Genomic DNA, 72,089 nt, shown 5'->3' with positions numbered 1-72,089 from the left:
AAATACATTTATATCTAGGTGAGATGTGTGATAATTCAACATCTTAAATCACTATTTGGATCTGTTTCACAGATAGAGAGTAAGCAAGCATTGACCTCTAGAATTATTTTTGGCAGAAGAAGGGGGTCATTGCAAAAACTGCACTCACTCCAGCAGACTAGTATTTTTTATGGCCAAGTATTCACATGTTTTTGTTTACCCAGTGTCTGCAGCTTCCAGAAACTTTAATCAAGAACTCACTGTGGCAGAAGAAAAAGTTATCATCTTAGTCACAAATATATTTCCATAACAGTTATCTTCCCGAAACTTCCCAAGTTAGCATACACTGTACTTTTCTAGAATGATGTTGCTGACACTATCATGAGATATTGGCATATTTAAGCTAAGCCTGAGGATTTCAAAATGTTTTCAAAAAAAGAAATCCCATGACTTTCTACAACTGGGTCTCTGTCTTGATGCTATGAATAATTAATTTGCAGTAATTTCACTGAGAGAGAAGCAGAGAAAAAGGTCAGTTCAAGCATGGTAAATTAGGCAACGTTATTCTATCAAAAATCATGTTGAAAGGATTCAAGGGCTGGAGCATCTGGAACTCCAAGAAAGCTGTTTACAAAGGCATGTAGTGATAGGACGAGGGGGAATGGGTATGAACTGGAGAGAGGAAGATTTAGACTAGACATTAGGAGGAAAATCTTCACAATGGGGATGGTGAGACACTGGCACAGGTTGCCCAGGGAAGTTGTGGCTGCCCCATCCCTGAAGGTGTTCAAGGCCAGGTTGGATGGGGCCTTGTGCAGCCTGATCTAGTGGGACATGTCCCTGCCCATGGCAGGGGGTATGGAATTAGATGATCTTTAAGGTCCCTTCCAACTCAAACCATTCCATGATTCTATGATTCAATTCTTCAAAAACAAAATAAAAGAGCAGCTAAAATTATTATCTTGTCCCACAGATGTTTGATAGAAAAGAATACACAAAAAGCCCCCAGCCTGTAACAGATACGCTGCCACACCCAGTCTATGATTCAATTAGACAAAGAAAACATTAATACACAGGCTGTATTTTTCTTCAGTTGTCTCCTCCCTTCCATAGAATCTCACATGTTAGAAACACTGCAGCTGTTCACACACTGAAGGAAACATCATGGGCTCCAAATGCTGAAGGATTTTGTTCAGAATAGCTGAAGACAGTGGGGCATTATCTTGACAGTTTTTCGAGGCATTAGCAGAATAGCACAGTGAAACAGAGTACCAGAAGTCATCAAACATACAGTGATTTTATTTTTGAACTGCCTTTAGCCAGCAGGGTAGCAACTCAGGGCATTTCTAATATCCTATATTTTATCAGATCATCCTTTTTAACCAAGCGTAGTTTTTGAACCTGATGTGTGTCTGCACATCCTTTAGTAGCTGGCTTCTCTTGTGATAAAACATGGTATTATCTGCCTTGTAGCTACTCTCTACCCTAAAATGTTGTCATTTATGCATTGACCATACTGGATAGCAGTTATCCAGAGTAACAGAGATTGATATTTTTAAGTCGTACAATATTAGCAATGTGGCAAATATCTAATTGCTGTATTTGGTCTAAAACTAGAAATAGCATCCAGTCTGAGCTGAATTAAAAGCCAAGAGGATTTGTGTGCGTGACAGTGCACTTGATTTATTGCCTCAGATTGCAAGCAGTAAAAGGCAGTGTCAGTACTCATTTTCAGGTACAAAAGATATAACAAGGTTATTATAACAAGTCCAACAAGTTTCTATAGGTCTGATCCAGGAGAAGATAGTGACATTAGGTGTTACATAGGGATGGTGCAGAAACATGAGACTAAGAATCACTGGCTATAGAGGAGCTTCCCAGAATGCAGGTGAAGGCTTCAACTCCTGAGAGCAAAACACAGATTTTCAAAGCTTTTATCTAGTCCTGAGGTATTTCAGCAGCTAACAAATAGTAAAGTCCCCAAGGCAAGTAATATTTTGCTTCTAGTTGAAAAACTGTGCTCACAAATGAAGAGCTCAGCACTGGGCTCATGTCTAATTCCCAGCAGGACAAGTGCTACTGGTAAGGTCCCTTGTCTCTCTCTCTGGTTTAGTCCTGCAAGGTCACGCATCCCAGCAATATGTTCCCCAAGCACAGCAGACAGTATACCCTTTGGATCATTCATGGGGGCAGCCAAGGAAAACATGCTGTAATCCCTGATGCTCACATAACCCATTTCTCAGAGAAAGGCCCCCAGCATCCAGCCTCGGGATATTCAGATGCGAACTGCTGGCAGTACAGGTCAATGGCAAAATCTCAGCAGAGTCACACATTTCACAGTTGTCTCTTTTATGCTTTCAGTTGGCCACTGAAAAAACACAGTTACTCCGTTAGGGTGGGTTTCACCTTGTCTGATGTCAGATGTCTGAAAGTTAACTGACTGTTCAAAGGGATATTTTCAACACAAGGAAAGACACTTGCAAGGGACAATTTAACCCATGCATCTAAGACACCGACCTTAGTCGTGTCTCTTTCTCTTAGTGATTTGAGGTGTATCTGTACCGCAAGACAGATTCAAGGTATGTTCTGTGCTCCAGGTCACTCTGTCGTCAGCCCAGAGAAACACCAGGGCTCCTGGGTACCCCCACTAGCCCATGGGCTCAGGTTTTCCAGTAGAAACAGCCAGGACAAACAGAGGGAGAGCAAAAAATCTGGCTTTATCCTAAAGTGCAGTTGAATTGTAGTTGGAGTAGACATATGAGGATGAGAACCATGGATGGTATTGCAGTACTATATATTGTAATATAAATACAGCCTAGATTCATAGCTTGGGTGAGGATCTTTTCAGCTAGATAATTAGGGGAGATGAATCTCAAATTTAATGATACATATCTTAATGATACATTTAATGACACTTATGGAGCAAATAACAGCAGAATAAACCTTGAGCACATGCTCTCTCCCAATATCTTTCATACTGAATTTATGCTAATGTAAAATACATTTTAAAGTATGTCAAATCCTTTTTTTAATTTCATATATTATAGTAGATTCTAGACAAATATAGTGCTGCATTTGAAATAACCATTTTGCAAAGAAATATTCATTGAAATTTCACCAAAAGAAAACTTTACATAAATAAGAAGAAAGCTAGTCCCATTTCATGTAACTCCTTTTTTTTCAACTAGAATTGGCCAAATCAGAGATGAAAAGAAGTTTCTTTCCTGTTCCATTTTACTCCCTTCTAAAAATAATGCCTTAACCAAAGTTAATTTTCAGAACTTTTACATGAAATTATATCAGAACTAGAGTAAGCACTTGCTGCCTTCAGATACCTACCATTAAAATGGCAGTATTTAATACGACAGTGTTGAGGTACCTTTAGTAGTGTTTTGTTTGCCATGATTAAGTCTTTAACACTATGCTACCTTAATGTTTTGGAGATACTACACAAAATGAACTTTATTTTGCTTATTCTTTTCTGAGCATCACAAAGAGGAGGACTAGATAGACTGCTCTTCTGTCCAAGTAAACTTGTTCTCAGGTTCTTATAGGTTTCTTTTAATGCTCTGCAGGATTTATGAGCTTAGACATGGAGCTATCAGCATGATTCAAGGTAGATGAAAAACTAGACATACGCCATCAAAAAGCACTATTCTCACTTACAAATGCTTATAAATAAAATGCTTCAACAGATACTAGAATAGCTACTTTGTTGCAAAACAGGAATTTAACTAATGTGCTTTGTTTTGTAAGTGTATAAGATGAAATAAATGAATGTCTGACACAAAACAATGAAATATGGGCTAAAAGCCAACTATTCTGAGCAAATGAAAACTATTCTCTTGGGACTGTCTTCTGTAATTCACCTTATCTTACTAAAGTAAATTAGAACCTTCATGGCCTCTTAGAGAACTGAAATACTTGCGCAGCATCTTCATCCAGCCCATTGCATATGTACAGTGCTGTCACTGAGCTCTTGATCTTGGATAACCTCTGTGTCTGTACCACCAAAACACTATCCTAGCAGCTTTTTGCCTAACAGCTACAGGAGTTTCATACCAGGTTAACAAAGAGAATGAGCAGACTTGAAGATCTTTGGTTTTCAGTTATTACCAAACTTCACCTTTTGGGAAAAATCAGGCAGCATTGGGAGACTCTCTCCCTTATTTATGCTCTTTCTTTGATAATTTGGGGACTAGTGACACTTTTGGACTGTATGTTCTCCTCCTCACTAGAGATGCCTGGCCACTAATCAGTAGAACTGCCATCAGCCCAGAAAAAAAAAAAAAAAAAAAAAAGTAGTTTGACAAATGCAGTCAGTAGTGGTAGTTTTGCCAGGAAATCCTGGAAAAATGCACATTTCTGCTACATGAGTGTTCTGGTTTGAGGGCTAAACCATGACAATGGGTTGACTGTACAGCATCTGCACAGAAAGCTTGACATTTTTTGGCTTTGTTTCTTATATCCACTGCTTTGGCTGCACTAGATATTCTGCACATGTACCTGGATTGCAATCTTACTGTCCTCAACACATTAACAGATGTAAAACATCTCTTATTTGCACTAATCATTGGATACATACCACATATAGACATAGTCTTGCCCAGAAGAAAAAGAGAAGCCCAGTTTCTATGGGGCTGAGCCTCTTAGAAAATACTGACTATGAAACAAACATGTAGGAAGACAATTGGTTTAAGGCTCAAAGGCTTAAGGTTGAGGGCTTAAAGAAAGGAGCAAAACAGGTGCACATGCTGCCATTACAGTTTTAAGAGAACATCTTCTCTTCTGGGAATGCAAACAGGACAGAGCCCTGCAGGCCTGCACCTGGACTGGCACCACTATCGGTTCATCTCTTTCAACCTTTGTCTGACAGATTCTGTATGAAAAAAAAAATAGGTTTGTACCATTTACCTACAGAATGTGCCGTTATGTGTTCACTAGAGCAGTTCTGATTTATCGTGTCTGCTCAGTGAACGGTACACCGAGCTGGGCAGACCTTTGCAGCCAGGTGAGCAGCAAGACAGACAGGAACCTGGTGAGGCAGATCATTCTCAACAACAGCCTCTAATGCAGAACGAAGTGGCAGAAACAGTACATTATGGATATTATCGTCATTATCTCTTGCTACCTCTAATAGGTTTTTATATCATTTTGCTCATTTTTATAGCTTGCTGGCACAGAACAGACATTCTTCGTAATTCACTGGAAGAAATGCTTGATTTCAGCAGTGCTTGTTCTAGCCATCCACAGAATGGATGAAATAGGGATGTGACCTCTGAGGCAGAACAGCCCTTTCTTGCATAATTCAAACTAAGACATTTCTGAAACATGATATTTTTTATACAAAAAGGGATAAAGGGAGCTTCCTCTCGCATTTCTTTTGAGCTAGATTTTTTTTTCATTTCTTTATGCTGATGAAAAAACACAGGAAGGTGCAAACTGGCTGAAGCACAGTCCTCATGAAGCTGCAAGGAGGGATTCAGCAGTGAAAAAGTCTCAAAAGACTATGTAAAATGGTTACAAAACCCCTGAACGAATATCTGCAGGATTTTACTAGAAGATAATTGATAGTCTGTCTTTCAAGCTACCTCAGGATATGGAACAGAATGATACTTCGTCATGGAAATACCATTAGTTGTTCCAGCATTTTCTATCATCTGAAAGTTAAACCTCTCCCATGTGAAGGCTAACAACAGGTTAGCAATCCATGTTAGGAGAGAAACAACCCTGTAAAAACAAAATAATCTGAAATCATCACTATACTGAGGATCTGCCAAGAGCCCACACCGGGGCAGCTCTGGGGAGCAGGTAATCCCTGCTAGTTTCTACCTCTTCCTTCAGCAGTCTATTGCTCTTCTCATGTATTTGCTGATATAAGCAATTCCCTGGGTTTCTGCAGGCTCTGAAGGGACATGCACTGTGAGGGGAGGGCACAGGGAAAGCAGGAGGATTCTGATTCAGAGACACAGAGGAAATAAGGGCCAAGGAGGTGTTATGAAGCATGGGAGGGTAAGTAGAAGCACTGCCACTGCAGAATGGGAGCCGGACTGGGAGGAACACGACGGCAGAGAGAGGCACAACCACTGGGTCCTGGCAGAGGAAAGCCAGGTCTGCAAACATGAGAGTTCAATGGGAAAATGACATTGTGCATGAAGAATCTGAGAGGGGTGGGAGGTCTGAGATGAAAAAGAAGGAGGTTGCCATAGGTACAGGAGAGAGCAGAGATCCAGCCTCCAGGAACACATCTGAATGCTAATGGACACCTGCAGTGTGGGGATTAGTTGCTTTCAAAATAAAATAAACTTTAGCTATTGAGTGTCATTACTGAAAGAGGCAGTTCCAGGTGTCACATCCACCGCTGTTTCACACTGGTAAGTCTTTATTAACCTGTCTACACATTTGCCTTGTATACCCCACTGTTACTGCTGACTGTTTTGCTGGCCCTGTTCTTATTACATTAAATAAGTATTTTTCAAAATGGTGGGTGTTTGGTCTTTTGTGGGAAAAGAACAAGAACTTGCTGGAGAATGCAGGTGAGTTTTCTGCCTCACTTACACTGTATTCTTTTCTAGACCATGCATTGTTCTCTTAATGTTTTTTCTTATTTTTAAGGTAAGTACTGTCAATTCATACAATGACTCTTCTTTAGAATTTTTTCTTATGCTGTTTGTTACTCAAAGTGTTATTTGTTAACCTCTGCTTCCAGCTGGGCTGCGCAAGTTTTGCTCCAGCTGTTCTAGATAAGGTCCAACCAGAAGTGTCCTGGGTGACAGTGACATGACATGACAGCAGTCACACATTCCTGAAATACTCTGTATGCATACATGTAGATATGTTCAGCGTTCAGTCTTGGTAGGACTTTATATATCATCTCTGAATGTTATTATGTCACTTAGACAAGCACAAAGACTTGTACTTGAGGAGCAAGATGGTAGATTTGGGATTATCCTCATTTACTGTGGGCATCCAATCTAATTTTAGACAGACTGCCAAGAAATCTCTGTTCCCCACACAGTCAGATGTAGCTTTATCTGTAGGAGTTCTGCTATGCCAGAGACACAGAAACCTTGAGCACAGTCTTCATCACGATGCTTTAGCTAACGTTTTATGTAAACTGAACCCCAGCCACCGGAGGTCTGAAGCACGAGCTCCAAAACCTTGAATTTTCTTTGGGGCTCTTTAGGTTGTTTTGGGGAAAAGATATAGGTTGCATGGGCTCATGCTGTTTTCTGCGCGTGCTGGAATGGCTGGAGTGCCAACCCTTTCCATGCAGGTTTAGAGGATTGCCACTGCCTGCAGGAAAATAGAGTCACGGGGACCGGGTTGATGTTTCTGAGGCTGAAGTAGGGTTCTCACAATAGCTAGAGATAGTAAAAATGATTACATACCATTATACTGCTGTGCAAGAGCTTGTTTGAAATCTATATTTCTGGCTGGCACTTGAGTGCCTATTGTGTAACCTCTTGTCTAGTGGTCACAAATATAAGTTAAATAAGGCAGAAAGAAAGAATTAATCCTCCAGGGACTCTACAAGTGAAAGAATGTCATGGGGAACATTGAAAGCTCCCAGATATACTCCTTAGGGCTTATGCTGTAAGATTCTGTACACAGTACATGCTCACACTCAATGTTTTTTTAAGGAGGTCCGAAATGCATACAGTTCAGTACCCCTCTTTGGCAATTGGTATTACTATAATGCTTCCTACATATTTCTCAGAGCTAACATCTTCCTACACAGTACTGCTTTTATTCTGGACCGCCTGTATGTAAATGAAACCCTCAGCACCAAGGAAGAAACAGATATATCAGCCAAATATTGTTTTCCTCTCTGAGTTCTGGACAAAGTTGTATTTGATGAACAAGTACGGATACGATTATTTGGGATCTTTTATTTCACTTGAGAGCTGTAAGCTTATATAAGAGTGTATTTAAGATCTATATTTGACTGTGCTTTTTCTTCCTGCATGTAACCATATTTCTCAGAGAGAGAAAGTGAAAACTTCATTTTTTCCCTTTAAGTTGTCCCTACTAAAGCGGATGTTGAAGGTTTGGTTTCAACTGTCAAAACCATTATTGACAATACATTAAGGCCACACACCACTGGTAGTTTGCTCACGAATACCACAAAATCAGAAGTACAATTTTAAACTGGTGGCTTCTCATACCCTTGGTTTTCTGTTCTAAAACTGAGACTAAATTCTGATGAAAGGGATGTACATATGCAATTGCTAGACATGAGCTCACACATGTACAAAGCAATGGACCTGTGCCCATAGATTTCTTCCAGATGCTAGTGAATGCACCAGTCTATATGTATTTTTCTTAGAGTTACTACTATAGTATTTTTCATAAATGGAAATGCCTATGAATCCTGTCTATATCAATCATCTATGATTTTCAGCCTCAATAGCGGTACAGTGTGATAGATACAATATGTTGCCAATCCAATTTCTTGATCACAGTTGACTCTCTAGGATAATTCTGTGAGTAGTAAGAAAACAAAGCCTTTCTGTTTAATAGCAGTACCACAGTATTTAAATGACAGTGAAGGTTGTTGCTGAGAATTCTGCTTATAAAACCGACTTCATACAGCTCCATCCTAGGATACATTTTTCAATTATAATTATCTAATCATACATTAATTCAACATGAACTTCATCTTCACATGGAAAGATACAATATTATACAGTTCAAAATAAAAAGTGGAACTGCAATGATGTACTTTAGTTTTGCTTGCAATGCTGTAGTACACACAGTCATGCTAGCTTTTGAAAGGAAGCACAAATTAAAAATGTGTGCATTTCATGTGAATAAACATCAAAATGGCACAATTTTACCCCTTGACTAAGCTAAAGAATTCTTTTAAGAGATTAAAATGAAACTACATAGGTTACAACAGAGAAAATATTAGCAGAGTATTGAATTCAGATTATTACCTGCTATCCTACAGAGACTGTCTAAAAATGAAGGCTTCCATTTTCTTGTTTTTCTACTTCAACCCACCATCCATCCTGTTCACTTTTAGTACTCATATAGTTTGAGAAAGCTATATTGGGGTGGCAGATATAGCCCGCACATGCCTATGGGTGAGCTAGTAATGCAGAGTTGTTAAATCAAGCGAGCGGATCTCAAAAGCAACACTGCGCATTACAACCTCTGCATCACACAGCCCAGTGCCGTGACTGCAGGAGTACTGCAGGGTGAGAGCATGCCAAAGGTACAGCCCTGTTTATGAGCCCTTGACAGTACTTTGCTAATAAAAATTATGGTTAGATAGAAAGGAAAGGGAAAATATATATTACCTTGTGCCATATTAACAAAATTTCCTGCAACAGAGGGTTTTATCAAGGATAAGCAGAATCTGAAATCTGCTGCGCTTTTTAGAGACAAGGAGAAAGAGCTAAGGCATCTGCACACACACAGCAGGTACATGTGCTGTCCTTTTCCCTACCTGTACCTGGAAAAGACAGACATAGGTGCTCACAGTAGAAACCCCACTTTGGAAACTTTTTCCACCCATATTAAGTATGTCACAACAATATCTCATGGACACAAAACACACAAATGAGATGTGAAGAAGCTAGAGAAAATAGTTTGATTAGTTAGTATCATAGTATCACAGTATCATAGTATAGTAAGGGTTGGAAGGGACCTTAAAGATCATCCACTTCCAACCCCTCTGCCATGGGCAGGGACATCCCACTAGATCAGGCTGCCCAATGCCTCATCCAGCCTGGCCTTGAACACCTCCAGGGATGGGGCATCCACAACTTCCCTGGGCAACCTGTGCCAGTGCCTCACCACTGTCATGGTGAAGAAATTCTTCCTAATGTCCAGTTGGGCCTTAACAAGCCCAACTCTCTCAGCCTGTCCTCGTATGGAAGGAGCTCCAGCCCTCCGATCATCTTTGTAGCCCTCCTCTGGACATGTTCCAACAGCTCCATATGCTTAGGAAAGCATACCGAGTTTAGCCATTCCCTGCATGACCCTGAATCCTGTCCAATCCATTAGGTAAGAGCACAGTTACACAACAGCACTTACTGAAGCCTCAGGTGCTGAGCTTGCTCCGGGTTGATATGGGAGAAACTCTCTAGCCAGCAGTCATTTATGCCTGCCTCCTGATCTACTCATGGAAATATTTTTCCCCACTGACAGAGGCAGTTAGGCATAATTTTTCATGCACCTGCTTTGGGGACTTCCACAGCTCTGTAACCAGTTCAGCTGCACAGGGGAAAGGCAATGAAACTTGGGTTTCATTGTTTAAATTTTTAAAGCATTCATTGAAGTAGGTGAGATCAGATCTCATCCTAACAGAGAATGAAACCAACCAATGGTTGCTAAAAGATATGAGTACTTAGGAAGACTAGACTTCTTCCTTACAAAGAGGAAATGATAGAGGTAGAAACTGCTTTCTGCTGGGAAAAAAATGCACCACATATGCAAAACTGGAAGATGCCTAAGGGAAAAGGCAAAGTTGATATCAGTGTGAGTGGCATCTTGGGGAAAACCCCAGCTGACAGAAGGAGGCTGCATAGAGGGAAGAGTACTGGTAACAACTAGACAACTGACTGGCACATATGTGGTTTCTGGTGATTAAAATAAGCCATTTAAAAACAGATCTGCTTGAAAAGCAAAAAAAAGTAAATGACATTATACTGGATGGAACAGCTACCAGATGGTCCAGTTACCAGCAGCTACTAGATTTTGGTTTAGTTTTTTTAAACACAGACATGAACTCACTTGAGCAAATGCTCATGGGCCAAACTGGACTGTAAAAGCCATCTGGCATCGCCTGCGTAAGTTTACTGCACTGCAAAACCTCATTCTCTCTGTCATTATTTGTGGTTAGAGGACTAATTCCAGTTTCAGCCAGGCAACTAGGCTGCAGTCTGAAGCATGAGAATCAGAGGGTATGGAAAGAAAGCACAGAGCGATAGGGTAGATTGTCAGCTATGAAGAGACACCTTCCAAAAGAAAAATGAACTTCACTTTCTCTTAACATGAGTAATGGGATGGTAATAAAAAAATTCTCTTTATTCTTTGCTATAAATTAAGACCTGTAAAAGCCTCCCCTCACCCCTTAAACACAGCAGAGCTCCGCAGTCCATTGCAGAATTAGTCTCTTATATTTTCCAATTAGGATTTTTTCTTCACAGTCACTCACTGCTTTCTTTTGTCTTCTCCAACTCCTGTCCATTAGGACATCACAGCATTTGGTGAGTTTTTATTCTCCATTCACTCCTTTACTCCCAGTTCAATTCCTACTCCCTGCTCTGGCACATTAAGTGGGTTGTGATCATTTCCAGGTGTATCCTAAAAATGAAGAAGTATCTGCCACTATGCACAAACGACATTGAATACCTCTTCACAAGGCATTCAGAAAATATGCCTATAGCATTCACATTAACATCTCCTGTATGCCTTTTTCTTAATTTTTAAGTAAGATGTTTAACAATGTGTATTCCTAAAGGATCTGATTCTGGTAGTAATTGGGCATTATTTAAAAAATTATCAAAGCATTAAAAAAAAAAAGTTGAACACCTACCTATCATTGTACTACAGACAATGTCTTTGCCCTGAGATCTAATCTGGTGAGTGACTCAATACAATCAGAATTCAGTTTAGTTTCATCAAATAGTCTTCTTGGCTGCAATGCAGAATTGGTTTTGGTGTAAGAAAGAAAAAGAAAACAAATGCGAACAACAAATTTCAGATCTATAAACGCGCATCAACAATCAGTATAGAGCTAGTTTTCTAGCATATCGAAACCTACATCTGCATCATATATGTTGCACAAGAAAGTTGGGGAGGGACTTTTTATAAAGGCATGTAGTGATAGGACTAGGAGGAATGGGTATAAGAGGAACATTTAGACTAGACATTAGAAGGAAATTCTTCACAATGAGGGTGGTGAGGCACTGGCACATGTTTTCCCAGGGAAGTTGTGGATGCCCCATCAGAGGAGGTGTTCAAGGCCAGGTTGGATGGGGCTTTGAGCAGCCTGATCTGGTGGAAGGTGTCCCTGCCCATGGCAGGGGAGTTGGAACTGGATGATCTTTAAGGTCCCTTCCAACCCAAACCATTGTATGATTCTCTGAAGCAGCTGTTCCCTCCCAGCTAAGATCTGTATCTGGAGATGTAATAACAGTGTTTCAACACTATTGCTGTACCAAAGTCCAGAGCCCAGACTGAGGCTTAATAAATGGTACAAACATAGACCAAAACAAATGCATTTTTACCCTACAGTCCCTGAAATTCAGTCGCAAAGCTCTGAATTGTGTGAATATCTACAGAGCATCTCGACAAAGCTTAAAGAACTGCAATCAGTATTCGGGTTAACATTGCCACGTAGCAATGTGAGACCAGGCAGGGTCACATTAAGAGGATTTATCTACATAGACTTGCCCTTGCTGTACTTCACCAAGAAAATTCTAGTCACTTAAGTTGTGGCTGAGGGCATTTACACAGGTGGTTCAGTTTGTTTTCAATATTCTGGGATGGCAAGTTAGAACTCTGAATTAGGAGGTTCTAAAATTTACAGGTCTTCAGTATGACAAGAACAATGAAGGAGATAATGGAAGCTGCAAGCTCCCCTCTGTAAGGCTGCTAACATTTTGTCACCAGTTCTACCCAAAATGTTCCTAGGAGAGTAGCAAGGCAGGGAAAATGTTATAAAGGGACAATTATCACTATATAACCTATTCTAAAATTAATTCAAGTTACAGATACAACCTAGAAATAGTCTGATCACAAAAGATGACACTTGCAATGTTTCCTGGACATTTCTCCACGGAAACACTCAGGAAAAGTAAGCAAAATAAACTAATATAAAAGCTAGGATAGTTCACTGGGATTTTCATAATCCTTTTCTCTCTCTCTCATCCTAAATACATAGTTCTAATGCTTGAAAACGCATGTCAAGGAGGCTGATCCACAGAGCTTCAGCCCAGTTCTCTCTAGAGGTCAGGGACTATGCCTCAGCCCCACATATTTTACAATTTAGATATTAGCTATATATTTTAGACTAACTTTTAAAAGTAGAAATATCAGCATTTTTATTGTAGTCATTTGATTGATTATAACCAGACTGTCAGAGTTTCATTTTCAGTAGTGGAAACACTAAGCTTCTGTTTTGATAATTCCATGGAATTTACAGAGAAAAATCCATCCACCAAGGACCTGTGTATCTCTCTACTGAATTTTAGAGCAGGCCTCTTAACTCTGTAGGACAAGCCTACAAAGCCTTCACACTTACTTACAATGCCTTTAATGGAATTAGACTGATGGAAGACAGCTTTTTCAAAACTTCTTGTTACAGGACTAGAAGACGACAAATGTATTTCTTTGCTTTAATTCCCAAGAAGCTGTGTACAAAAAAGTTTATGAGTCAGACTGGAATTTCTCAGCCCTTTCCCAATCCCATTCCAAACAAAAACTAGTCTGGAGGCTGCATTTCTTCAACTTGCAATGAATAATCTACTTAAAAACAGGGGCAGTGTATCAGATTTTGTATATTTTAATAATATAATTTAATTTAATTCTATTTTTTGTATATTTTAATAATTTCTGGTTCATTTGAACTCAGATGGAAAAATGCAACTTTGCTGATGGTACTGTTGCATGCAGCTGGTCACACAAACTAACAGGCAATCCTTGGATTTTTAAGTTTTGGACAAAACTAAGCCCCTGGGGTGCATTGTTAGACATAAATCATTGGCAAACCCTACTAAAAGATGAGACGTGTGAGGGTCTTCCCAAGGAGAACATGATCAGATGTGCCATAGCACTGCCTGCTCTGTTCCTGCTGTGGTGGGTTGACCCTGGCTGGATGCCAGGCACCCACCAAAGCTGCTTTGTCACTTCCCCTTTTCAGAGGAGAGAAAACACAGTGAGGTGTTCATGGGTCGAGATAAGGACAGGGAGAGATCATTCATCCATTACCACCATGGGCAAAACATGCTCACCTTGGGGTAAATTAATTCAATTTGTTACCAATGAAATCAGACTAGAATCATGAGAAAAATAAAAACTAAATCTTCAAGCAACTTTCCCCCTACCCCTCCCTTTTTCCTGGGCTCAACTTCACTCCTGAATCCTCTACCTCTGCCTGCCAATCAGTGCAGAGGGATGGGAAATGGGAGTTGCAGTCAGTTCATCAAATATTGTCTCTGTTGCTCATTCCTCCTCAGGGGGAGGATTCCTCTCACTCTTCCCACAGGAGAGAGTCCTTCATGAACTTCTCCAACATGAGTCCTTCCCACAGGCTGCAGTTCATCATTAAATGCTCCACTGTGGGTCCCTTCCACAGCGTGTAGTCCTTCAGGAACAAACTGCTCCAGCGTGGGTGCCCAATGAGGTCTCAATTCCTGTGTGCAAACCTGCTCCAGCGTGGGCACCTCTCTCCATGGGTCCACAGGTTCTGCCAGAAGCTTTCTCCAGCACAAGCTTTCCCCGGAGTCACAGCCTTCAGGCATCTTCCTGCTGCAGTGTGGGGTCTTCCATGGGCTGTAGGTGGGTATCTGCTCCATCATTAACCTCCATCTGATGCAGGAGGGACAGCCTGACTCACCATGGTCTTCACCATGGGATGCACGGGAATCTCTGCTCTGACAACTGGAGCACCTCCTCCACCTCCTGCTTCACTGACCTCAGTGTCTGCAGAGCTCTCCTCTCTCACATATACTCCTCTCTCTGGCTGCAATTGTCGTTGCCAGGTCAGGGCAGGGGGAGGTTCCTCTTCTTAACTATGCTTTCTCAGAGGTGTTACCCCCATCACTGAGGGGCTCAGCCTTGGCCAGAAATAGGTCCATCTTGGAGTCATCTGGCATTGGCTTTATTGGGCACATGGGAAGCTTCTAGCAGCTTCTCACAGAAGGCACCCCTATAGCAACTCCACTACCAAAACCTTGCCACTTGTGCTCCTGGAATCCCAGGTTACATGATATGGCACTTCCTATTTACAACCAAGTGCTCCCACTAAAAGAAAATATACACATCCATCCCTCTGCAGACAACTGCCTTGCCTTTTCTTTTTGCAATTACAGGGCATTTTCTGTAGGGGGAAGAAAGGGTTAAAAGAAAAACAGCCTAATCTCCACTCACACATTTGTTACCTTCCCTAAAATAGCTGCAGAATTTGACCATCATATGCCATTTTCCTCCCTTACAGGTTAATCCGTTTATTATTCATCTATTTAATGAAAATACCATGTCTCCATGCTAAGAACAAAATAAACCTCCAACAACACTCGTTCTTTTTAAATCATACCCATAATCTTGCACCATTTGATTTGTCTTTGAATTCAGCTTTATTTTTTAACTACAAATTAGATGCAAGAAACCTGTTTCTTCAGGTTTTGCATTGTTGCCTCTAGCCACATTTATGGAATGTTTTCTGGCTTTTGCAAAATTATCAGCATTTCATTACCTGCTTCTGCAGCAGTCATGTATCTACTGTGAAAAGGTCACCCAAAAGTTAATGAACCTCACGCATAGCCAAACTGCTCTTCTCCTGTGGGACAGAAATTTTCATGAAACTCTGCAAGGCTCATCTTGCAAAGTTTCCTGAACATGATCCAAAAAAGAATAGTTAGCAAGTCATGGAGCAAATCTGTTCCCTTCTTGCAGGCAAATGGCTCCATTAGGCGTTCTGCAGAAACATGGGGCTCTGGTTCTCAATGGCATCATTTCTAAAAGAAAACTACAGCAGTGTTTCAAACCACTCACAGAAATATTACAATCATAGAGCTACACAGAACAATCGTTTTCTCTTCCAGGCTTTAATTCTTCTAGAGTATTCCCTGTCTCCCCTGGAAGCCCCTCTTTTGATGCACAACATATGAGGGGTTTTTTCATAGATTCATCTTATTAGAAGTCCGGATGCGTGACCCATTCAGGTAGTATGCCTAGATCTTTCTCTTCCTCAGGCATTTCCTTATGATGACTACTTTGAACACAGAATTATATAATATTACATTCTGAACTACTGGATTTCATACCACTCCTCTTACTCCAGTCCTCATTTCCACCTTAGAACCCAGCCTTTCTCTGTATGAACTGCAACCCCCAACTCCAGACAGTCAGTCTTATCCCATATGCAAAGAAAGCAATAATGAAGCAAAGAGGAAAAAGAAATAGCAACAACAACAAGGTAAAAGGAAATATGAAAAAGCCCCATGAACAGTATTTGATTCTCTCTCTGATACTTCCTTTCCCAGCAGTGATGACTGTTGCCACGTCCTCTGCCCTCCAGTTCCCTCAGGTGGCCTCTATTCTAGCAGTTTCCACTTTAGGACCATAACATTTGCTCTTGTCAAAGAATGACATAGCGAAGTCCAGCAGAATCTATTCTTCGCGAGACTGTTTTATTATACACCACTTCATCTTTCTCAGGTCTGAATATCAGAGAAAAATCCATGGGCATTTATTGCACATTTAGTTGGAGCTCCCAACACCCTTGAAATACCTGTGTGGAACCTGATGCTGTCTCAAAAATGAAACACTGCAGTGAGGTTTTGAATAACTGCATGAACAAATTGCTGAAAAAAGATTAATAGATGATTCTTTTTTTTTTTCATTTTATTTTTGGAGGGAATGTGCTTGCACAAGGAGTACATTCAAAGGGAAAATATACTTTAAAAAAAAAAAAGTGTAAAAGACAAGGGCAGTTGTTTAGGGGTTGTTCTACTTGCATTACATGCAAATTGCTCCAACATGAAAAGGGATGTTTTGTCTTTTTACTCTTAAAGGAAATGATTACAGCATTAATTGTCTGTAGGTGAACTGGAAATAGAGCACGCCTTGAGTTTAAGGGATGTTATTTCAACTGAATGCAAAATCTGCTAGACTCTGTGGTGTCTGGATTTCATTCACTGATAACTGAGGTTGCTAGTTCAAGTGAGCTGTGATCTTCACTTACATCAGCCATCCAGTTCAGACAATGATGAACTATGTTGTCTAATGCTTTTAGCTCATGATTAGGAGCTTTGTTTCCCAACTAGATGAAATTAGGGGATTTAATAAACTACATGTTCTGGTAAAAAGCCAGATTGATAACAAGGGAAAATTTTAATAGGACTATACTGTTTTGAGGGGAGAAACCCAAAGAAGATTGTAGAAGCCATAAAAACTTCTGGTAATCATTAGAAACAGTCTAGGGAACCCCAGAATACCTAAAGGTCAAAAGATCTGTGGCGTGCCTCATTGCCCAGAGATGTTAACTTTGTCTCTTGCATGAACCATAAGTGCCTTTCCCAGTTGGTTTTTGGTTATTCGTAACTCTGGAAAAAAAGATCTTTCTCTTTACCTCTCATTTGAAATGTCCTGGTTTCACCCTAGCATAAATCAGGGAAGGAAATTGGGGTGGGAAAACAGTTTCTTCTCCAGCTGTGTTACTAAATCCTGATCTCAGCCCTCGTGGTTGCCTCCCTGGGGCTTCAGCCAGGGTCACGTTTTCCATGGTTTCCCCAACAGTAAAAAGAGATAACAGCTCACAGAACTACTGAAGGTTGACTGTTCTTTGAAGCACACCTTGCAGAGGTGTAACTCTTAGGGCCAGGACTTGTAGAGGCACAAGAGGGCTTGACCAGGTTCAAGCCTTGAGGCAATGCAGCAGTTCAGGTGCATGATCACAACCACTCAGGCTGGAAGGGACCTCTAGAGGGCTCCAGTCCAACCTCCTTATCAAAGATGGCTCAGCTGCGAAATCAGACCAGGTTGCTTAATACTTTACCTAGTTCGGTCCTGAAAATGTCCAAGGACAGAGACTGCACAATTTCTTCAGCCAAAATGTGTATTTTAAAATATTTGTTGTTCTTGTAGCGCATGAGAACAGCAGTTTTCCCAGGCCTTAATATCCCACTGTTTTTAAAGCAGCAACCATTCCTAGTTATATATTTTAACAGAAGTCATCACCTGGAACAATTCCAGGAACACGGAACAATTATGCAAGGGACAATACGGAAATTGCAAGGCAGCTCCCAGTACAGCAAAGAGGACTCAAGGGGGACGCAATGCCCACGCTACCGGGCATGCTCTTACTTCGCCCTTGACCTGTGTGACTCCACTCCAGCATGAAATCTCCAGCTGAAAGCAAATGGCATTTCCCAAGCTGTCAGCGGATGCTCAGGTATCATTACAAGCAGCACATAAATACACCTGGGCATAGGTGGAGTGATGAGGCAGGTCATAAACAAAGTAAACGAAGTTCTTAAAAATAGCGACTCTTTTTGAGAGACTGGAAATTTAATGGCCTGCACTTTTTTTGTTATCTGTTACTATAACTAGACAGACTATAAAACCATCACTGTAGTTCTTTAACTGAACAAAAATCATCTTTCATACTCTGCTTTTGACCAGCAGACATAATGAATGGTTTGTTTTATGTGTAGGTTCATTTGTTCTGCTGGACTGCATGCCCTTAGCATAATTGTTTAACTTAACTGTAACTGAACTTAATTTCCTAATAATCTTCATCACATTTCCTCAAGCTGTCAGAATACATATTTAAATAGCAGATTCTACACATTAATAGTCCAGAGCAAATGGCAATTATATAACAAAAAACCTATTTTTTTTCTTGCCACTGCAAATAGACAAGCAACTAACAAGATATTTTAGCTTGCTTGTGTCTCTCAGACAGCAAGGCTAAAACCAAAATACCTTTTGTGAAAAGACCTACCTATGTCTTTCAGACACAGAGAAATTAAAATTTTCCATGAAGCTTAGGCAAAAAAATCAATATGCATTCATTTTCATATGAAACCATGCAGTGCTGTATATTTTGATAGGCAAACGAGGTCTCAGAATGGAGCAGAAAGAGAGGATGTCAATACTGAAATAGCCTTAGATGGAGCTGCTTTGTGAGACTGGCACTTACACAGCAGAGAGCTCTAGGACTTGCTGACCTTAGGTATATTATTGGCTAATAGTTCCATAAGGAAGGGACATTAGATTGCTTAGACCTAATAAAGCAAGACAAATAACAACGGGCATGGAAATACCTGTATTTTTCTCTCATTCCATCATCTGTTTACGAGATTAATTTGAAATATTAATAAATGACATTAAGTCCAGATACTAGAACATGCAAGTTTATGCGGTCTGAGTACTGGCATATTAATGAATGTCTATGGTTCACGGTAAAAGATAGGATACACACAACTTAATTGATACGGCTCAGTTTTGAGTTGTGGGAGTTCCTGTCTGTAACCGAGAGCTGGGGATAGGAAAGGAAAAACTCTGACTTGTAAATCAATAGGCTTTCTAAGTTCTGCTTTTAAAAATACTTTGATGACTAAGCAAGCGTTTAAATGTTAAGAGAGATTCGGAATGAGATCTCGCCCAGCTCCCAGTCAGAACACCCAATGCAAAGCAGGAACAGCTACGTGAATAGAGTTTGTGTTGTGCACACCGAACTTTTCTAAAGTTCAGATGAAAAGTAGAGATTGCCACCTGCTGACCAAAGGGAGAGTAGCAATGGGGATGAGAAAAATCAGCACTTGCAGTGAAATCCAAGCTCTGCCAAAATCAACAGGGATTTTGCCGCTGACTTCAGCAGAATCTGGATCCCACCCTTGCTCTTAACATGCCTCTCAGCCAAACCAAGACCTGTATTCATAAAACTCCAAAGCATTCGACTTTATCTGCAGAAGAAAACAGCTGACAATTAGAAACATACTCAGCAGGTCTCTGGTTCTGTCATCTTCAGCTGATGAGCTCATAGCATCACAGTCATGGAATCACAGCATTACAGAATCATAGAATGGTTTGAGGTGGAAGAGATGTTAAAGATCATCCATTTCCACCCCCCCTACCATGGGCAGAGACACCTTCTACTACATCAGGTCACTCAAAACCTCATCCAACTTGACCTTGAACACTTTCACAGACAGGCATCCACAACTTCTCTGGGCAACCTTTTCCAGTGCCTCACCAGCCTCAGAGTGAAGAATTCTTCCTTATATCTGGTCTAAATCTACCCTCTTTCAGTTTAAAACCATTTCCCCTTGTCCTGTCACTACAGGCCTTAGCAACAATCTCTCTCTATCTTTCTTATAAGCCCTCTTTATATAATGAAAGGCCACAATACGGTCACCCCAGAGCCTTTTTTCAGCCTTTCTCCATATGAGAGGTGTTGCAGTGCTCTGACCATCTTCGTGACCTTTCTCTGGACCTCTCTAACAGCTCCACATCTTTCCTGTGCTAGGGACCCCAGAACTGGATGCAGTACTCCAGGTGGGAGTCTCAGAGTGGAGTAGAGAGGGGAGAATCGCCTCCCTCAGCCTTTTTTATGCAGTCCAAGATACATGGCTTTATGGGCTGCAAAAGCACATTGTTGGCTTATGTCCAGTTTTTCATCCACCAATTGATTAAGTGAAGGAGAATCTCTGATCAAAGGGGTCTCACAGCAGTGTGAGGGTTCCATACAAAGTGGCTGGTGGAGACAGGAGGCAGTGCTGGACCACAGCCAGGTGCACTGCTCATCTCAGTCGAATGTGGAAGCTACTCACTACACCAGAAAGAGGGCTGCAAATACACCCATTGTGGCCATAACCACCTGGAAGCATAGGGCCTGGATTGCACCACATTTCACAACAAATAGAGGATAAGAGAGGGGAGAGAGGGACATCCTTCATGCTCTAAGAGGGGTTGCAGCCTGTCACCCCTCATGAGCTACTGGATAGTCCACATAGAATGGGGACCTTACAAATACCTCAACACAGAAGCAGCTTCAAACCAGAGCTCACATCTTCTTAAATACAAACATAATCATTTCTGGATAAACCTACAGAAAATCAGACTATCTCCAAGCAGTGCATGAAAAGAACCTCTTACTTTACCAGGGTCATTAGGCATCATTATGTTATGTTGCTAATTCTTTTCCATACTGACAAGAGAGAATAAACAATCAAGAAAATATTTGCTTTGTTTTCTTTCTGAAACTCAACAGTCTATTTCAACAAGACATGCACTGCACATACTACTAGAGATATGTAAAAATACAAACCCTAAAATATAAGTTTTAGCATGCTTTTTTTCAGATTTTGGAAATATATTTTGCATTTGCAGTTGAATTGCAAGCAAAATGTCACAGTTTTCTACAAAGCTGAAAGTCCAGCCTGATGTGCTCAGGGGTAACTGAAAGAGTCACTAGACACAGAATTGGGTCCATATGAGTTTGCCTGGCACCTAGCACACAGCAAAAGCCACAAAAAGAAAGTTAGAGCATGCCTGGAGTGAGATTACTTTTGTACAGCACCAAAACAGGACAAGGGGGACAGGGGAGGTTCAGACTGGACATCAGGAAAAATGTTTTCACAGAAAGGGTCATCAGGCACTGGAACAGGCTGCGCAGGGAGGTGGTTGAGTCCCCATCCCTGGAGGTATTTAAAAGATGGGAAGACAAAGTACTCAAGGACATGGTTCAATGGCAGGTAGGAATGGTTGGACTAGATGATCTAAGAGGTCTTTTCCAACCTAGTGATTCTATGATTCTTTGAAAAGACCTTGTGTCGAGTACTACCATGTTACTAGCACCTAACCTCCTCATTAAATCACGCCATAGGAACTACGCTGAACTCTTAACCATCCCAAGGTGTCCCTCCCACTTCTTCCCATCACTCAGAGTTATGTATTTGATACAAGAAGTAGTTACTATTACAAAAAGTGGAATATTTTTTATTTAAGCTGAAGTAGAGTTAAAGCAGAGTATCCCTCTGCTGGCAGCACAACACAGTTTTGCCTGGTGCCGATCCATACTGTAAACTGATTCAATAAGCTGATCCACGCTTCTTTTCTGCAGAGAAAGAGGAGACCTTTTTAATACGTCTCAGTTCAGTGACTCCGCTTATATTAAAGACCTTCTAGTAGTTATGTGATCACATGTAAAACAGTGATCCAGTTATAAGAACAAGCAACCTGCTTTGGCAGGGACTCCTTAAATTCCTTAAGTCAAATTCATTGCCAAAGTCAGAATACCACAGAACTACAGGATCAAAAAGTTATGGCTGGTGTCCAATAATCTAGAGCAATATTAACAGATTTGCCCTGCATTTGAATCAGGAGCACGGAGAGGTAGAGGCTACTAACAAATTATTTCATCAATATACTTTTAGATGGTATATATGGTAAATTGGATCAAGTTTGCATTAGTTACTTTAAAATACACATCTCAAAACCATAGGGAAGAGAACAAAGCATTGCAATGACATGAGCTTCACATGTGTGTTAAATAAAACTAGTTCCCAAATTGTCAGAAAACAATTATTCTTGTGGAAAGAAAGTTGCTCAAGTAATATTCTGAGAGGAAGTAACTTTTCTGTGCTGCAGGTACCTGCAGGTTTCCCACTGCCAACTTGTGTTCATGACTTTTAAGCAACTAATTTATTTTGGATAGGTGTTAGTCATTCATTTATCTATTCTCTTGCTTCCTCCTACCTCTCTAACCAACGGACTTACACCCACTAAACAAGCTGTTGATGCTTGTCTTGGAATGCAGAAAGTGGCACACAAAGCCCAAATTGGCTATTACACATGGATTTGATGAGGGTCCAAAAATTCTGCCTGCTTGAGGCAGTCCAGCGAAAATGAGTAAGTCAGTCACACACTATTGCACAAACAGAGCACTTGGTCATGGAGGTAAATTCTGGGCTAAGGGAGATTGGATGGATTACTGCCTGCCTCTTGTTACACAGAAACAAACTTAAGTTTTCTGGCCACAGGAGGGAATGTGCCCCTTTATATAAACACTGGTGAGCTTCTTCCTCTGAAAAACTAAGAAATTACATTCAAATATACTTAGCTATTGAGTTGACATGAGTGTTTTCAAGGGAAGACTGACACAGCATCCTGGAGAAGATGTAAGAAGAAGAAACATAGGGGAATTGTCATCCTGGAACAAGAAGTTATGGCTATTGTTACAGACAAGAAGAAATGGTCCTTGTTCAGAAAAGTAAGACATTAGATTAGGCAAAAAAAAGCCCATCGTATCTAAGTCTATAAGTGTGGCAGAAGAAATAAATATGCTTTTGATAAACAAACATGTAAATTTTAATATTATCAGTATAGACCACAGCATATCTGAACTGTTTAAAGTTTGTTACTTTATATCAAATGGAGGGAATTGTGAAAGGCAGGATAAATGAGAAAGTACAAGGAAATAAACAATTGTGAAGTTTTAATGAGTTTTGCAGTCCTTTAAAAAACATGAAAGACTGCTGGAGAGTTAACAAAGAACAAAGGCAAGATAGAAAAGGAAATCAGGTGCATGTTAGCAGAGATAAGAGCAGCATGCAGCCAAATAGCACATACTTAACAAAAATTTTCATTTCATTATATTTAAACCTTGAAAAGAAACCTTGCTCTTTTACACTGTCACAATATGAAGCCTACAAGTAAAATTGTGCTTTGAGACTTTAAATAGATCATGTCTTCCTGGCAATTTTAATTAGCATGCTAGTGTTTATACAAATGTGTCTGTGGGGAGCTGGTTTGAAGAATGGAAGAATAGGCCTAGATGAGTATATGGAATAATTTTAGTATCCATAATTTAAGTTTCCTTTGTCCTTTGTCAAAAGGATCCAGGAAAAGCACAAAAATAATATTGTAAACTTATCCAAAATCTCTGTTCATTTAATGCACTATTTACATTTTCCCAGCTTGCTCATACGCTAGTGCAAATAGCCATCTCAAAGAGTGTCACAGTTACAGAACAGCATTCCAATAAAACATAACTGTGAGAAGCAAGTTCTAAATGCAGTTAAACTGGAGTTAAATGAGATAGAGAGGGAAGAGAGTAAAAAAAGAGGGAGGGAGGGAGGGAGGGAGGGAGGGAGGGAGGGAGGGAGGGAGGAAGGAAGGAAGGAAGGAAGGAAGGAAGGAAGGAAGGAAGGAAGGAAGGAAGGAAGGAAGGAAGGAAGGAAGGAAGGAAGGAATACTTAGAAGACTCTCTTTGCTATTTTGTGACAGGAAGCGAATTTGAGAATACCTCTATAGAGGAGACAGATGTAGGAAGACATGTCAGCTCCCATCCCCCCATTTACTCTGAGTGATTTAATATCAAAGGAGGAATCTATAATATACACCTCGGGAGACTCTACAAATACTTTCACCTGCCCCAGAGGTTTGGATTACTTGTCTAATAAATTATTTTAATCTGTCCTTCAGGTAAAGTGAGAAAAGAGCATATGGCAACTCTGTCCTTCCTTCCTCTGCTCTATATAAGGTAAAATCCCATGCCAATTTACATGCAGTATTGTACCACTGCAATTAATGGAACTGTGGCAGGAAAAGTCAAGGCATAATCTAGTGCTATAGATGTTTTTCAGGAATGGTAGATCTCACAAACTTTCACTATCACCAGCTTTTATTGAGTTCTGAAAGTTCACGTATCTTTCTCACCATTCCTTTCCCCTCTCGAGATATTTTATTGCAGGCTTGTAAAGAAAGTTCCGTTATGCTGTATAGGATTTTAGTTTATAGGAAGTGTGTGCACATTGTATTTGTGATAATCTTGTCTCTTCAGACTCTTTTCAACAAGCAGTAAATCGTGAATTTGGCTGAAACAAGCAAGTACAAGAGGATATTTTAAATTACAGAACAATTTCCAGACATTGCTAGGAAGATCTTTGTATTAGTTTTTAAATAAAGGTCATTGTAACAATCACTCCATAATCAAAGCTGCATAAAATATCTTCTAAGCTAATGACAGGAGGGGGACACAGGCCAGGATAGAGAGTTAACAGACAGTGGGACAGTCTAAGAGATAAACTTGGAGAAAGGACTTTGCAGCAGCAGTCCTGAGAAGCTCCTTTCCCTGTTAGCACTCTCGACAGCTACACAGCTTCATAGTGTCCTTCCTTTTTACTTTAGGAAGCAAGAAAAAGGAGACTAAAGTATCATTGTCCAATGTGGACAATCCTGTCTCAGTGGAGGGAGAGGTGGAAGCTGCTGCTTTTTTCATTAATGGACAGAAGGAGATACAATCAAAACTCTGGAAAACTTTGGACTCTGTTTTCTCACAAAAGAAATCAAACAGCCCTGGGCAAGGACGTCAGATATATGAGGAGTCAAAGAAATAAATTTCCATCCATACTCAATGTTCAGACTGAGAAAACCATAATCATTTCAGATAATTTATTTCCTTTGATGTCAGCAGCCTTGGCAGGACCAGAATATTTTGTTATCAGCGATAAACACTGTAAAACATCACACTGTTCCTATTATTTGTCAGCAGCAGAGCAGTCTGAGGTCCAAGGAGAGCTGTCCTTCTTTCTCGGGCTAAGTGCCCTATCCACCAGCCTCTGAACCTGACACTCATCTTTCAGCAGGCCAAAAACCACCTTTACCCCCTGCAGCATGTAGAAGCACTTCCTTACCTCTACAAAAACGCCCACTGGCACCAGCTGGAGACTGGTGTTATCACAAAGGCAAAAAGCAGAGAGATCGAGAGTAGGTTCTTGCTCAAGAGTCCTTAGAACAGAGCAGCAAGTAGAGCTTAGGCTGCAGAGGAGAGCAGAGGGTTACTGGCAAACAGTTTGTATTTTAACTCTCTAAACTTTTTGTTGCTTTTCTACACCTGCCTTTCCTGATGTTTAAACTGCAAGACATTTTGGAGAATCCTAAGTAAGTAGGAACTTCAGATGCTTAGGTTTTCTTTCACTGATCCACTGTCACATAATAACATATGGGAGAGAGAGCCGTTGCCCAAAATTTTCCCAACACCTTACTGATAAAAGTGAAGGATATACCTTTTAAGTTAGTGCATAATGAGAGAGAAATTAAAACTTTCTTTATGTAAAACATACCATACAGCTGGTTAAAAGAGCCTGCAGCAAATGGAGATAGCTTTAAGACATTTCTAACTACAAAATAAATATACTGAAAAGCAATGCTGCTGTCTTAAGCAATACTCTTCGAAAAAAAGCTGTATGACATTAACAAGCCAGTCAGGTGGTGATTATTAACACACAGAAACAAAAGACATGGGGTAAAATAAAAGAAGGGCAGGTTCGTGATACCTGAGGCAAGAGCTGCAGAAGAGGCTGCAGACAAAGCAGGCTTGCTTTCCGTGCCTGGACAGGGCTGCATACAAGCCGGCTGGATCCAGCAGCTGTGTAGTACTGCTGTGCTTCCGCTTCCCATCCTCCTTCCAGCCAGCATACTCTTAAAACACAAGAAAAAGGCTCTTGCAAAATTGTTTTCCTCCCTTACAGCCTCAATAGTTCCTTTTTACTAGGCACAAAAAAAAAAGTTCAATGTTGTTTTTCCAAATACCATTGCTGGAATAAACATAACACTTCTCCATTTCAGGAAGGTTTCACATAAAAGAACAAGTAAAAGCTAAAAATACCAATATGCTTGGCTTTCTTACGCTCACACACATTTAAAAAATGACTTCTTCTTACTGTAGGATAAAACTCAGAATGCTTGAATGTTTTTCCCTTCCATTGTCCTCCAGATAAACAAATGAAATTGAAAACCTTGTATTTCTCACACTCCCCAGCATCAGTGAGCGGGCACGCTAGTCTAGAATTGTTTCCTCTTGTCTGACTCCTACATCAGTTCTTATTCAGAAAGCAGCTGGTCTCTGAATATGTTTAGAGCTGGTTTTCTCCATATATAATATATCCTAGCAGATCCAGGCTGCTATTACTTTTTTTTGCCCCAGGAAACCATTATTTTGCTATTTGTCAGCCCTTCTCCAACCCCAGACGGGTAATTTTTGAAATGGTTGGCCAATTTTAATGAAACCTGGCAGAAAGCACAAATCTTAAAGACATTAAATTTCTATCATCTTTGTGCAAATCAATAGGTAAGGAGGAAGGATTTTGAACAAGCATTATTATTTCTGCTGTTTCACTTAAGATTTTTTTCGCCCATGTCCCACCTTCTTCCAAACAAGTACTGAGAGATGCCCTTGGCCTTGAAGGGCAATAGTCTGGAGTATTTCTCTGGGTAGGTGGGAGATCTGTGGGCTCCCATCTAGGCAAGCCATCTGGATTTACAGTGGGACCAGCCCCAGGTGGGCAACACTCTCCTCCACTCTCCCTGCTCGATGGACAGCCAAGCAAGGATGCCAGGCATGCTGCTGGGATATCCAGCCGGGCCTGCAGCAGACCAGAAAAGAGGGAACACTCTTGACTACACCCAACCCACAGTGTGGATTCACAGCTGGACCCACCAAGGTGAGGCAGTCCACCTGTCCTTCCTTAATACCAGGCCCTCCTCTGCGTGCTCCCACCTTACCAATGACTTCAGATAGAGCTCTCCTAATTGCAGGGAAACAAGCACAGAAAGTAGGTCAACAGCAACAAAACTACACACCTCCCTCCACCACACCTTTCCTAAAGGAATGCTGTTTGCAAGGTGACTCATGTCCCTCTTCCTCTGAACGTGTAGCATCTCCAACACAAAAGAACATGTCAAAAGCCCAAATTAATTGTTTCCCCTTTTTAAATTTTATTTTTCTAAACATTTTTAATTTTTTCTATGAAAAATACTGGTTTTGTACTAGGTAAAATGCCTCTAATTTTCACTTGAGGATTGCAACCAAAGTTGCAAAAATGATGGCATGAGCAATTTTGAGCACCCTGTTATTTAGCAGCAAAGTCCTGCTTTGATCCATCTCCCTGCTGACTTCAATGAAACTACACTAGGTATAAATTAAAGCAAAATTCAGTCCATCAGCTCTACTTTAGGCTTCCTGCACCCCATTTAAGCAATGCCTCCACCTTGATTTCACCTTGCCGCAGTCAGCAAAGAATGCTGATATAAAAGGTTTCGTGCTTTCGTGTATCTATTCACTCCATTTTCATGTTTAAGCTGTAGCATTTTACCTTGCCATTAAAATTACATTTAGGCAAAAGTGAAAGAGTGTATAACCTCTTGTGCTCTCTCTGGAGAACAAGCTTCCATTAAGTTTTTCTCCATCTCCCTGTACACAAATAGCAAAAACATGTATTTTCCAGTCAAAAACTAACAGCAAAGTAAAAAGTCTATTAAAGGGAGCAGAATCACTCATTCTAACATTTTTCATCTGAATGGAGAAAGTGGTATTTCTCTGGCAGGCAAGAACTTACATTTCACAAAAGAAAAAAAAAAAAGAAAAAAGATATTCTGAGATAGTCACATTAGTGGGAATTACATGTCCAATCCCTTAGATGCCAATAACAATCCCAACCATATTGCATCAATTAGTTATTGATTGCCTGTTAAAGAGGTAAGAAAGACATAGCCTCTCCTTTCTCAGGCTAAGTGCCCTATCCACCAGCCTCTGAACCTGACACTCATCTTTTCAGCAGGCCAAAAACAACCTTTACCCCCTGCAGCATGTAGAAGCACTTCCTTACCTCTACAAAAACACCCACTGGCACCAGCTGGAGACCCTTCCTTCATTACCATGGAAAAGTGCATCACAAAGAGCCATACCTGAGTCACAGCCATGGCCACCTGGACCGGCTTTCCTCTCACGGGAAGGTCCAGGTTCCACCTGCCACTAAAGATTTCTTTCTGGTTACAGGAAAAAAAATCAAAGAAACATGTGGATTAAAGGTATTTGTGACAGCTATCTTCTTTTGCTTATGAATGTCATCCACTAAGCAGTGTCTACTTATCTTCTTGCAAAACTTGGGGATCCAGGAACTCATTCTTTGGCCTTGACAGAGACATAAAATGAGAACAAAGTGAAGAAAGGCATCTCTGTAACTTCAAAATAATGAGATTTAAAAGCATCATCTGCAAACTAGGTGTCATGTTGAGGTTCTGAAACTGGAAAAAACAATCTTAACCTTTCAGATAAAGTTATACTCAGAAGCATAACTTTTAAATCACTTTTACGTGGTAAAGCTAGATAAATAAAGGTGAGTTTATTTCTTCACAGATCAATCAAAAAGTATTACACAATGCAGTTTGTTGAAATGTGACTTGAAACTTTACCAGTTGGGTTTTTTTTCCCAAACTTTAACCAGTCAATCTTCCCAGCAAAGACAACTAAAAGTATTAGCCACTGAACACAAAAACCTTAGCGTTTTTAAAGACACTTCAATCTGTGAAATGGCTTGCCACTTCGAGGAGTGACCACATGCTATCTCCATTGAACTATTGTGTCACTGACAACAAGCACCCTGCTCAGCTCCAATGAGAGACACAGGATCTCACAGTAGTTCTCGTTTTGCTCAAGGAATCTCTTTAGAAGTGACTGAACAGAGGTGTTAGCACAAGCTCCTGACAGGCTAGTTTAAATAAAAGCATTCCTCTCATCACTTTAAGATGTGTTGTGCAGTCATTGGTTTCATTCCTGCTGAGTCTTTCTCTTGCCAAAGACTTACCTGTGGAAAACACTTAGGACAGGCAGCCTCCTATGGAATCAAAACAGATTTGTCATTCCACTGGATAATACACTTAGGCCATCACACATCACTTTTTACGTAGGTGATACTTGCCAGTGCCAAATGAAAACCAAATATAAATGTGTATATATGTGTTTGAACAAATAACACTAGTAACACATGGAAAGAAAGATGGGTGTAAAGCCAGAAAGAGCATTTAGACATGCTTTATTAAAGAACAAACAATATATCCAAAGGTTATTTATCCAGAAAAGATTACAAAATCATATCCAACAGTCCTGGAAGTCCAAGAGCATTTCACCCAATGCAACTACTGCCATGTAAGGATATGAACATCCCTCTGATCACATCACAGCTGAAGGTACAGTCCAAGTCTTGGCAACATTTTAGTCCCGCAGCTAGAGCATTTCATGCCGCAGTTCAGCTGAAGTCACATTTGCTGTTATTGACGAAGCATAAAACCTCAGCAACGCTGGCACCTTTTCTCTGCTGTTCGAAACAGGGGGGACTAAACTGTGATTTCTGCTGTTGCTCCCAAACATAATAATTTTGCCTTTTTTCTAAAAAAGAAAAATCCCATATCCGCAAGCATCAGAAAATCTGAGATTTTCTTTAACCAGAGGGGATCATAAAATACACTGTTTATGCATAGGGAGAAGCAAATGTGAAATGTGCATCAGCAAATGCACAGTTATGCAACAAATCAATTCACCTTTGATGGTTCTGACTTTTATTGTAGTACAATAAACAACACATAAGCTACACAGTAAAAGAAAATAAGCCTCAGAGAATAGAGCAACAATGGCAACACAGTTGGTGTGAGGCAGATATGTTACCCCATACGTACAGGAAGAATCGAGCAATCTGGCTGGGGCAGATTGGGGCAGGTTAGGGTTAGGGTTGGGGTTAGGGTGTTGGGCAGCTTTAGACCTTATACTGTCCAATAATCTGCCCAGGCATTTCAGTTATTCCTGGTGAAAAGTCTTTGCTTTTTCCTAGAAAATTTGAATTGCTTCTAAACAGGTCCCCTTTCTGTGTACCCTCATTTGTAAAAGCCCTCTTTTACACTTAACTTAAACTTACTACTCTCTGTCACTTTACTGTCATTTCTACTGTCATTTTACCTTCTTAATCTGGCAGCGACCTGGATTTCAAATACTTCACAAATTTAGATTCATTATCAGCACACACTGCATAAACAAAGCTTTTGAGGGAGAGGGGAAATTTGCACAAAATTTTACTTGAAAAAGTAGAAAACATCAGCTAACCTGCCAAGTTCTGTTACCACTTTTATCAGTTATGGTATGAACTTATTTCAAGAAACTTTCATTTTATTAACAGCCATGAAATCAGTCTGGGATATTGGCCACTGAAATTGATGATTGTGGTAGGTACTCACAAAATAAAATTTGTACAACATTGCCTAAAAAAGAAAGAGCTGTTGCAGGTGCTTTATTTTATCTTGCATTACCACCAGCAACAGTATTTCCAGATACAACATACTATTTTACTGTTGTTTAGGAGTATATTTTCTGCTTCAGAGGTGTCATAATTATTCCATTTATCACTCAGCTGTAATCCGAGACAAAAAGGTGCTTGCCTGAAATCACAAGCTGTGTGGCTTGCTGCCATAACAGCAATGGCTGAAGTGGATCTGTCGAGCCTAACAGTCCTGTGTCCAATCCTGGGAGATCAAAAGCAAGACTGCAACTAGAAGGAGAATGAAACACTTTCTCGGCCCCCAGCAGGATATATTGCAGATATATTCTGATGCAGAAGTACTTTCCCTGTATTTTGTGACTTGTCATAATTTCTTGTACTTCTCCAATCTCCTCTTGCAGCCATATAAACTTCTCGTTCCCATATGCACCTCCTTTTTTGTCTTGTATCTTAGTATTTCTTCAGTAATTTAAATGTTGCCTGGCACTACGAAATAAGTTATCTACTTTATTAAGTAAAAAGATATTAAGAAACTTGCTGAAAATTTTCATATTAAATATATGTCAAAAATACTTTTAAATGATAGTTTTTCCATTAAAAAAAAAGAATGGAAAAGCAACTGTAGTTATTAATAGTTTGTAAATACCCATACCAAGGGCTGCGGGCTGCAAGATATGAAAAAATTAACCAATAACAGTAAAGTGATTTTTTAAAAAAACAAAAACATTTCAATAAAAGTTCCAGCTAAACTAAAATGCTCTACAGTCAGAACCCAGAGTATAAAGTGAAGTGTTTAGGGATTACAGATGTCAACACCAGAAATATTCCAAATTACTTTAGAAAAAGTCTAATTCAGTGTAAAGAAAATTTACATCGCAAGACATAAGCCAAACAAACATTATATGTAGTTCAAATATTTACAGAAGTGAAAATTAAGGAATGAGGTGAAGTAAAAGTTACGGAGAGGTACTCTTAGGACTACCTGACAAAAGAATTGTTCCAAGCATAAGGGGAGATATGAAGCATGTGGAAATCCAAGTGATATCAGAAATACAGGTCAGGAAAATTAACTGGGACTGTAAATGTAAACAAGGAGATTACTGAACTCAGAACAACAAAATACTGATAAAAAACAAATCCCTTGTATTCACTCCAAATTGTTTCTGTTAATTACCTGACAAGTCTTTTTCAATCTGTTCTCTCACAAATAAAAACATTTTCCTAGCACAATTAAGTGACTACACCAAATGACAGTAACAACTACAGTAAACTACAAGGATAAATACCGAGTACAAAATCAACAACTACAAGTACTGAATTGTTCTGGAAAAACTGAAACAATTACACTTAAAATATATAAGTTCATTTTGAGCTCTCTGAAAACAGCAAGATAGCTTAACATTTACTCATATGTTCATAATTCTTTGTATAGCTATCCTACAGTGCAACCAACAAATAATGTATCTTTTTATTAGCATACAAGACTTCATGTAACCATATCTCAGCTAATATAAAACTATAACCATCCCTAAAACCAACAAACAACAAAGGGCTGAGTTCGGTTTAATTCAAATTCATCTTTTTATTTTCAGGAGGTTTCTAGTTTCTGTACAGCATCTTCCTGTTGGACCACGCACAGTTGGGCCCAGACAAAAAAAAAAAAAAAAAGCCATTTTCAGACAGCATTTAGGATAAAGGTATTTTATTTGATGAATAAGACATGTGATGAGACCGAAACAGCAAGTGCAAACAAGAAACAAGCTGAGAACATCCATATTAGAAAAGCAAGTAGGATGGCACTGAAATATAAAGGGAACAAGTTCAATCTCAAGTATGTACTTCCAGTACCTGAAAGGGGCTACAAGAAATCTCAGGAGAGACCATTTACAAAGGCTTGTAGTGATAGGACTGGGGCAATGTGTATAAACTGGAGAGGGGCAGATTTAGACCAGACATTAGGAGGAATTTGTTCACTATGAATACAGTGGTGAAGCACTGGCACAGACTGCTCAGGGAAGTTGTGGCTGCCCCATCCCTGGAGATGTTCCAGGCCAGCCTGGATGGGGCCTTGGGCAGCCTGATCCAGTGGGATGTCCCTGCCCACGGCAGGAGGGTTGGAACTGGATGATCTTTAAGGTCCTTTCCAACCCTAACTATTCTATGATTCTATGAACCTATATTAAATGCCCACATCCCCAGTAGCCTCAACTCAGGCCTCTCACCGCTCCAAAGACCTTTAGGAAACGCAAGACAATACCTCACCTCAAGGCCTAAACCTTCAGCTATGCCTGAGGTGACGGCAGTCACACTCCCTGAGGCACAGAAGCAACGAGCTGCAGCTAATCCCGCGCTCTGCACGCAGACCACAACCCCACGCCCGTGGCCACGCCCCACTCTGTGGTTATGCCCCTCCGTCACTGACCACGCCCCTTCGTCACTGACCACGCCCCCCGCTTGTGGCCACGCCCCCTTCGCACCGCGCGTCCCGCCCCGGGGAGGAAGCGCGCGACGCTGCCCCCACCATGATGGCGGCCAGCGCAGGAAGGGGCGGGATGCGAGGCGGGGTTGCGGGAGCGCTGCCGGGGAGCGCGGCGGCGGCGCGGCGCCGGGCGGCGGCCGGCCGGGGCCGCAGGCGTCCCCGCGCTGCCTGCAGCGCCGGGGCGGGGCCGCGCGGCTCGTGGGGGGGATCGCCGTCGAGACGGGCGGGGGGGCCGGGGTCGCCCCCCTCGCTCCCCTCGCCCCCCTCCTTACCCCCTTCGCCTTTCCCCCCCTACCCCCCCCCCGGGTCGGGGCCCCCGTGGAGGCGCGGGCGCGGCCCCGCCCACCCCGTTCATTTAAAGGACCCGCGGCCCCCCCGCGCGGCCCTGCCAGTGCCCGCCTGGCGCCCATGGCGCCGCTGCCGGCGGCCCCGCTTCCCGTCCCGTCACCCGGCGCTTCCTCCCCGCCTTCCCTTTCGCTTCCGGGGTCAGCGCCGCCGCCGCTCGGGAACCAGCGCCGTCGCGGGGCCCGGCCGGGAGAGCCATGGCCAGTAACCCGCCGCCGCCGCCGCCCCCGCCGCCGCCCCCTCAGCAGCCGCCGCCGCCGCCGGGGGCCGGGGCGGGCGCGGGGGGCGGCGCGGCCGAGCCGGAGCTGGTCTCCATGATCGTCAGCCACCTCAAGAGCCAGGGGCTCTTCGACCAGTTCCGCCGCGATTGCCTGGCCGACGTGGACACCAAGGTGGGCGGCGGGCGCTTCGCTCGGGGCTGTTGCGGGGGGGCTCGTTCGTGCCGGCCCGTGGCTCTGCGGGGCGTTACCGGGTGCGGGGCCGCGTCTGGCAGGCCCTGAGCGCCGCGAGGGAGCGGGAGCTCCGGGAGCAGAGCCGGCCATCGAACCCTCCCGTCCGACCTCTCCGCTGTTACTTTTCCAGCCTGCCTACCAGAATCTGAGACAGCGCGTTGACAACTTTGTATCCAATCACTTGGCAACTCATACCTGGAGTCCTCATCTCAACAAGAACCAGCTGAGAAATAACATTAGGCAGCAGGTTCTCAAGTAAGTGGCGGCTCTGGGGTTTCTGTGCTCTTGTGTACCGTGAGAGGTGATGGACGCTTTAGGCCGATTGTGAGGTTTCTGCTTTCTTCAAAGAAACTTCAGAAGAAGCTGGGTTTTTTTTACCATTTTAAAACATTATTTCAGAGAGCTGCTCACCATCAGCCTTACTCTTGGACTGCAGGTATATTGTCTGGGGTGGAAAGCTTGTTTCTGACTTGAGATGTAACACCTCAGCTAATGTCTGTCTTTACTGTTTGTTTTAAGGGAGAAATTAGTAAAATTGCTACTATCATCAGGTTTTGAGCTAATGAAACTTAAAGGATTTGACAAACTAAGCTCTTGGACTGCAAGACTAAGTTCACTAAACAAACTGGATGTAAATTTAGCTAGACAGAGAAGAGGTTTTTCAGAATTGCTGTTATGTCAAAATGATGTTAAACATTTAGCTGATGGTACATTAATTCTTTATTTTTTTTCTAGTTTTCCTTCTCAAAACTCAGGGTCGTAAGAAATGTCAGGAAATTTCTTCAAAGCAGCATGAGTTTGGTCACTAAATTGGGTCAAACAAGGGTCTTGAGAACAAATGGTTATGCTGTAGTGGTACCACGGATAACTGGTACTGAGGAGCTGTTTTGCTTGGAGGTGAAGGGAAGAGGGTATTTGATGGTACTGAATATTAAGGGTGTTCTATAAAGCTGCAGGAGTCTCCAGTGTCACACTGTGTGGGGCAGAAGGTAACTCAGGGTGGTGATGACTGGCCTAGTAGGCATTTGTCCCTCATGCTTTCTATAGTTCATCTGTTTTATGCCATGGGAATTGGTAACATCGGGCTTCTTCATTTTTTTCACAAATGTCGCTTTTACAGTTAGATAACATTTGTAGGCATGACCAGTCATGACATAACAACAGGCTGTTCACTGTGTTTATTCCATGCAGTGAGATTGCTTTGTTCCTCTAGCATTTTCTTTCTTAGTTTGTAAGTAGTAGAGTGAGCTGTGGAAGTACAGACAGATGGCTAAATACATGGCTGCAGTGATGACCAGAAAATGTTAGTGCTTCTTTGGAGGCTTTTAAGAGTGTTTATAGTGCATCTGAATGAGCATATTTCAGTAAGAAGTTCTTGAAAAGCCATTTTTCTTATGAAGTATTCATGTAACTTTGTTGCAGGTCTGGAATGTTGGAGTCTGGAATTGACAGAATTATTTCTCAGGTTGTGGACCCAAAGATTAACCACACATTCAGACCTCAGGTGGAAAAAGCTGTCCATGAATTTTTAGCCACATTGAATCACAAAGAAGAGGCAGGCCCCAGTACAGCTCCAAGTGAGGAGAAAACAGATGCTTCTGTTGCAGTACAAGGTATTCTACCATGTCTATTCGGGAAAAAACTGTCTTTCAAGAGCGCAGAAATGTTGCTTGCGTTTGCTGCTTGCACAAAACTGTTATCAGTATTAACAAGCTGAGCTCCAGGCATGGTACCATTATACTTGTTTCCTGCTGCATGTATGAAGGTAGAAGTCAAGAGAGATGCTGCCATTTACCACCATGTCAGTATGTCACTTCTGCTTGAGGTTACAAGGGATCAGTTTACTGTAGGGAAAAAAGTTGGTTTCACAGTTTGGCCCCCTAAGTGTTATAGGATCCGAAGAGGAAAATGAGTCAATTTTTTATTAAATTTTTTTTCTGATCTACCAATACATTAAAAAAAAAAATCTATGAGACAGCTATCTTAGTGCAGTTCCTGTGTGCAGTAAAATTTCTATGGCTAAGGTCCTCTCAGATGCTTAAGTTCTGCTGTAAGTCAGTCAATCTTTAGTTTCCTTATAAGCGTGGCACTTTTTCTTTACAATTTTCTTCTGTGTTGCTTGGTATTGACTTCTAACTGCTCCCCATAATTGTCCATTCTCTCTCTTCCAAAGCAGTCCATCTATTTGTAACCAAGCCCTTTTTTTAAATCCTAGCCCTTATCCTGTGAGGCCCACTTCCTTTAAAGTAAGTGGGTTAACAAGCCAGCTGCAGTTCTTAGTGCTAGTCCAGTTAACTCTTTCTCATCCATCTTCAGAGCTGCTTCTAAGAAGATGGGAAAGTGATAAGGTATTTACGATAGTCCTATTATATAATCAATTTGCTGAGTCCATTTTCCACATCGCTTATGCAGATGCCTGAGGTATGAAATCCAGACTGTCTGCTGCAATATGCTATGTTGTGCTTCTCAAGAGTCACCATCCCATTTGGGATGATTGTAAAGTTGAACAAGAATTGTGTTCAGAACATTCTTCCTATAGACAATCCCTGTTTTCCTGCTGATCTTGGGAACAGTGGTACGTCACTGACTAAGATGAATCTCTGGTAATCACATCATAATCGCTACAAGAATACTGCTTCTTGTTTTGTTTTTTGGTTTTTTTTAAACCAAAATCTGTAGATGCTAAATTAGTCAAAACTTTTAGTTAATTTTACTTTTTTGAAATACTGAAATTATTATTTTTCCTTTCGCTTGCTTAAGTTCTATCTCAATGGAATTACAGAAACTAAGATGAACTAAAACTATTTTCTTTCTTACTACTCAAGGTGTCTCTACTACAGCTTCTAGTGGCAACGTAGCTAGTGATGCAATGTCCATTTTGGAAACAATAACTTCTCTTAACCAAGAAGCAAGTGCTGCGAGGGCTTCAACAGAAAACTCAAATACTAAGAACAGTGACAAAGTTGCGAAAAGACTCTCGTCTCAGCAGAGTGTGGATGGTAGCACTGATAGAGAGAAAAATGCAGAGGACTTGCCAGACAGAGAGAAATCAGTTTGTGATCCTTCTGGAGAAGGGTCTGAAACATTTGCAAAGTGTGAAGATTTAAATGAGCTTCCCTGCCAAAGTGAGGAAATTAAAAATTCAGCAAAGGATACTAATAATTTGACTTTTACAAATAAAGATACGAGTAAAGAAATACAACAGGAAAACGAAGATCAAAAGAGTAAATTAGATAAATGTGACAAGAAAGCAGACAGCAGTGAAAAAGGTGAAAGGAGAAAAGAAAAGAAAGAAAAAACTGACAGGAAGTCTGACCATTCAAAGAAAAGTGATGATACTACGAAGTCAAAAGAAGAAAAGCAAGCAAGAGAGTCAGAAACAATGAAACAGTTAGTTCCAGAAAAAAATAGCAATAAACATAAAACAACTGAAAGCACTAAAGAAGGTATGTTACGGGCAATGCTCTTCCTTAAGAGATGAATATGGGCATTTTTTTAAAGTGTATTTAGGTGGTGAATCGGAAATGTATTTGGAATGTAGCTTCTCTGCTAGTTCTGCCAAATTTGCCTAGCTAGCCAAAGCTAGGTCTTGGATCATCGCCTTTAACTGAGGTACCCACATTAGGAATCAAATGAGCTTTGATTCTTCAGGTGTGTGACTGGTAATCTGCCTTACTCTGGCAAGTTGTCTTAGGAGTTCCAGTCTGCATTTGAAGTTTCTAGTTGTACCTCAGGGTGATTTCAGTTTTAGGTAAACAAGAGTTAGCATGTTAACATTTCATTAAGGTATTACAGATAGAGTTTTTTTCCTATTTCTTGTTCTTAAGATAATTTTGTTTTCAATGGCAAGATCACTGTATAAGTAAGAAAAGTATCTCAAATACAGTTTGCTGCATTACAGCCCTTTTTTTTCCTTTTTTTTCCTTTGCAAGAAAATATGTCAGTAGATTCAGATATGGATGTACTCAGTGACATCACTGTCAGCTCTGTCCATACCAGTGACCTTTCTTCCTTTGAAGAGGAGAGTGAAGAGGAGGCAGTAATTTCTGACAGTACTGAAGAAGGGGAGATCACATCAGATGGTAAATTAGATTGTTATGTAGCAAGAAAGAAAATGCAATGCTTTCGAGTGCATTGCATGATAAACTTGAGGTTTTGCAGTATGTTTTATTGTACTTGTTTCTGGGAAAGAATATGAATGTGGAATGGATAGCATTTGTGCAATTACCAAAGACAAGTAATGGACACACCTTTGAATATTTTTTGGATAGCTTGATGCGTTCTAAAAATTGTAAGTCTTGTTTATACTACAGTATTTCACAGGCACAAAAACACTTAACACTGATGGATATGTCACTTCCCTATGGTGCTTTATCCCTTTCCTTCTGCTGTGAATTTGGTGTAACATTGGAGTGCTTTGTTTGTGACCCCAGGGTAGTGTTTGTAGCTGACTTTGCAGATCATCTCAGTTTTAGAGCTTAAGGATATCAGGAATTTCCAGATTGTACCTGACCACAGTAGAAGAAATAGGAATGGATCTAACTTTAAGTGTTTGAAAACACTAAATCTTTTCACTGACTGGGTTACCTTTTTGTGTTCTCCTTGTCTAGAGCAGATCTCAGAGTGTGATTACTGTGGATATGTGTCTTTGCAGTTAATAAGACTTCCCTCTTTGTAATACAGAGTGCCTTAGTACCTGAATTAATTGTCTCCTGTATGTTATGAGGTCATCTTTTCTCATCTGAAAATATTATTTGGAAGCACTGAATTACTTGCACGTTCTCTCGTTTTGGTGTTACCTTTAAACATGACAGATTGCGTTCGGTTTTAACTAAATATTTGTGAAGTGACAACAAGCCTTAAATACATTTCAGGGATGCAAGTAAGTTTTACAGTGGAGAGCATGTGTTTTGCTCTATTTCTAATAATCCTAATAAATTAATAAATCTATTTCAGTTTTATTGTTACTTGAATAATACTTAAATGAGTCTTATTTGTGGTTTGTGTTTATATTTCAGTAAGACTGTCTAGATTTTACATTCTCAAATATTGTACAAGTTTTTTGGTGTAGGGAAGATTCTTACTATATTTTGACTTCTTAGACTGTTAACTACAAAATGCTGTGTATAAAAAGGTAATGTGATTAGAGGTGAGAGGGTAAACCCAATTGTTTTATCCTGGTTTGTTCTGAGGTTTGTATCTTTAAGTTTTTTTGCTGAATGTTGCACATAAACACAAGCCTTTTAGGTTTTCATAATCAGTAATATTTTAATGCTAAAGGGTTTCATTTATTTAACTCTGCTTTTAGAAGCAGCAATTGTTAATACATTTTGAGTACTTTTGCCTCCTCAAAAGTTACATTGAGAGAAGGCTCTGCCTGAATTTATCTACGTATCTCTACACTTTACTAACCTTTCTTCAGATGACCAGGAGAAAAACAGTCAAAGTAAGACAAAGCCACATGCTAATGAGCTGAGTGATGGGAAAGCCAAGCCTGTTCGTCATGCTTATGTTCGCAAGCCTTTCTTGTACTCCAAATATTTCAGTGATTCAGATGATGAACGAACTGTAGAACAACGCCGTCAGTCCATTGTAAGTATACATTTTGTTATTGCTTGCATTCTAACTCAAAACTTTCAGTACAGAAATTCCGCTTGGTGGTGATTTGTGAGGGGGGACTTTTGTTTCTTCTCACTTGATTTTTTTTTTTTTAAATTATTATTTTATTTTATTTTATTTTTCCCCCCTTGTGTTACAACTGCCCCTCCTTCAGATTTCCACTGATATTGCATGATCTGCTTTCCAGGGAAGCACTCTGCTGGTTATAGGTTGAAGGCTTCTGGTGGTGAAAGCACAGATACACTTTTCGGTCTTTTTCCCCTACTCTAAAATGAACAGTCCTTTGATGTTGACAGCAGATTTACTAAATACATGCAGTGTCTTTGCAGAATCCAGCCATAGGTGGATTTTTTTCTCAACTGAGTGATTTGATAGGGAGAACAGGAACTGCTGCATGTATGAAAAATCTGATATTCAGTAGATTTAATGTATATAATAACAATTTGGGTGGAAAAAGTATGCCATATCTACCTGCAGCATTGTGTAGTTAGGGTTTAAAATGTTATAGGCTACTTCATTGCATTCTTGGCTGTCCATTAAGTCAGTAATTTGTAGCATGTCTGCAGCCATTGGACATGGCAAGACAGGTTTGAGCATGTTCACTGTGTCTTGTGGAATAAGGACCAACACACACAAGAGGTAACAACAGTCCTTTTAGGTCTTTTATTTCTTTGGCTAAATATATATTTTATTTAAATATGTTTATATATTTAATATATATTTGCCATGTATATGTTATATATGCATGCCATGTATATGTTATATATACATGTATGTGTATATATGTAAAAATAAGATCGATTTTTTTGAGAAGGTCTTGTAGCCTCGGTCTGAAGGACTAAGTGGCAATGAAACTATGCAACTCAGCTAGTTTCACTTCGCAGAAGTATTAGAGGATTCTGTTAATCTTCATGTAACAATTTTTAAGATCTATTTATTTTTTAGTTTGCCTCGACCTACAATGTTCTGTTTTATTTGGGTTTTAGACATACATTTGTAGTCAAAGAATGCTCTTTGACCTTATGATAAATTGTCTTCCTTGGTTTTGTATCTCCAGGCCAAAGAAAAAGAAGAGAGACTCCTAAGACGACAAATTAACAGAGAGAGACTTGAAGAAAAACGTAAACAGAAAGCTGCAGAAAAAACAAAATCCTTAAAAACTGGAAATCAAAATGCTAAGGGTATGGGAAGTATAACAGTTCTAAATATGAGAAGTATAAGCCCCCATTGCCCTTATCTCGCTCCCTTTCTCTGGGGAAAAAGCATTGAGCTTAAAAATGTTCGTAAAAGGTCTGTAGTCACTTCCCTTAAACACAACATTTTGACAGTAATGTTACAGAAAAATGGATAATGCAAATTGTTCACTCTTCATATATCCTTTCATGTATCATTACATTGCTTAAACACGAACGCCTATATAAATAGGTAATTCCCCACAACATGTTAGTATTCTCTATACTGCTTTCAGTCACGTTTGTAGCTGAAATGGTAATATGACATGGTTATGTATTTCACCATTTGTGTATTATTTTAGGGAAAAGTGGCTTGAACTTAGAAGAACATTCATCCAGAAGTCTTGAGTCAAAAGCTACTGGTACCAGCATTAAGGATGTGCTTAAAGAACAGAAATTTTTAGAAAAAAAAGTAGCCTTGAGCAGAAAAAGAAAAAGAGATTCAAGGTATTCATATATTTTCTCAAAAGGAATTAAGTTTTTGAATGCTCATTTTTGTGTATGGAAAAGATTCTCTTTGACTTTACAGTTAGCCTTACCAATTTTAAGTTTCCTCTTAAAATATTCACACAATTTTGTTAATAATAAGCATGAAGTTTGGGCAGAAAATCAAGTTGTAGCTGCAGGTCAGACTACAGTAGCAGCCTTTATGTGGCTTTTCACACATAGAATGGTAATGAAGGCGTGAGAATGCACAGCTTTTGGATGTTTGTGCATTTAATATCAGTCAGTCAACAACTTGGTTTGATCTTTAAACTGATGTTTTACATAGGTATGTACATGCATACATCTCAGTCTACACACAGGAATGTGTAGGGCAGTGACATCGCTTATCTGTTGTACAGGGATAACTGTCATACTAATATTCTCTGATTTAAAGCACTGATGTCCAGAGGATATCTTAGAAGTTGGTACACGTAATTTTCAAAGAGAAAAAAGCTTGAACAAACTGGATAGTCAAAGGTTGAATGACCATCTTCTGTTTCAGTATTTTTAGTGTGTATTTCTCTCCTTCAACTGATATAGTTTTTTTTTTTCTTTTTTTAATTGTCCAAATACCTGTTTCAGGCATGCTGAAGATGGCTGCAAAAAGAAATATGAGCCGTCTGAGGAAGATTCTAAAGAAATGCAAAAGTTAAATGAGGTATGTATCTCTTAACGTAAACCTTAGAATCTTCCTTTTTAATTGCAATAGTACTAGTTCGTATGCCCATACCAAAATGCTAAATATTGCATTTGTTCTTACTATTATTTTTTTTCCTGCTAGTTCTTTCAGTCATGTTAGTGATCTGGTGATGCTGTAGTAATGTTTTCTGAATTCCAGTAGCCACTAGAATATACAGTCTACGTATTTGGGGCTGATGCGTGGTGTGGTAGAACACAAGGTATAGTTTAAGCTGTATTTTGTGAAACATTGCATTTTAAAAAAGAGCAAAGTATATCTTACATGCGAAGACTTGAGGAGATAGAATTATTTTATCTTCTCACTGTGGAGTTACAGAAAACATTAATGTAGTCCAAACACTAAGGAAAGAGAATTTTTATGGTAAGAGTTTGTACTGGCAACATTGTTAACAAAAAAAAGTGATAGTTGGAGGCTCAAGTGAGGTCTGGGTTTTTCTGTGGGTTTTGGGGTGTTGTGTGTGGTTTGGGTTTTTTGTTCTTTTTTTTAAAGATGGTGTAGTGGCTGTTTCAAGTACTCCATAAGTTATTTTAAGTTGTGATTGTTCATTTAAAAATTCATTTAAATAATTTTAGAAAGAAAAATCACATTATAAAGAAAAGATACTCAAGGTCAAACAGACTGCTTAAGGTTAACTTCTTTTTCTTTGTATTTTCACTCAATAGTTGAAGTGAGAATGGCAAGTTTCATTTTCTTACTGACTATATTTTAGGTGAATTTTTGTTACAATGTTAAATGTATACTCTGGTGTGTTGTTTTTGTTGGGAGTTTGCCCTTAACAATTCTGTTTGGTCACCTACTGAAGGAACTGTGTAACATCTGCTTATACATGTAAAAACTTTCTCTTGTAGACTTGTGAAAAAAATTCTTCCAAAGAACTGAAGCATAATCATGGTAAAAGTGAGATCTCTAAACAGCTTAGAAGACTTTCAGAGTTGGCACATTCAGCAGAGGAAAGCAAAAGTGATTCCAGGGTTGAAAAAGAACATAAAAGAAAAGCCTCTACCTCTCTTCAGGCTGAAGGAGCCCAGCAGGAGAGTGAAACGAGGGATCCAAAAAGACAACTGGATAGAGCAGAAGTCGGTACTGAAGAACTACAGAAGCAGAAATCCATATTTAAAAATGAAAAACACCCCAAAAAAGATAGTGACATAGAAATTCAACATACGAGAAATTCTGCCAAAAAAGAAACCAAGTCTTACAGAGATAAAAATGAAAAGGAAAGAACTGCTTTAGAAGATAAACTTTCTTTAAAGCACAAAAATAAAGGGGATGGTATTCACAAATCAAGTGAAGAAGTTGAAGTCCATTCATTTGAGAGAAGTTTGAAAGCAGAGGATGGTGGTCAGAAACATAATCAACAAATAAAGGTTTCCTCAGATGACAAATCTGAAAGAAAAAGTAAACACCGAAGTGAACGGAAAACATCAGTAACAGGTAAAGATGGAAAAAATATTTCTGAATCAACCTTAAAAGCTGAAGAATTGCTGCGTAAGGAAAATAAAAAAGACAGACATCTCTCAACTGAAAAATCAAGAGCAGAATACAAGTCCAAACGTTCCCTGAGTGATTCTAGGCCACAGAAGGATTCCCTAAGTGCCTCAAAGCAGCTTGCTTCTGCATCACACAGAAGGAGCGAAAGCTACTCGGAAGATAAACATGAAATAGAATCAACAAACTCTGATTGTAATTTGAAACAAGAAGATGGTGTTCATAAAGATAGACGAAGATCTAAGAGCCTTGTAGAAGACAAGATTTCATTGAAGTCTAAGTCAAAAAGTCATAGTAAACAATTCAAAGCATCTGAAACAGAATTGCAGGAATGTTTAACAAAACAAGAGACTGGTCAGAAACTAGACAAAGATAAAAGCATAGAAGAGAATGATTCAGATAAGCAACACAAATCCAAGAATGAAGACAAAGTTTTTGAGGAGAGCAGTGCTGAGCTCGAGCCTTTAAGTGGTGTGCAGTCAACTCAGGGATCACAAAAAGACTCCAGTCACAGAGGGAAGCTACATTCTGGAGAAAGAGGATCGGTAAAAGAGAAATGTAGAAGTGATAAAGATTTAAGCAATTCCAAACTAGAAAGAAAGTTATCTGCCGAAGGTCACAAAAGCAGAAACTTAAAGCACAGCAGCAAGGAAATAAAGAAGAAAGAAGAAAGTATCAAATTGGAAGATAAAGATATTAAAGAAATGGATAGTGGGCGTGAAAAACTGTTGAGCATCGCAGTGGCAATGGATAAAAAACAAAGTAAGAAGATATCCTCTGAAAATAGAAAAAGCAGTATATCAAACCAAGATTTACTTGGAGGGGAAAAGCAATCTCCTAGCACAGCTGAAAGCAGACATGCTCCAGCACCTCAAAAGCCAAGTGTGAATAATGACGACTTGCATTCTGGTCATGAGGAGGAGCTGATGGAACTTGATTTGAAAGAAACAAAAGTACAGCAGTCATCTAACATCGAAGGAAAAAGCATTGAAAACTCGCTCCAAGCCACAGATACGGAGTGTGCAGCAAAAGAAAAAATATCTCTCTCTATTTCAAATAAGGAATTAAAATACAGCTTGGCAGAGCCTGAAGCTTGTGAGTCACAATTTGTGCCTGCAGCTGAAAAAACTGTTAAACAAGAAGATACTGCTAATAAACAAGTTGGTGCCTTAGACACTTCATTCAAAAAAGCTTCCATAGAGCAAGAACCCAATAAACAAGGGGGTTATAAAATGAGCGCTGGATGTAAAAGAAGTGGCAGAATCTTACAGAATGTTCCCAATAAGGATGAAGCTTCAGAAGAGAACAGAAGACCAAAGAATTTAAAAACTGTGATAAGTTCTAATTCAGATGATGTTCTGTTAGCAATTAATTCTTCCAGAGAAGATGCTGCTGATGCCAAGTCTGTGGATATGGATAGCTCTGATTTTACAGATTCCTTGGATAGCATGTCTAAAGAATGCTGTAATTCAGATGGGACTTCTTTATTTGAAGATACTTCCATTTTGAAGAAAGATGCAGCACAGGTTGTATGCGTGGAACAACAAGATAGTGCAGTGCTGAGTTCTATCATGAAAGACAATGGTGACAATGCCACTATGACAAACAGTGTAGAAAAAAGTAACAAGGTGCCCTGGCCTGATGAACAGGCAGTGGAAGACAGTACAGCTGGGTTACCTACTCAAAATTATGATGAAGCAGGAAGATTGGAAAGCAGTCAGCAAAATGAGTTGAAAATGAAGGAGGAAAGCTTGAGGACTGTTATAACTAAAGATTGTGGAAATGTAAGAACAGAAGACCTTCGAAAAAGAAAAGAGGGAGTGTGCTGGAATACAGATGCTTCCACAGAGGGAGAAAGAAGCACAATGATGGATAATGTAGAAAGTAACAAGATCCATGATACTGAGGATACTATACAATCTTCCTCTCTGTTAGTGCCTGAAAGGGTCCCTGAGGAAACAGTTAAAGACTCTGTTATAGCGAGCAGGCAAGAAGGCAGTGGTGTGATTGGCATGGAAGATAAAAGTGAAAGCAATGCAGTAGGTACCAGTGCAGGAAGCAGTAGACTTCGTTTGTTACACAGCAGCCTACAAACAACTCCTGCCACTGTAATAGGAACTAGCACAGAAAAGATCATTGAGAGCACTGTATTGGCCACTAGTACAGGAGAAGAAAGACCTGAGGGTGCATCACATTCAGAAAAGGACACTGATGCTACAACCACTTGCTCAGAAGAAGAAAGTCAGGTGACAGTAATCTGCTCAAGCATAGAAGCTGATGAAGGTTTCACAACGGGCATATGGGTAAAAAGTAGTGAGGGTGGCAGTTTCATCACAGGGACAGATATTGGTGAGTGTACTGTTGCAGCAGCTGAGGAAGGTGGTGGTAGTGTTGTCACTGAAGGATTAGCAGAAAGTGAAAGTTACCTAACAAGTACAGAAGGAGAAGAGAATGGTGACTGTACCATGGTTGATGCAGAAGAAAGTAGTAAGGATTCAGTCAATGCAAGCGGAGTAGAAATTGAAGACAGTGTGAATAGTGCTGGAGCAGAAGAAAAAGATGATGCTGTGACTAGTGCAGGCTCTGAAGAAAAGCGAAAAGCCACAACTTGTGTAGATGCAGGCAAATTTGAAAGTTCTGTATCCTGCTTAGGTGAAGTAGAGAGTGATGGTGCTGTAACTAGTGCAGGGACGGAAACAGGTGAGGGATCAACAAGTGGTGACAGTTCAGGTGAATTTAGGGGCAATGTGAGAGCTGACCAAGTAAAAGAACACGAAGGTACTGTGACTTGCACAGGTGCAGAAGAAAGAGGTCCTAATTTCATTGTCTGCTCGGTGACTGGGACAGATGCCCAAGGAGAAAGCACTGTAACTGGTGCATGTATTGCAGTCGTCACAAACAACAATGCCACAGCTGGATCTAGTGGTGACAAATCTGAGGACACTGTAAATGGTGAAAGTGCAGTGACCAGCACAGGCATAAGTCCAGAAGATGATGCTGAAATTTCAGTAGTCTGTACAGGGCTAGAAGACAGCAATGAGGGGTTTGCAGTTTGTTTAGAAGCTGAAAAATGTGAAAGTCCAATGCACAGTACAAGGGCAAAGGAAGAAACCAGTATCACTACCGTCAGTGTAGGTCTGTGTGATGATGAAGGTTGTGTGACTAGCACAGGCTCAAAAGAAGAGGATGAAGAGGATGAGGGCATTGTGACCAGTACAGGAAGAGGAAATGAAGAAAATGAGCATGCTTCTACTTGTACAGCAATGGAAAGTGAAAATGCACTAATTTGTATAGATGCAGAAGGTGAAAGTTCGATTATCTGCATAGTTGCTGCTGAACAAATGGAAGCTGAGTCAGAAGTGGCTGGCATGAATATCAATAAGCTTACTGTTGACGGCATGACGAGTGCAGAGAAAGAAGCTGATTATGGCACAAACTGCAAAAATGCGAAAGGGATTGTTGAAAGCAGTGTAACCAGTGCAAGTGCTGCATATGAGGGTGCCTTAATGCTGCATATAGGACAGCATGAAGGTACCTTGATTCCTTTAGATGCTGAGGAATGTGAGAGTCCCATGACTAGTGCTATGGCAGTGCAAGATAAAAGTCAGTCTGGTACTGAAGACGAACATGAGAATGCCATGACTTCCTTTGGCAGCAGAGAACCTGATGCCTCTGTAAGTAGTGCAGTTCCAACAGAAGATGAGAATTGTCTTATTCCTACTGACGGAGAAGAAAAAGTCAAAGGTGATATCATCTCTACTAGTACAGTGGAAGAAAGTGATGCTCCCTTACATTCAGCGATGGATGCTGAGGAAGGTCCGCTTGCTATTGCAAGAGCGACTGAAAGTGGGGAAAGCTCTATGATATTAATAGACACTGAAGATACAGACGTGCCTATGTCCAGTACAGCTACAAAGTTTAACGAGCGTGTGCATGCTTTTAGCAGTAAACAAGAGAAAGATGAGTGCACTATGATTTCCACCAGTATCGTGGAGGAATTTGAGGCTCCTATGTCAAGTGCGGCTGTTGAATATGATGGTCAGCTCCCCTCTGTGAAAACTGAAGAAATAAATGAGAATCGTATGGAATCTATAGATATGGAAATATATGAGGCTCCCATGCCTAGTGAATCCAGTGCGGGAGGAGATGATGATGATGATGATGATAGTCACCCAACTGCTAGCAGTAGGGGGGAAAAAGATGAGTGTGCTATGATTTCCACAAGTGTTGTGGAAGAACAAATAATCCTAATGTCAGGTGAAGTCACAGAAGAGGCCATTCAACATGTTCCAGACACAGAGACAAAAAATGAAACTGTAATGATCTCTACAAGTACAGCAGAATGTTTTGAAGCTCCTATGTCTAGTGTAGCTATGCAAGGTGAAAACAAACTCACTGCTTCAGAAACAGAAGGAAGATATGAAGCTGCTATGATAACTACGAGCATGACAGAAGAATGTGAGATAGTCTTGATCAGTGCAGCCCCACAAGCTGAAAGTCAGCTCGTTGTAGCAGAAGGAGATGAAGATGCCATTATCTCTCCAAATGCATCAGAGGAATGTAAGATTGTGGAGACCAGTGCAACTATAGAAGAACAGTTTGGACTAGCCGCTTTCAATGCCAATGCAAAAAGCGAAGGTTCTGTGATTTTTGTGGGAGAATGTGAAGCTCCTGTGCTTAGGGTTGCCACCAACAGTGAAGATCAACATGCTGCGTCAAGTCTAGGAGATAAGGAGGAGGGAGCAGTGATCGCTCTGAGCACAATGGAACAATGTGATAGTCTCTTCACCTTTACAGTCATAGAAGAAAGTCAACCTGATGCTGAGAGTGCAGAAGTAAAAGACGAAAGTGAGGAAATTTTTAATACCGCTAACCAGATTGGATGCATCTTGTCAACTACAGGCCCAGAAAAAAGCAGTAATTCTTTGCTTGTGAGTGGTAGAGAGAATGAGACCAATGGGAATGGGGTGAGGGGAGAGCTGACAGCATCTCAGACCACAGTAGACAGTGAAATTAGTGAAACGGATGAAAATTCAGTGAACCTCATGAGTGTAGATGAAGCCCTTTGTGTCGAGATTAGTACAGAGGCTGCTGTGAGCCTGAGTCCTTCCTCAGAGGCAATAGAAAATAAGCAAGCTGAAGATGTTTTGCATGAAGATGCTGCATCACAACTCTCTTCTATGATTTCAGAAACAGCAGTAGAGAGTGAAACTCTAAGGAATGTAAAGTATAACTCAGACTTACTTTTAGAAAGTGACTTTTCTGAAATAAGGACTTCTCTACCTAGGGCGCAGAATCTTTCATTAGTTTCCGCAGATGAAGTGACTGTAAATACCAACCTTGGTGAAGTGACAATGGAAGCAGAATTGGGAGAAAAAAGTGAACTTCATGCATTGCGTGTAGAAGAGATAGACATCAGTGACAACAAAACAAACTTGGTCAAAATAGATGATGCTAGAATTGAAGTTACTTTTCAAAAAAGTAATGCAACCTTTAATTCAGGTGAGGATTTCTTTTTTTATGTTTTTTTCAACTCTCCGGTTTATCAGCTGTCATAAATAGACACATTTTACCATGATTATAGTTAGAAATAACTTGCTGTGTTCAAATATACCTGATTTCTTTGTTGGTTGCAAAATAACTATTCATAATATATTTATGAATTGGTAATAAATATTTAAATAAGCATGCGATTCTGTGAGTATAGGAGTGACTAAATACAATTATCTGAGGTATGTTGGAAGATAAATGTTATTAGAGTGCAAAAATTTGTTAAAATGTGTTGACTTAAAATTGTGAGTTTGTATACGGAGTATTTTGCAAGAGGCAGTTATTGCAGAGCTACAGATGGATTTTGATTTGTGTTTTGAAATTCAGAAATGCTTTTGTAGTAAGGATGCTGCTTTTCATTTAAACATACATTGACCTTTTCTTAAAGGTAACCTCTTAGTAAGTTTGAAGATTAAGAGTGGCCATTCTTAATTTTAACTGCAGACTTTCTCTGGCTATTTAGTGGTCATACTCAGATTCACTCTCTTGGGCTGAATTTTGTGTTGTGAATACAATTAAATGGTCCCACTTTGTGTTACAAGGGAATTGGGCAGTCATCCTAAATAAATATTTGAAGTGAGCAACCATGATAGTTGTCTATTTTAAATCACAAAGTGAAGTTATGTTAGTATATGACATGTTTTATTTCCAGATCCATTTTTCTGAAAGCTGACACTTGAAATGAACTTGCATGGTTGATAGTTCCTAAAATACCATGTAATGAATATCCTGCTGTTTTCAGCCTTTCTTTTCTTGACTTTTCAGAGTAATTTAAGCACCAAGTTTATGAAAACTACTAAATTCCATAGTCAAAATTATTACTTCATTATGCATTTTGGAGAAATTAAAATGGTAGAAAAATCTCCTTATCTTTCTTCATACCAAAGGAAGTGGAATGATGTTGGTCAAGTACTACTTTTAAAATCTTTTTCCTTCTCACGTCTGTCTTTGCTAGTATTTCGAAAAATAGACTAACATTTTATAATGTGAGTTTAGGTCCAATTTCTCAAGATCTGGCTTTATTTGCTAGTGTCATTGATATTTGAGGTGAGAAAGTTCACTCTGAAGATTTTGGGATCTTACGAATTTGTCAAGGAAAGATGCCAATCTAGTAAACTTGAAAAATGTTATTCAGTAATTATACAACAGAGACAAACATGAGCCATGAAAATGTAAACTGCCACACTTGGGTATTTCCGTCTTGGAAATCTTTGCTTTATCTTTGTTGTCCATTGATGTAGCCTCTGTAAGTACTGGTGGTAATGGTAGTCTTATTCTGCGGACCGCAACCACAATTTAATCACTTCACATGCATCACTGATGAATGATCATGTTATAACTATTTCTTTTTGTTTAGGAAAAGCTGTATAGACAGGCTTTTTAAATAGGTGCCCCAAAAGGCTCTACATGCTGTGTGTGTGGCCTGTTCTTCAGATGTTATAAGCATACAGCTGTTCATATGGGGAATGAAATGGGTGGGGGTTTAAGATTTTCTGGAATGACATTGACACTAACAGGACTAAGCTTTCAGTCTCTGTGGAAATTGTGTATTTTCAGTGGTTATAGTTTTAGAACTTAGAGATTTAGATCTTATTGTCATTTAAAGAAAACTATTATTTAAAGAAAACTCTGCATTAATTCGTATAGAGGTAATTTACTGTTTGGTATTTTCTCTGAAAACTTGTTGGTATTTTTAAAGGAAAAGCAAGAAAAAAGAAAGCCAAAATGAGAATTCATAAATAAGCTGTGATAAATCCTGATAGCCCATATTTTCCAATCCTTTTGTACTTAAGTAAAACATAAAAGTACTTGTGTTCTTGCAGCTGCCAAGTTGGGGTTTTTTGAGCTGGTTTGCTGCAGACAGACTTGCTATTGTTTCCATTGCCTACAGGAAGGGATTAAATTCATGTGCTATGTTCATGAGGTGGTACTGAGAAATAGCATCCTACTGTAGCGTGAGATAAATGCAGCTTAATGTAATCTAATAATCTTTACATATTTGTATTTCATTAGGCAATAATGCATCTTTACCAAAGTTGACAGAAGAACTAGAATTTGAAACTAACTTGAGAACTGAAGAGGTATTTATGTTGTTTTGAAAATTTTGACTATATCTTGTATAATTATGCATCTTGCTCGGGCTTCTTACTATACCTTTTGATTTTTATACAGAAAAAATGGCATTGAACTTAAACTTTCAAAGGGTCATTTTTCAGATTATTCAGCTGTGCTTTTCTAAGCAGCTGCATTTAGATTGTAGGCTGTCCATGTTAACTCTGTGGTAGAACCAATCCCTGACCCACCCCCAGCCATGTTCTTCCTGTGACCATGACGTTCAAGTTTGCTTTTTTTAAGAGCTGGTCATGCTGTGTGCATGTCGCTTGTGATAGTACTTGTAATAGTCATACATGCCTTAGCACTTAGTGTTGGAGTTGTAAATATACACTGCTGTTCATATTGTTGTATCATTTCCATGCCAGTCTTCAGGCTCACACATTCTTTATGTATTTGAGGAACTCTTGCTGCTGTTCTCTACTGTGATAACTACAGCCCATTATCTGCTGTGACAGAAGAAAAAGGCACCCTGGATAATTCAGGGTATTGGTCTTACACAAGCTGTAAGTGACCATGAGCCCCAAAGTTGAGCCTGTCCATTTGTGTGTCTGTGCTGTGGTCCATAGTAGGATTACAGATGGGTTAATTCTTCATTCAGACACAGGACTGAATCCATCTATTTGTATCTTCCCAAACTCTGACAATAAGAATTTTGACAAAGAACGTTGTTCAGAGACTCTTAAGCATCTATGAAAGGATGGAACTGCGAGGGTTACTGGCTTCAACTCCAGGGCAAGCGAGTTGAATTTTTCTGAACTATGGTTTTGATGCCTGGGATGCACTTCAGGAAAATCGAAGTGAACTTCAGTCTAGTGAGATTTATTGGTTTGAGTTGAGTTCTGCCTGGTGCACTATTTGCCGGCATAAGATAGTCCTAGAGTCAATATAACCATGTTCACATGGCACTGTATCTAAATTTACAGTGTTCAGATCTGTCTTAATGCTATATGGAGCTAAGTGTACTTTTCTATGCATCGGTAAAATATAGCTGATATATAGTTGAATTTAAAAAAGCAAAAAAAAAAAAAAAGAGTTGAGAATAATTCCCTGTACCTTGTTATACATTGCAGATGATACATATTTTTTGGTATATGTGAACATTTCTAGAATGTTGCTGGTGTTTGGAACTCATCTTTGAGTAGTCATTGCACCTTGACTTCCTGAGATTTTTCCTGAGACCTCTTTGTTAAACTGAACTCTGGTGCCAGTGTTAACTCTAAGGTCAAGGTTAAGGCACTGTACTGTTCAACGGTAATATCACTGAGCTCTGTCAGTGTTCCTTATTAACATTTATACTGCTGTCTTAATAGGAAAACTTTTTTTAATAATAATAATAGATTCATAGAATGGTTTGGATTGAAAGGGACCTTAAAGATCACCTAATTCCAACCCCCTTGCCATGAGCAGGGACACCTCCCACAAGACCAGGCTGCTCAAGACCGCAGGTTTAAGTCTTTTTTTTGAAGTCTTGTAGATCATCGTAAGACAGTGTTCATCATGATATGAGGGAGGGAGATGTGCTTGTTCTGGATACCTGTGATATTTTTGTTTCCTTTGATTTTGTGTTTAGCCACAACAGCCTGAAAGTCCAAGAAGTGAAGAGGGATATGTGGATCCTCATACTAAAGAGTTTCAAAAAGGTGACTTTTATTCCGATAGCAGTTTACTTTTCATACTGATTTGACTATTTCTTATGATAAGGGTCATGTAGATTTGATGCGTATAGATGGATAGAAGCAAACCCTGCAGAAATTTTGAAATGCTTCCAGGAGTTCCTGTGGCTTTGCATTTGGCTTGTGGGAACAAATGGAGGGTCAGGCAATCCTTCCAATATGATATGCTGAAAGAAAGGGGAAAGCATTTAGGATTTTAAACAAGTAGACTGCTAATGTTTTATTTAAAAACAATAAATAGAAAATAACTTTTGCTTGGAAAGATACAGAAACGTCAAAGAATGACTTCCATCCTTTTAAGCATAGAACATCCTTACCGGATGTTGTGACAGGCCTTTTGAGGATATGACAACAGTACGTACTGTATGACTGTAAGTCAGAGAGACTTACAGAAAGCTTGTTTGGTGTTTGGTTTGGGTTTTTTTGCTGTCTTGAAGGTAAAATTGTATCTGGCCATCCACTGAAATTTGAAGAGCACTTATAAGTAGGTAAGCACCTAGCTAGGTATCTTGATTAGTCAGCTGGGATCTGTGCTCATTAATTCCTTTTCTGTATATTAAATTAATCTTAAATGAAGAAGGGGGGGGGGAAATCCCTGTTTCCCAAACCCATACTATTTTAAAACGTTTCAGTTGTTTGACTTTTCTATTAAAGCAGAAACAAACCCCTACTTTGTTCCCATCTTGATGGATTTTGTGCTCCAGATGCATTACAAATATGTTTACAACACTACCAGATGAGAGTTAATCCTCAGTTAATGGAATAACAAGCAAAACTAAAGTGAATTACAAGGATGCCAGTGATACTGCTGTATATAGAATCCAAGAGGTTAAAGATGCATTTCCTCTTATGGAGAGTTGCAGCTGAAAGCCTAAATGCTATGAAAGGGCACACTGTAAAGCCCACTTGCAAATTTTTAGACATGCATACCAAAATAACCATTCACCAAATAAAGGCAAAACTAGGAGTAAGGTTGAGATGTAGGCATTGGTATTAAACTTTGGATCCCTTCTTATTCCTGGAGTAGGTCAAATTCATATACTTGGTTTAATGGTGATGTGTATTCTTCTAAGTGATGAGGCAAGCTCTGCTCATGAGAAAAAAAATGGAAACCCTGAGAATGGGCTAGAAGAATGTAGTCTTCCAGATGGCAGATTCAAAACTGTAACCATTTTTTCTTTACTGTGAGATTTCTTTGAAGTGTCAGAAAAACTCTGCCTCTTCACATCACTCAATCACCGAAGCAGACAGTACTTAAAATTTAAAACATGCTGACTGAACTATGATAATCTTGTTCCATGTAAAATTTTTAATGAAAATACATTTGTTGTGTAAATCACATTGGATGTGACACACACTGAAGAATAGTGCTTCGTAGCTCTTGGTAGAGATTTTTTCTTTTTCTTCCCCCCCCCAATAATCTCTCTTTATTTGTATATGTACATGCATATGTACATATAGCTCAACGTACGTAAAAGGAAGTTGTTTAAAAGACAAGTGTGTGTCCTGTCATTAGTATGAACAGCAGACACAGTAGTTGAGTAGTCCAAGATTCCTTGGAATGTAAACAAATCATTGCTGCTTGAGTGGGTAGGATCTAGCTCTTCATTTGACACTGCTTTAAAAATTGAAAGATGTTGTGCAACTAAACAGAATAGCTGTAAAAGAATTGTTGCTAAAACATGTACATTTAAGAAATAAACCACAATTTATTTAAAGTTCTGTGTAGAATAGAGTGGTTGTATTGGATCATAGTTTTAGCTACAATAAGAACATAAATCTGTTTGGAATGTTTTAGCAGCTCTTTTAAAAATTCAAATATTAATTCAGTGCTTTTATGAATCCCACTAGGGGTTTTGTAGAACACTCAGTGGAGCAGCTTCTCTATTCTCTTTATGTAGCTGGATGAAATTACTTTGAAAGTTAAGGAATTTTTTTCAAAACTGCAGAGCACTCATCGTTTCCCATTATTCATAATTATTTTCCACATTCTTTCAATATGGAAGGCTAAGGCTCTACTTTATCACAGACGGAGTTAGAGTGCAGTAGAATCTGTCAGTTGGGCCATTTCCATATATGCACTGTATCAGCTACAGGTCTCACTAGCACAATGATGGAAGCATAATGGTACGGCAGAGTTTTCATTGCATTTTACTTCATCCTGTGGTCCAGCATCTAGAGTTGTGGTGGACAGAATTATGCTTCATTCAAATGCCAGAACTGTATTTGAAATATTTTGAAGATGCAAGCCCATGATTACCTGTATTTTAGCCATTAAGTGATTCTCAGTTACCTTACGATTTAGAAATCCATGTCATTTATTTTTATTTTATTGTTCAAGTATTGTTAAAGAGAAGATTGGATGCCTCTTATTTCCAGCACTGAAAGTAAGTTTTCTATAGTTTCAGGTACTCTGGAATCCTTTCAGAGAGCTGAAGTAGAGGATGCTGTAATACTTCACTCTTGCTTAGCTTTTCTGATTATTTTTGTGATTATTTTTTAATAGACTTGCTGCAGAAGAATATCACTTTAGAAAGAGAAACTTCTCATGTAAGTACTTGATTTTTAAATTTACAGTCTGCGTCTGTGCTGCTTTTCTTTCTTACTTGCAATTACTTCTATTTACATTAAATACTCTCTAAAGGAAAATATTATTTTTTGTATGTATAGAGCCTATGTATATTGAGACTGTGCAGCTGTGTAGGTTGATGTCTAATTATTCTTTCACATTTGCCAGTAAATAAATCTTCTTGTATTGTTATTACATGGTCTATGACTATTTCAAGACTGTTGTTAACTGGTGGAAAGGAGAAGCTTGATTGCCCTCCCCTTGAATAGAGGACAAAAATAGGGATTATTCTTAGGGCTTGGGACTAGAAACATGTTCTTTTAATGCAATCTACTGTGATTTCACAAGAACTTAGAGCTTATAAGTTTCAAAGGAATGACTGGGAAAGTTACACATGTAAAGTTTTTCTTATGGAGCAGAAACAAGACATTTAACACGGATGACAAGCTAAAAAATGTCATTTTGTTTTCTTAAACTTGAGTAGTAAATTTATTTATTATTATATTGTAATTCTGTTTGGCCACATTTCTGGTGGTAGTGAGATGCTTCTTCTGTTCCTGCATGTAGGAGAGTGTCCTCCTTCTGAATCAAAACAAAAGTGTTTTCTATGAGTTGCCATGATAAACTGCTTTTAAAGCAAATAGTAGGGTGCTTAATTAAAACTGAGGCTTTTTTTGTTAAAAATATCAACTGGAAATTGTGAAAGTACCACAAGCCAGAAGTTCTTTCATGGTGCTATCCTACAGTAGTAACATTACTTGAGGCCTACAAATAAATTGCTTTTGTAGTACTGCTACTTTCCATTTTAATGCATGTTGTACTTGAAAGGAGCAAGTAGGAAAAAGTTTCTTCCTTCTGTGGTTATAAACATTATGGGAAAAAAAGAAAGTAAGGAGTTATCTTTTTTTGTGTTTTAGATGGAAAATGTGGATAACCAGACCACTCAAGAACATGGTGGAATACAATGTAAATCTTCAGGAACAGTGGATAAAGAAAAATGTAAGTGATACAAAACTATACAAAACAATGTTCTACTGGAGTTAGGCCATAAAGTGGTATTTTGCAGGAACAGTGCAATATGGGGAATTACAGACTCCAAAGCAATTGTTCTTCTCAAAACAACTTCAATGCTACATATTTGATAAAAATATGATAACAAATCTAATACTGCACAGAAGAGTATTATAGTAGCTTTTTTGATTGTAAATGAATGAACTTTTTTGTTTAGTCTTTTAAAATAATTGCTAATTTTGTTCTTTTTAAATAAAATATGGGAAAGGAACATAAAGTTGAGGAAGGCTGATCATCAGAGAAAAATCTAGTCGTTTGATGGACTTCTTGAGGCTGGATGCCTCCTTCTGTTACACTGGAAAGAAATAAGTTTTAGTGTAACCTTTTCTCTGTCCAGAAACAAAAATTCAGTCCATTGAATGGCATAAACATTTCTAAGTTGAAGTTATGAAACGTTAACTTGGAATTAAGTTTTGACATTTGGTTGACATAATGAGACTGACTACATGATATCTATTCAAGCTCTGCTCTCAACTGCTTTTGTCTTTTCAGCATCAGAACAATTCCAAAAGTTACGATAATTCCTAATGGCAGTTTTTATGATAGTTTTTATCTGCTGCTAAAAATTTTGATGTGATTAAATAGTAATTAGAAGTCACACTGTATTCAGTGTAGTGTCCCACATAACATAAACTACTTTCTCTGTCTCTGGTTGAGTTGAAGTCAGGGTTGGTGTTTTATTTCTTGATGAGCTACTTGTCAAATTTCAATTTTGAGCTTATCTTTAAAACCATAAAAACCCAAATCCAAACTATAACTTAGAAGAAACAGGGAATTCTTTTTTGTAGTTATTTTGCCTTCCCTTCTTGAATAGGAGTTAACATAATTTTCTGTTCATGTTTTTGTAAATAAGATGCTGCTTTTCAGAATCTTTTGAATCGCACTAATGATGAGCTGATATAAAAGTGGCACCAAAATCTGACAAATGCAGGAGGCACTTTTTTAACACTTAATGTTGTTTGTTTTTCCAGGTAACCAGATGATTGCTCAAGATGTGAGAAAAAGTGATGAACAAAGTCCATGTTCCAAAATGAATCCTGATAACTTCAAGGTATTTTTAAGAATATTTTTGTCTTTTAATGATCTGTAATTGTAATGTAAATAAGATAGACATTTAAGTTATTTCTGCAGCAGTTTATTTTGGGCAGTATTTTCATTATGAACTGTAAAGTACTTTTACATACAATTAAATACAAAATAACCGACTGTAGAATGATACTTGCTTTTAAAGGGGGAGACAATTTTTTTTTAAAAAAAAAAAAAAAGGCAGGAGTCTGTGTTATTGTTCACAGCACCTGAATCTCTTTGAGGTGTGGTGGACTGATTTGCACAATAGCTAGGAGCTTAGGATAGCATTGTGCATTGCTGAATCCCAGCTGTCCACTCAGTTGAGTATCTTCATGGTCATACTGGTCTGAGAACTGCAAGAGGGTACAGTTTCCGCGTTCCGGGTTTTCACTGATCCCTTTTAAGTCAAAACAGGAACTCAGGACAAAATACATATTCCTTTTAAGAGTACGTGCACATTATTTGAGACTGTGACACCCATTGATTCTGATGAAGCTTCTCAGCATCAAAGTTCTTAAGAGATATTACAAAATCTTGATGAATGAAATAACTACTTGTATATTGGGGTGGGGGGGAATTTTAGTATAAGTAACAGACAATGATCTTTAATTTGTAGTAAAATGCTCTTTTCTTTGTTGTTTCAAAATAATGTAGGAAGTTATTTCAGGTGATACAGCAGAAGTGTCCAAAGAAATTGATGTAAAGCATACACCTCCTAAAAATACTATGGAAGAAAAAGGTAATGAAACTGCCTGTTTTGGGTAGTTTTCTGAACCCATGCTGAGTGTTGTCTTCTCATTTGAATGATTCTGAGAGAAATAGGGAACTTGATCCCAGTTTGATCCCAGCAAATACTTGCGTATATTCTCTAGTTGCTGTGTGTTCTATTACTGCTATCAAAGAATACATTAATCCTAGTTGCTTTAATGATGAGAGCAGATCTTATGTTTCCATTATTGCTTCAGTAAGTACCTTGAGTAGGAAGGCTAATTGTAGATAAACAGGTGGATATGGAAATAGCAAGATTGGGATACGCAACAAGAAGAACTTCAAGCTCTGACCAAAAATAAAATGTGTTCTTCCCTAAAAAAAAAAAAATAGCCATATAACATATTCACCATCAAAATCAGTCCTGTTTGTTTCTGTACAGAAACCAACCAGAAAAGAGTGCACAAGTACATTATCATAGTTCACTTTCTAATTGCACTAAAACAAATAATAAAAGATGTGTTAATAGTATTAATATTGGCTATGTTGTAGATTCAGGCTGTCATTGTGTGAACAGAGGGAATATCTTCCCTGTGTTAGTTTGACCTATTTATAGTTTTGTCTCTTCAGTGAGTATGTTAACGTGTCTGAAACTATTCTCCAATGAGCTTGTATCCTCGCCTTCCTGTTTCATGGAATGCAGGAGAAAACAGAATACTGGCTTGTATTTATCTTACCATTTTACAGTAGGTCATACTTTTAAGCTTTTGTTTTTACCTTACAGTAGCAGACCTGCATACCGCATCTAATGTTAAGGAAGCATTCTGGCAGACCAATATATTGTTGCTACAAGGCAAATAGTGTTAATTTCTGATGAGGGTTTCTAGGGAATGAGTGGGTTTGGGCTACAAAATGAAATAATGCTTTTAATGCAGAGATTGTAGGTTATACTTTTCTCTTTGTCTGATAAAACAAAGGTGTACAGTTTCTCTCTTTTTTTTTTTTTGTATGTGTGAAGATGAATTTGCCATCGAACAGGAAATGTCTGAAAAGGAAAAGCATGGGCTAGAATCCAATGAAAATTCTCCAGAGGTAAGTGGTCTTGTTCATTTTAACTAACTGAGATAATGCAGGTTCACACTGAAAATAAATACTTTGTCTTGGTTTTTGTTGACGGCAATGTTAAAACTTTGACTTCACCAACACAGAAATACTGTAAAGTACCAAAGACTCACGTAGTTCTCTGTCAGAAAGTATAAACTTGCAGACCATAAGACATAAGTGGATGATTATTGAAGAGGAAGTAACAGCCTTCCTACATCTGTAAGTACATAACAGTACTTACAGATTGTATAGAAAGCAATTCTATAGTGTTATATTATATAGAAATCATGTTTTCATCAGTGATGTGGACAGTTTATAGTCTCTAGCAAATATGACTTGGCTATCACTCAACAATTCTCTTAGGCATATGCTTGTGGTATTCTACAGTGGTTGTTGTAAACAAATGTCTGAACCCTGGAGATTAAAATTGTTACTGGCCCTTAAAAATAGACACAGTTCTCATAAAGACATTGGATTTTGTCATTTGCTTTTTATGGCCTTTAATTTGAAAGTGGGAGAAAATTTAAAGAATAAACGCATAACTTTTTTTTCACTCGAGGCTCGAGTCACTAAAATCCATTGCAGAGCCATAGCTAGACTTAAGTAAATGCTGAATGAGGCAGTTAACCTTCCTTGTGAAGAGGAGAAGGTCTTTTATTGGGGATGTTGTGAGCTGAGATTAAGGCTTTTCGTGGTCTGAACATATTAATCACTTGAAGCTCTGAAAGACAATTTTAAAGTAAGGGGCCTTTTTTTACTAAGTAGAGAACATCACCTGTCTGTATATTGGGATAACTAGGCTATTGGCTGTTTAATAGCACTGGCTTAACTGTTGGAAGATGCAGCCTGTTCTATATGGCATTGGGAAAAAGGGCTCACAAGATACAAAGTTTGGAGTCATCATGAGACTAAAAAGATGGGTCAGAATGTGTAGGGTAAGCCAGCAGCATTTGTGAGACCAAATGCTAAAGAGTTAGTGCAGGAAAGGGGGCAAAAAGCATTGTGTTCTCAGGCATGCTTTGTACCTGAGGCCAACCACAGAGAATTTTGTATAATCAGGAATTATCTTGTTCCTTTTCAGCTATATAAGTGGATCTCATAATAGGCAATGTCTCTTCATATGAAACATTTCTCATCTATATTTTTAAACTGAGTGCTATTTATGTTACTATTACCTTAGGAAGTTAGGAACAGTCTCTGATATTGCTCAAGTGCTAAATGTCATTTACAGTAACTAAAACGTCCTTTACTTTTAATAGGAAAATCAGCCTGTAGTAGTGAAGCGGAAAAGGGGAAGGCCTCGTAAATACCCTCTTGAAGCTGTACAGCCTGGTGGTAAGTAGCTCATAATACCTGTATGGGAAAACAAGAAAAACAGTGACATTCAAGTTCTGAATTCATATTTCTTCCCTCAGGTGGGGAATCAAAAGCTGATTTGAGCACTGGGAATGTAAGTGCCTTTATTTTGTTTGGGTGCTTTTAAACACAGTAATTAAAGAGCCATTTTTCTGTTTAGCAGTTAACGGTATTTCAGAAACATCTTACAGAAAACTTGATAATAGAGTTCAGTCTAAGCAAACAAAAGCTATTAGTAGTATATCCTAATATAACTGTGTAAGCAAAATAAACTACTAAGTCAGAACACAGCGAGTAAGCTGACAGGATCAAACTTAGTGCAACATACTTAATACAAATCTACGTGTCTTGATTTGTGCTGAGAGTGATTTTGGCCTGAAAATCAAGGGTGATTTTGTTTCAAAACCTTGAATTTTTTTTATTCTGTTGAACCTATCATGGTAATACCTCATAGAAGTTTTTAATAGTTGTAAAATAAAGTATTCTGTAATGCAGTTGTATTATCTAAATGTGTGCAGTTCATTCAGAAGTTAGGGATATTCTAACTTAAGTTAAGGTTAGTAACGTAAGGTTAGTAACGTAAGGTTAGTAACTTAAGAGCTCTCGAAACATACCTGTGTCTTTTAAAGCTCAGCAGTATCTCAATATCTTAACCCACGTGAAGTACATTCACTGCTAGGAAGGTATGTTGTTGCGAGTGTTTCTGCAACCTGGCTTGATTACAGTGCGAAGTAGTAATGGATCAGGCATACTTGTGGAGTGCAACTAGTTGGATTTATTCTGGGTGGAAGGATCCTCTCATGAGAATTCCTTTATGTCAGAATCAAAGTTATTGCATAGAAAAGGTGTGATTTTAAAAATGAAGTCATTCTGAAACTCATGTTTTCTGCCTGCTTGTCTGGTGATGTACCAGCTGGCATGGTTTCTTGTCCCTGCTTGTCCTGTCCTTACAGTGTTTCAGGCAGCCTTTCAGGTCCCGTTACTTCTATAGTTGTGGTGGAGTTTTGTTTCAGAATTCCTAATCAAAATGTTTCCACAAATATTAATTCAATAAAATGTAATTTGAACTGGTGTGGGTTTTGGTGTTTGGTTTTTTGTTTAATTTTGTTTTGTTGGGTTTTTTTGGTGTTTTTTTTGATGATGGTGGTAGGTTGTTTTGAATTTTTTCAAACAAGAATTAAAATTAATTTTAAAATCCATCTAAAAATAGGGATATACCCTGGCACCTTCAGTACTGGAACAGAATCATCTTGTTCTAGTTCAACTGTTTTAAAGGTCTCATACTTCTTAGCAATGACTGATTGGTGGTCAGTCAGTTTCAGGCTGGCTCCAGGAGGAGCGATATCTGCCCTCCCTCTGAGATAATGGTTCTGTAATGTGAGATGTTGTCTTTGCATGACAGTTTCCCCTAGGCTGCTTTGAGAACATGTTGCTACTTCAAAGGAACTGTAGACATCCTAGTGTAGCCATTCAGTGATGAAAGCAAATGGATTTTTTGGACAGTCGTCATAGTAGATTATACATAGCTCTTTTTGCTTTCTAGTTAAATAGAAAATTGTGGTGATTTATGAATCTGCAAATCTGTGTGTGTGGTTACATAAGTAACTGTCCTAAGCTTTTTTTTTTATTGTTGATAATTAAGTTTTCAGATATGTATTTGACTGAAACTGGTTTTAACTTTGTCTTTCATTGCAATGATTTTAATGTCAATTAAGTTACTGAAACTGCCATGATTTCTTTTGTTTATGGGCTGATTTGAGCATCTCAAATTTTTGTCATAAGTGGAAAAATGCATGCTACTGTTGAACTGAGTACAAATTTCGTATGTGCTCATCAGAATGTTCATATTTTCCAGATTTGCAAATATGTTCTACTATGAAAGGAAGCAAGTTTCTGTGTTTATGTAATAAAACCTTGGGGTTTTCTGATTTTCTTTAAATTAAGAATTTTTTTCATTTCAGCTGCCATTTCCTGTCCTTGCAAGTAGAGGGAAAACACCTCAAACAGGTAAGCAAAAACAAAAAATGGAAGAAATAGAAGAACGTTCAAGAAATCACATGGGTCTCTTTTAAACATCATCTTTGGCAGTCAGCATTATCAATGTGTGAAAACATCTGAAGACTTCTCCCTAATTCTTACTGAATTTTTTATTTTAAAAAAGAGTATCTTGATAACACCTTGTTTCAAAGTTGCAGCAGCATTAAGTGCTGAGTAATGTATTGTAGAACCCCAAAAAATTTGTCTGGATAGGGACATGGCAAAGTTTTGGGACAAGTAGGTACCTCATCAAACTGGTTCTTAGTGACTGTTTTCTATTTCTTCTTATTTTCTTCCATACCGTAACTACCAATCACACTTACTACATTAACTGTTCTAAAATTTCAAATTTTGTTCCATTACTTGGATTATCTGCGGATATGTGCCTGAAGAGCTGAGTGGTAGCTTGAGGGGATAATTCTTCCCCTTTCACAGCTGCTACAGACTCTTTAGATCATGATCATTTACCTTTGCTCAGAAATGTACTTTTTGTGCTTCAAATTAAAGTGAGATGCTTTTCTATTTCTCTTTACTATTCAAACATCTGTGATTTTTAAGGGATTAAACTTTGGTGACTTTTAGATGGCATAGTTGATTTTTCACTTGTATGGAGTCTGAATTGTACTGGTTGTTTAAAAGTGGCTTCTTTAATTACGGCTATTCATAAAATAGACTTTAAAATCCTTCCAGGAGGCAGATGAACCTGAAAGGTGTGTTAAAAAATTATTCATAAATAAGTGCAAACATTCATGCAACAAATTTGAGAAAACAGGTCTTTAGAATAATCTTCTGGAGTGTCTGGATTAATATCTCTACAGATACGTAAGCTTCACTGCACACATGGACTGTTTCCTATTTTCTCCGTGTTGGTTAAAATGTCAGCTCTAATCCATATACTTGTCTCTGGAGGGTCTGCTGGTTATGTGGTACTTGGTTTCTATCAACTGCAAAGAGAACAGACAAATGTAAGAAAGATATAAAGTGCATTCTGGTTTGCATTTTGTTCAAAAGAACAGATGCCTGACTGTGTACTTAAAGCTTGATTTAGTGTGTTAAGTAACATTTCTTTTTCCAGGTAGAAGGCTGTTGTTATCACAATGATATTAAGAAGAGTATATGAAGTGGATGAAACATCCTGTTAAACTTTTCATCGTATGTTAGCATTTATCTGAGAAAGGGGGTTGAAAACCCCTGGCAGTGAAAAGAAAACAAAATGGAATCCCTCTGTGCAGTTCACTTTATTCTGGTAATTTCTGTGTGTTCTGCACAAGGGTTTGTGACAGGAACAGATTTGTATATAGAGTGGGAAGCTGAGTTTGTTTTCAGTCAGTACAACTCATGCAGTTAAGAGACATCTGGTTTCTGAAGGCAGCATCCTCACATAACACTGACACTGAACTTGAAACTAAAATTATTTTGCACTAATCAGCGGTTGCTCCTGTAAAGTTAGTAAGTTTTAAGTACTTTACCTTGCTATTTTTATATTTATCTTGAGGCAAAAGTACTACACTTTCAAATCCTTAAGAGAGGCTCAAGTCTCCTAGAAAGGCATGTCTTGTACCTAAATGGAGTATTTTTCAATCAAAAACCATTTTGCTGCAAATGTGCCAAAACGTACCCGAATTTTGAAGTATCTGTCTTTTGAACACAACAGAACTAGTAAATGTTGATTATATGTTAGACTTTGTAACATACTTAATGCAGTAGACAGTCCTGGTTTATTGCATCTCTTTATTGAATAGTTAAACATCTTTGTATTTTATTTCATTTGCTTTTGTGTAAATGTTTTTCCCCATAACCTTAACAAAGGAACTCCAGAAAACTTGTGTGTGAACTTTACAATATGTTTCTGCTCAGATCTGGTTTTGATCTGTTGCAGTGACATTCTTCTGTTTGTTCTATCAGTTTAATTGGTGATGGGTTTAGTGTATGTGTTATCTTTTGTGTAGCTTTCAGAAAACAAAAATAGGCAGTAATTTTATGGCAGGGGAAAGAGCTAAAAATCCTTTTGTTTAGGTTACTTCTTCCATTGCTAAGGATTTTTATGCTTGCAATGTTGCAGATAATTTCAATTGACAAAGCTCAAAAGCTTTGTAAAACAATCTCTTTCTTATTTCGAATTGAAGAAGATATTGAGCAGTATGATTAGATTAATTATTTTAACCATGCTTTGAAAAGGAGGTTGGACTAGGTAGACTCCAGAGGCCCCTTCCTAGCTAAATTTTTCTGATTCTGTAATTGGTTGCCAGTAGTTAAAAGGGATAAATAGCTTTTACTTTTCCACTGGAACAGAGCAGCATATGCGACAAAGCAATAAATAATGTCAATCATATAAAGCCTTACTGCTTAAAAAGAAAAAATTTAATCATTGTCCCAGTCTCTGTATATAGCAAAATACAACAAAGCCATAATCTCAGTTAGATAGAGACTTTAGAGACTTTAAATGTTTTCTAGGCTTCTATGATGTTTATGCAAAGTTGACAGAGTTTAAAGAATTTTTTAAACTGATTGGCAAAAGATGTGAAATTCAGGATTAAGTTTTATTTTTTCTTTTTAGGTACAGACATATCTAGTAAGAAAGAAACAGCAAATGTAAGTGCAGCCGTTTTAATTTGTAAACTTATAAGCAGTATGCCATGAAAAATGTCTGTCTCTTATTTAAAATAAATTGTCCTTACCTTACCTGCTTCCATTTTATTTTTTCAGGAAGATGAAGCTGAGAAAGCAGAAATGATTATGCGTAAAAGGGGAAGAAAGACCAGACGTTCTCTGGCTCAATCAGAGGAAACTGGTAAAAACATGAAACTGTTAAGAGTAGCACAGAATGAGATGATACTACTGTGCCTTTCTGTTTACTAATAGCCACAAGATAAGCTTTATTCAATTTTCCTTTCTTGAGAAAAATTATTGAGTTACAGCTAGTGTAAATATTATGTAAATATGGGTAAATTGCTGTAATCTCATGTCAGAATTGCTACATCCCAGATGCTTCTATAATGCCTTATGAATTTTCTATGAATTCTGGCTATGAGCTGCATAAGTAAACTGTGGTGAACGTGTTAGCAAGATCAAGTCAAACAAGTATGAATTAAAAATGTTGAAGCATGAAGGAAATGGAAAATTACTTACTTAAAATGGGATTTATGGATAGAATACCTTTTCTAAACTAAGTGTCCATATCCTTTTGGAGGGCTTTTGGAAAATTATAGCACGTGTGTAAAATTTTACATGGACAGAAACACTGGAGCAGCCAGAAAGAAGACGTCGGAAATTAACATCTTCTGAAGACGAACTAAAAGAGCAGGAGGAAGGTGAGGAAGATGATGAGGAAGATGAAGAAGAAGCACATTCTGGGGCCACGACTAGATCAGCCAGAAGATTGGAGTCTCAGAGGTAACTGTGTGTTGTGATGTGAGACATCATCAATAGCAGCGCTTTTTCTACGTTGTTCTCGGTTGTTGTGGGGTTGGTTTGGGGGGTTTTGTTGCTTGTGGGTTTTTGCTTTTCAAAATTGATGAGGTCTTCCCAAATAATTTTTATTTTAATTCTACTACCTGCAAAAAAGTGGAGGTGGATAAACTGTTAGGGTCTCAAAAGACACACTTGAATGCATCAAAAGGTAAGAATTGATCCTGTTGGCAGTCTTCATCCTAGTGATGTCTCAGAAGCTGACTCTAAGGTCACTTATTTCAGTAGGTAAAAAGGGACCTCTGACTTGACTTGCAATTTGCCATTTGGTATTTGGAGTTGGAAGAAGATGAACATGGTTTTCTGTGTTCATTTGTTTTTCCAAATATTGCCCATGTTAAATATTTGGATCTGCAGCACTAGAAGATTTAATTTCTAGTATGGTGATCTGCAAGCTTGGAAAGTGTTCTTACTGCAGAAGACTAGTGTGGTAACTAGTCTTCTGTTTTCAAGAAGCCATTCTTCATCTCCCTTAGCATGGGTCTGCCTTTATAGGCCAACTGAGTTATAGCGTAGCTCATCCTCTTGATGCTGTTTTGGAAACAAAGATAGGTATCAGCTGTAGGAAGCGTTCATTTACGTTGCTGCCTTCCAGAGCAGAGTTGGTGTATAGGCTTTGGTTTTATGTTTGCAGTGAGATTTCAATAAACTCACTGTATTTACTTCATTTCTAAGGATATCATACTATAGGTTAGCCTTTGGAGCTTATTTGAAGCGCTGTTCACAGTATAGAATAATTAAGGTTGGAAAAGACCTCTAAGATCATGAAGTCCAACCATCAGCCCATCACCACCGTGCCTACTAAACCGTGTCACAAACTGACACATCTACACATTTCTTGAACTCCTCCAGGGATGATGACTCCACCACTTCCCTGAACAGCCTATTCCAATGCTTTCTCACTCTTTCAGTAAAGAAATTTTTCTTGCTATCCAATTAAACCTCCCCTGGTACAACTTGAGGCCATTTCCTTTCATCCTATCACTTGTTATTTGGGAGAAGAGACCAACATCCACATTGCTACAGCCTCCTTTCAGGTAGTTGTAGAGGGCAATAAGGCCTCCCTTTAGCCTCCTTTGCTCTAGGCTAAACAACCCCAATTCCCTCAGCCGCTCCTCATAAGACTTGTGCTCCAGACCCTTCACCAGCTTCATTGCCCTCTAGCACCTCAATGCCCTTCTTGTAGTGAGAGGCCCAAAATTTAACAGAACACTTGAGGTGTGGCCTCACCAGTGCCAAGTACAGAGTGATAATCACTTCCCTAGTCCTGCCACACCATTTCTGATACAAGGCAGTATGGTCTTGGCCTTCTTGGACTTCTGAGCACACTGCTGGCTCATATTCAGGTGTTGACCAGCACCCTCAGGTTGTTCTGTGCCAGGCAGCTTTCCAGACACTCTTCCCCAAGCCTGTAGAGTTGCACGGGGTTGTTGCAACCGAAGTGCAGGATCTGGCACTTGACCTTACTAAACCTCATACAGTTGACCTGGGCCCAAATCCCTCTGCGGAGCTTTCCTACCCTCAAGCGGATCAACACTCCTGACCAATTTGGTGTTCTAATTCCAGAGTTGAATCAGAAAGTGGTTATGTAGTCTTCATTTAAATAAAAACTGTGAAGTTTTACTATTCCCACTGTGCAGACAACAGCTTTGTTTTGATAAAGGCAAAGGAACTTCCTTTAGTCTCACTTGTTAACTCTAAAATTGTAATGGAATTTTAGACATTAGTGTTTTCATTCTTACTGCTTCTGGAAGCCACTGCTTTTTTTATTTATAGAGGTGTGTGTTTGGCTTCTGTCTCAGATTTCCAGCGCTATCTTTCTAGCTGACTTTAACAAAGCGTCCCTATCTTTAGGTGCTGTAAACAGTCTGCATTTTATAAGTAGCATTTGGGATTAATTCTGTGGAAGGTGCTGCTTTTTCATATTCAGCATTGTTAGATTATCAGTTTTTCTGACTTAAGTAACCTGTTTTCCAGACTGTGAAGCTGATCACCAGTAGCCAGTTTTTCGTTATCCGAATTTAATACGAGTTTGCTCTTTGCACTGAATAAACAAATTCTCTTTTCTTGTATAGCCTGTTTGGCTTTGCTTCTTTTGTTTTTCTGCTGATACTCCAAGCTCTTTTTTTTTAAACATGGACGTTTATGTGCTAGAATTATTGTAGATTTGGAGCTAGGATTTTTATTTAGTTAAATACTAAATATTGTCAGTAAAGTAGCCTTTTGATTCTACTTTTGATATGAAAATACACAGCTTGGCATTGCAGCTTGAGTCTTGAAGCATGCAAATGGGTTTTTTCACTGTTTCTTTTGGCAACTTTGATTTACTTGTTGCAAATACTGTGCAGTCTTATTTTTTTTTTCTGCACTTGGAATGCAAGAAGAAAGTGACTTGATAAAAGTATATATACATTTGTCATTTCTTTGTATTACAGAAAGCAGCCCAGCAAGCCAACCACACGTGCAGCTTCTAAAGGCAGGAGTCCAACTTCAGTTTCCCCTACAAAACGACAGAACCTAGCAGCGAAAAAGAGATCTCCAAGCGATACAAAAATTAATAAATCTCCTCCATTGACACAGTAAGTATTGAAGTTGAAACCACTTCTGTTACTTGTTTTGGAAACCAATACATTGATCCTTTCCTTATATGTAATATACTACTTCAAAATTTGAACAGCAGTCTACCTTCACTCTGTTCTGTTCTTTTGTGATATATAGAATCTTTTAAAGGATTTTCTTCTGTTTACATTTTTTCTTTTTCTTCCTTTCTTTAACATTTGTGAGACTAGGGTTGTTTTTTTTCTGTCCTCAGAAACCTCTTGAGAGAATCTGAAAAAACTGTTATGCAATATTTTAATTCAAGCTGCGCTCCTTTCATGAATGGGAGGAAGAGCAGCTGTAGTTCATGTTAAAGCAACATATGATGACATGATTCTAATGCTTCAAAGATCTTTTTGCGATCAGCTGATAAGAGAAGAAACTGCAAAAGTCCTTATGTCGAGTTTTGAAAATATTTCCCTTTCCCTCATTCCCTAGTGCACTTTTTAATTTTTAAAGTTGAGGTCACAGTGTGAAATCCTGTGGGAGTAATAAATGTGATGCACAGTTGCTGTTCATCATGTAGTTTACCTGTAAAATGAATTATATGCCAAATACATGTAATTGTCATCCACTCTGAAAAGTGGCAGTGTCTTCATGCAGAACTTCAGGAACATTTGTGTCATGCATGGAATCACATTTACCTCATGTTAATTGTCTTGATTGACTAAGTTTAAGCCACACTTACAATTGATTGCAGCTGAAATGCGATGGGCTTATATATGAATGTTTAAATAGGGATAAGGGTACATGTTGTCATCCTTTACTCCCTCTTGCATATGTGAGAGTTAAGCTGTTGGTTCCATTCCTCTGTCTTTGTCAAACAGGGCACAAGATAATGTGACTCGTTATTTTCTTCATTGGAGGAAGGAGGGGGGGGCTCTAGCCCAGATTCTGCATCGTGAGCACTCTTCAACATGCAGAACTAGCATGCAGTACCCTGTGATGTGATGAGACCGTGCAAGGTCTCTCTAGGGCCTGTGCTAGTATATATTTTAGTAGTAAGCTTTTAAATAATGTATCCTGGTAATTCATCAGAGACGGGACAGTGAAGTTCCATCCTCTAAACAGGATTGTGCCTGACCACCTAGTTTGTTTTACAGGTCCTACCATTGTTAAAATAATTATTAATAATGCTTTTCAGGTTAAAGGCACAGTCTGCTAAGCGTAAAAGGGAAGACAGCCCAACAGCAGTACGGAGAAAAGGCCAGCAAAAAACAGAGGAAACGCCAGTAAAGAAAGCAAAACGATAATCTTTACCAGCTAGTACTGTCCATGGAAGAGTCAAAAGAAAAAAACATCTTGCTTCTATTTTATTTTTTTTTAAAGCAAAGGGATTTGCACGTGCTTGTTTCAGAGCTCTGAGTTATTCAATGCAGTACTTTTAAGTTACATTTTAAACAGCTTTATAAACTACTGTTTATACAGAATATTATGTACATTTATTTCAAATGAAAAATAAGTTTACTTTGTATCTGAATGAAAAACAAAGTAGTTATATATTTTATCACTGACTTGGAAAGTTGGGGTTTCCCAATGTGACATGCTAATGCAGATGCTTCCAACCCATGAGGCACCCCTGGGCCTACTAATACGCTTTGTATATAAACTTGTAAAAATAGGTTGTATTTTACTCTGTGTATGAATCTAATCAACAATGGACATTTTATTTATTATATGGAAGGCATTGGTCTGTAAACTTTAGTATATACCTTAGGGTTTTTTTAATTATATATTTTACATTCTATGCAGATGTCAGTAGGAAACTTCCTCTCTGCTCTCCCAACGCTGTCTAAAACCTGAAGGTCTCCAAAATATGCTCAGACAGTTGGTATTTTTCTCGCATGCATTAAAGTAGTTTAGCATAGTGAAAGGGACTCGGCTCCTTTCTGTTCACTTTTGTGACAAAGTATAAAATCTAAAATGTAATCTGACTAGATTATATTTTCACTTGTGAATTTACTACCAAACTCAAGAAATAAATAGTATTAGGTTAGATTTATTCAATCATCCAACACTACCCTGAAATGAAACAGTTTTATTTTGCAACTAAACACCTGTTCTTTCAGTATTTGTCTTTTTTCAACGAAGAGGGACCCATTGAAATCAAATGTCACTTCTCTTAACTTTAGAGCTTCAGCATTTTATGTTACATTTTATACACAGGTATTAAAAATAGAACCTGGTATTGTTGCCAGAATCTTTTTTTAATGTATATTAACTCTGGTAAGAGCAAATGTTCAAGTGAAGTTGTATATAAAGTTAAACTTTTCTTATGATCAAATGTGTCTCTTGTTATGATGTGATGAGTTGCCAAACAATCTGAGATTATTTTAAGTGTTTTGTTGATATTCTGGTTTATAATTAAAAAGGAGTGGGGGGGTGGAATTTTACTTTTTTTTTCTTTTTTTTTCTTTTGTGGGTTTGTTTGGGTTTGTTTTTTTTTTTGAACTTGTTGTAAGGCAGATGTTTCCGTCAGATATTCTGCTTGATTTCTTACTGAGATTTTTATATAAAAATTATAAAATCTTTGCCAAAAGTCTGAGTGGCCATATTTTATTATCCTTTAATTGTATTGCTGTGGAACTTGTTTTTACAGATGTACTTGGTCAGAGCAATGTCTATAAGCTTTACGCAATTAGTGTCTGTAAATGTTTACAGGTGCTTATATTTCAGTAACAGTATTTCAGAAATAGTAAGGAAAGTACCTAACCATTTACCTGTCTTAGTACACATCACTTTTTTCCTAAGAAAACTTGAGGCTGAAAAAAAAACCCTCTTTGCTCTGAAAATTAACTCTTTTTTTATTTCTACCTTAACTAACTCTACTGCCATACTAATACATGCCTTGCAAAAATACTGCTGCTCTATACCTATATGCTAATAACACTAACGTTTATGCACTTCATATGAGGTTGTAGGATAGGTTGGATCTTTTCCTCTTGTTTTACTTTTTTCCCTTCTTCTCAGCCTTTGTTCTGGAAGGCTTAACAAGCTGAACTGTTTGTTTTCCAACAGATGCTTTCTAGACTTTCAATTTGGAGTCCTGCTGTGTATTTGATCTGGTTTTGTTTCCCTACACCTGAACCCAATAGTGAGATTGCACAGGAAGTTCCTAAGGAAACTCCCCACCACACTGTACATTTCTTCTGCTCTCTCTGGTGGTTGGTAGTGCCTTTCCTGCCACAGCACAGTTTCTAT

At 38.9% G+C, this 72,089-nt stretch overlaps 1 protein-coding gene across 2 annotated transcripts; it reads left to right on the top strand.

Annotated features, from left to right (window-relative positions):
- The first annotated feature begins 33,763 nt into the window (after positions 1-33,763).
- BOD1L1 (biorientation of chromosomes in cell division 1 like 1) lies at positions 33,764-71,295 on the top strand. 2 transcript variants are annotated; one of them, XM_009561610.2, is made up of 25 exons: positions 33,764-33,986; positions 34,177-34,301; positions 35,469-35,659; positions 36,872-37,492; positions 37,979-38,128; positions 39,469-39,638; positions 40,723-40,846; positions 41,200-41,344; positions 41,966-42,041; positions 42,932-49,073; positions 51,135-51,202; positions 52,807-52,876; positions 55,416-55,459; positions 56,396-56,477; positions 57,521-57,600; positions 58,272-58,356; positions 59,344-59,417; positions 60,689-60,764; positions 60,845-60,879; positions 62,747-62,792; positions 65,380-65,414; positions 65,529-65,613; positions 66,059-66,215; positions 68,726-68,869; positions 70,033-71,295. In XM_009561610.2, the coding sequence occupies exons 1-25, from the start codon at positions 33,792-33,794 to the stop codon at positions 70,139-70,141; spliced, it is 9,129 nt and encodes a 3,042-aa protein (XP_009559905.2). In that variant the 5' UTR covers positions 33,764-33,791; the 3' UTR covers positions 70,142-71,295. The 2 variants fall into 2 exon arrangements, 1 of the variants encoding a protein (XP_009559905.2); XR_008449586.1 differs by lacking the exon at positions 70,033-71,295 and having other exon boundaries at positions 66,013-66,215; positions 68,726-68,864.
- Positions 71,296-72,089: the final 794 nt, after the last annotated feature.

The sequence above is a fragment of the Cuculus canorus genome, chromosome 4 (genome assembly GCF_017976375.1).
Source record: "Cuculus canorus isolate bCucCan1 chromosome 4, bCucCan1.pri, whole genome shotgun sequence".
Taxonomy (NCBI): domain Eukaryota; kingdom Metazoa; phylum Chordata; class Aves; order Cuculiformes; family Cuculidae; genus Cuculus; species Cuculus canorus.
Note: the sequence above shows the minus strand (reverse complement) of the source record. Positions and strands in the feature narration are given on the sequence as shown.

Coding starts and splice junctions, on each gene's coding strand:
- BOD1L1 (XM_009561610.2), top strand. CDS start 33,792: ATGGCCAGTAACCCGCCGCCGCCGCCGCCCCCGCCGCCGCCCCCTCAG. Junction 55,460..56,395: donor TAGAAAGAGAAACTTCTCAT/GTAAGTACTTGA, acceptor TTTGTGTTTTAG/ATGGAAAATGTGGATAACCA. Junction 56,478..57,520: donor AACAGTGGATAAAGAAAAAT/GTAAGTGATACA, acceptor TTGTTTTTCCAG/GTAACCAGATGATTGCTCAA.